Source organism: Pezoporus flaviventris, unplaced genomic scaffold, assembly GCF_033815535.1.
Source record: "Pezoporus flaviventris isolate CSIRO_AGI_PZ_B2104156 unplaced genomic scaffold, CSIRO_AGI_Pfla_v1 ptg000132l, whole genome shotgun sequence".
NCBI lineage: Eukaryota > Metazoa > Chordata > Aves > Psittaciformes > Psittacidae > Pezoporus > Pezoporus flaviventris.
This window is the reverse complement of record NW_026892680.1, coordinates 1,363,822-1,427,361: the sequence shown is the minus strand read 5'-3', so window position 1 is coordinate 1,427,361 and position 63,540 is coordinate 1,363,822. Positions and strand designations below refer to the sequence as shown.

The 63,540-nt window shown below is 42.0% G+C and overlaps 1 protein-coding gene across 9 annotated transcripts; it reads left to right on the top strand.

Annotated features, from left to right (window-relative positions):
- Positions 1–3,269: 3,269 nt before the first annotated feature.
- Positions 3,270–59,181, top strand: UBR2 (ubiquitin protein ligase E3 component n-recognin 2). Of its 9 annotated transcripts, XM_061478844.1 has the most exons (48): positions 3,271–3,426; positions 8,356–8,615; positions 11,673–11,751; positions 13,285–13,398; positions 15,234–15,361; positions 16,326–16,464; positions 17,972–18,034; positions 19,147–19,267; positions 22,080–22,187; positions 24,124–24,212; positions 25,053–25,151; positions 27,789–27,952; positions 28,050–28,149; positions 29,216–29,344; positions 30,112–30,295; positions 30,826–30,887; positions 31,676–31,786; positions 33,604–33,669; positions 34,167–34,289; positions 34,629–34,692; positions 34,948–35,072; positions 36,138–36,190; positions 36,452–36,554; positions 37,103–37,151; positions 37,718–37,872; positions 39,694–39,796; positions 40,545–40,654; positions 40,880–40,960; positions 41,857–42,038; positions 42,716–42,915; positions 44,053–44,146; positions 45,613–45,774; positions 46,121–46,218; positions 46,442–46,514; positions 47,235–47,383; positions 47,479–47,534; positions 47,956–48,052; positions 49,241–49,308; positions 49,801–49,936; positions 50,511–50,601; positions 51,127–51,257; positions 52,801–52,909; positions 53,162–53,218; positions 54,776–54,853; positions 55,163–55,333; positions 55,994–56,095; positions 56,838–56,981; positions 58,440–59,181. In XM_061478844.1, exons 1-47 carry the CDS (start codon positions 3,349–3,351, stop codon positions 56,977–56,979), a joined length of 5,256 nt encoding a protein of 1,751 aa, XP_061334828.1. In that variant the 5' UTR covers positions 3,271–3,348; the 3' UTR covers positions 56,980–56,981; positions 58,440–59,181. The 9 variants fall into 9 exon arrangements, 8 of the variants coding, with proteins under 8 accessions (XP_061334831.1, XP_061334828.1, XP_061334823.1 ...); XM_061478839.1 differs by having other exon boundaries at positions 56,838–59,181; XM_061478840.1 differs by having other exon boundaries at positions 46,121–46,222; positions 46,446–46,514; positions 56,838–59,181.
- Positions 59,182–63,540: the final 4,359 nt, after the last annotated feature.

Sequence of the window (63,540 nt, the reverse complement as noted above, 5' to 3'; positions counted from 1 at the left end):
AACCATCAGTCCCCACTGTCATAATTAGTATTTGTTCGGATACGCCTGTGTACATTGTGCTTTCAATGGATGCAGCATTTATTAAAACTACAGGAACCTAAGTGAGTTAATTGACCCCCAGTCAAAGTGCCACTTAGTTTTGATTTGAAAGAGACACAGATGGTATCTGCATCTTTCATGTGTGCGTTGAAAGCAAGGCGATGCCCAGAAACGCATCAGCTACAGGAGGGAAACGCTATGAAGGTTTACTATTAACCCTGTTGAAATGTTAAATTCTCTAGATTTCTTCCATTTCTAGCTGATAATAGACCTGCGAAGAGTTAGTCTCTTTGGCAGAAGACAAAGGCAGCCTCCACAACCTCAATTATTGTCCCTGAATTTGAATAGTATCTTTGCTTATGAAGTTAATGGCACAGGCTAAAAGTTATGGACCATTCTACCCAAAGTTATAAACAACGATAGCCAGGATGTTGTTATGCTTATATTGAAATAATGGCTTTGTAGTCTGATTTCTCTTTGGGTCACCCACCTTTCTAGGTAAAATAAGATGCCTTTCACACTACTAAACCCCAGGATTTATTTATCCCCAGGATAGCTTGTGCCCTCCCTGGAGACATTCCAGGCCAGGCTGGATGTGGTTCTGAACAACCTGATGTAGTCGAAGATGTCCCTGCTCATTGTAGGGGGTTGGACAAGATGAACTTTGAAGGTCCTTTCCAACCCAAACTATTCTATGATTTTTCTATCATCATTTTCTTCATGCAGCCCAGAAGGAGAGACAATTAAATCCTACAGCTTTCTTTTACCCTCTGCCTTGCTCCAAAGAAGCGTCATGTGCTGTGTTCCTTAAGCATCGACAGCACATGAATGAGAAACAGCGTGGGCTCTGATTTTCGGAAGAATATAGAATTATTTGCTGTGTTCTAAGAAGGATTGCTCAAGAAGTGGAAAATTAGATAAAAATAAAGACAGTAAAAAGATGGACGCTGCATATAGTACGGGACGAAAGGAAATTACTCTTATTCTTAGACTATTTATTAGGTGATAAAATTAATATCCTAAAGGCCATCCTTTTACCATTCTATGATTCCCTCCTAGCAGTGGTTAAACCCATCTTTTCCAGTTGTTGCCATCAGTCTTTCCCGACATGCCCATTCCCTTCATCTCAAAATTCCCCAGAACTCCCAAACGCAGTATGTAAGTGAATGTGATGATTTATAAACCCTTGAGGTTTCAGAAACAAGCACTTATATAGTATGACTAATATGCGAGTGTGCTGCTGCCCCCTGATGCAGGGAACGTTAAATCTTTTCAAGAGTAGCCAGGCAATGGCACGCAGCCCACCTTCTCTCTTATATTAATATATATGGCCATAGATGTAATTGTTAACTGCTTGGACAGGCATAAGATAATGTTATCTCCCCTGGGTAACTCAATATTTAAATTATTAGTTGAGAGGAGAAAGAGGAAAAGGGAGAGGAACGAGATGAAAAAGGAAAAGGCAACTCTGCAGGTGCACTATGAGAACGTTTGAACACGATATAGAATATAAGCTGTGAACTGGGAATCACTTTAAATGCAGAGTTTTCTTGTAAGTTAGTGCTGTTTGGCAAAAGGGAACATTTACGGCCATTTCCGGCTAGCCCTGCAGGCAATTACAACTCGGTTTGTCTTTCCTGCCTGTTTATTTCCCTCCCCTGCACGGTCTAGATTTGGGAGTGTAAACTGGCCTGAGCAGAGACTTCCTCATAGGATCTGCTGGGACAGGCTCCTGCAGGGTAGGTCCTCATCTCTGTGAAGGCTGAGGGCAGGTGCAAGGTGGAAACAGCATTTAGTTTGTGCGCGACGCTCCGGTCCACACAGCAATTCCCCGAGGACGGTGTGGTGTTAAGCCCTTGGCACGGCTCAAGCATCCGCTCGGGTGCCGTGTGGTTTCGGGCCCGGCTGTAATTGCCGTGGTGCGGCGCCGGCACGCAGACAAGCCCATGGCTACAACAGTGGTACAACAGGTTTTCGTCGAGACCTCGTCAGAAGCAGAGCCGGCATTAGGCATAATGAAACAAATTACGGAGGGCGGTTGTTTGCCTTGTTAGGGGTGACTGTTTTTCCAGCTCACAGACCTGAAGCTCGACCGCAGTGAGCAAGGCTGGGCTGCAGGGCTCAGCTGGGGTGGAGCGGGGCCCTGCGGGAGCCAGGCAGGGGACGGCTGGGTGACAGTGTTTACAGCTCCTCCAGTATAGTAACATTTGTCTCAAAGCTGTAGTTGCCAATTTGAAGTCGAACACGCAGGTCGAGAGAGGTGATGCTGCCCCTCTGCTCTGCTCTGGTGAGGCCCTGCTTGCAGCACTGTGTGCAGTGCTGGTGCCCTCGGCGTAAGAAGGACGTGGAGCTGTTGGAGCAAGTCCAGAGGAGGCCACCAGAACGATCAGGGGCTGGAGCACCTCCCATATGGAACATTGGGGCTGTCCAGCCTGGAGAAGAGAAGCTGCGTGGAGACCTCACAGCAGCTTCCAGTGTCTGAAGGGGGCTACAAGGATGCTGGAGAGGGACTCTTCATCAGGGACTGCAGCCATAGGACAGGGGGTAACAGGTTCAGACTGAAAGAGGGCAAGTTCAGGTGAGATCTAAGGCAGAAGCTCTTCCCTGTGAGGGTGCTGAGGCGCTGGCACAGGGTGCCCAGAGAAGCTGTGGCTGCCCCATCCCTGGCAATGCTCGAGGCCAGGTTGGCCACAGGGGCTTGGAGCAAGCTGCTCCAGTGGAAGGTGTCCCTGCCCGTGTTTGGGGGTTGGAACTGGGTGATCTTAAGCTTTCTTCCAACCCAGACCAGCCTGGGATCCTATGATTCACCTAATTCAGCGGGTTTCATGTTTCCTTTTCACTCAGGCAGGGTGTGGTGGGGCGGGGGGGGGGGGGGCCTCCTCGAAGCCCTTGCTGGCCCCTCTCTCACAGGCAGCACTGACAGGGCGAGCGGGCCTCAGCCTCGGGAGGGGGCAACGAAGCCCTTGCTGGCCCCTCTCTCACAGGCAGCACTGACAGGGCGAGCGGGCCTCAGCCTCGGGAGGGGACACCCGGCGTTGCCCCCTCAACGTTGGAGGAAACGAGCGGGACCAAGGACCGCGCCCGCCCGCCCTCCCCCCAAAGCGCCTCAGGGCACCGCCTCCTCTTTGACCGCTGAGGGTGAACGCGGCGGCGCCAGACTACAGCTCCCAGCGCGCCCCGCGGGCCGTGACGCCAGGCCGAGGCGGGGCGGAAGCGGAAGCGGGTTTCCCTGGCTGCGCGGCCCGGCCCGGCCCGGTTCCGGGTGTCCCTGCCGCGGCGGCGGCGGCGGCGCGGGGGGGGGGGGTTAAGATGGCGGCGGACTTGGAAGCGGAGGTGCAGGCCATTGACAGGAGCCTGCTGGAGTGCTCCGCCGAGGAGATCGCCGTGGTAAGCCGCGGGCCAGCCCGGCGGGGCGAGAAGCGCTTGGGGCGGAGAGAGAAAGGAGCGGGGGCCCGCGGGGCCGGCACCGTCCTGCCGGGCCGGCGGTGGGGCCCTGAGGGCCGGGGTCTGTTTGTGGGGCCGAGCGGGGGTCGGGGGTGCCGCTGGCCCGGCAGGATGCGAGCGCGGCGCTGGCGCCTCTCGCTGCCCTCGGCCCGCTCTTGTCGCCGGCGTCGCTGTTGCAGCGGCGGGGTCCCTCGGAGCGCACAGCCGGCTTTTCCGGTGGTTGTGGCAGCTCCCAGCCAGCCGCCCAGCGCGGCTGGCTCCGCCGAGGCTTGGCGGGTGAGGACGGCAGCGGGGCCGCCGCTCTGGACCTCTCTCCTTCGCTTGCTGCTTCTTCCCTTCTCCAGGCAGCCGAGAAGTTCACTCCTCCTGCCTCCTGTGCTGCCTTTCCGCTTGCAGTCGTATCTCGACGTGAGAAGGTTCCTTCTCCCCGGTTTATTTAGGTCGATGTCTGCCCGCAAATAAGGTTTTGTAGCGCGGAGTTTACGGGGTTCTGCGTTCTTCTTGGGTATTCAAGATACGCTTCTAACAAAGGCTTGCACTGGTTAAGCTTAGGGCTGTTGGAATGGGGCGTTTGTAGAGGAAATAGTAGTGAAATCGATGTAATAGTTCAAGTAATCTATTCGTGTTGATATACTTCTCTCTCTCTCCTATAAAGAGGAGTTGAAAGTGAAGCAAGGGTGAAGTTTTCAGAGAAACTTTTGTTTCTGGCACAGATGCCAGACGCTTGCGCGTTTGAGGAACTGGGTTGATGTGTTAAAACACTGGGACTGCTCATGTTCATATCTGTAGGTTGAGAACACAAAGAACTGCCTCTGAGTATTTAACAGTGAGAATTACATTGGTTGCTTTCCAGGAGAAAACGTGAGATAGGGGTAGACTGGATGACCTCCAGTGGTCTCTTCCAACCTTAGCCATGCTATGATTCTGTGCTGTGTTAGAATTCAGATTACGCTTGTTATCTTTACAGCGCAGACAGAGGTGTGATCAGATGGCCAAATGTGCATCCTTAGCTATATCCTAGCTAGTTTAGCTCCAGGATTAGGCTTCCTTCTGCTCAACAGCAAGCCAAATAGTTCATGAAGCACTTCATAAAGTAGCCCAAACTAAGCTCAGACTGTCTTGTCTTTGTGCGTAGCAGATTATTTTTGGGTCATGCTATAGATAAGCCCAAGGCAAACGTGCAAAAGTGGAGCATATTAGGAATTCGCTACAGGTACAAGCACCAGCTTAAATTTGGTCACTTCTCTCTCATTTTTATCCTCTGTCATCACTAGCATGAGCTATAATTGGCTTATTACATGTCTTGTTTTCCTAGTATCTCCTTATTTTAGATGTGGATTTAATAGAAGCCCTGATGGACCGTTTGGTCAGTGCTTTTCCAGGGCAGTCAAAAATTGCTGCGGGAGAATGAGGGGGAGGAAGTGACAGGGGATACACTTCCCTCTTTGGGGAGAGTGGAACATTAGTTTTTCTTCCATGTGACTTCAGGTTGGAAGAGAAGACAAACACCATTTGAAAACTTGCCTGAATACAAAATGCTTTTGTTGAAGAAGAGATTGCCACATTTTTGAGTAGTTTCGCTGGAGTCCATTGCCTCCTAGGCAGCACAACACACATACACAATTCTACGTGCACCACAATACTTTGTCTTACCTTCCTGTTTCCTTGCCCTGGTAGCCTGTACTCCTTTCCGATATTCCTTGAGCCAGGAGCTGATTTTCAAAGCCTTATGCACAGTTATGTGTGTAGAACTGGCTCCAAAAGAGGTTTAGGTGTGATGACGTTCAGTGTTGCCACACCTAACTTTCAGGCAACTACTGCCAGAGTTTTTGGGGATGGGAAAGCTGTTTACCCGAGGAACAAGAATTTTCTCTGGCTAGGTATTTGTCTGAGCTTGTAGGGTAGCTAATGTGCGTGGTGTATGTTCTAGGTAGAACTCAGTAGTGTATTGCTGCATTAAAAAGCTGAAATTAAAAGTACTTCTTTTTTTCCTGAGAAAAATGCAGGTGTAATAACACGTGCCCTAGAAAGAAATCTAAAAATGATCTTATTAAATGGAAAACATAGAAGAGACAAACTCAGTTCCACTGTGATTAGGTCAGTTCCTGGTGGTAGGAGATACTTGGCACAAATGGTGAAAGGAGAGGAAAAGATTAATGAGCTGGGGGAAATAAGCAGACATGAAAACCTTACCCATTTGTGTGGTATTCTCTGGATCCTGGTGAGGTTATCTGTAAACTTCTGGATTGTTGGATGTGGCTTTTCGGCAACCTTTTCCCATGGACTTCCTCGGAAAAAGGCTGCCTGAATAAAAATAATTGATCAATACAGAAAGCCCTAGTAGATTGTTTGTGATTTTTAATGATTCCAACTTAAGGAAAGAGAACTGAGGAGAAAGCATCTTGGTCTACTAAGGGCTGTGCTTAACAAGTAAGTTGTTTGGTTTTTTTAGTATCAATTTCTGCTTTAGAAAATGTAGTCCAGTAAATTAATATTAATGATCAGTAATGAAATTAATATTAGTAAGTGAACAGTATGTTAAAAAAACCCAAGGGCTAAGTGCTGCGCTGCCTCTGGCTGTATCCTAAGGAACTTAGTACAACCATTGTCTCAATCATAACTTCTTTAGAGTAAGCCATAAATAATTCAGAGTAAATCAAGCTGTAACATTTGATTACCAAACCCACTTGTTTTGGTATAATTAATTCTTGGTTTCCATGTACAGTTTTAGGTTGATTCCAAATTCTTGTTCCGAAGTTGCCAGGGGGTATCTGGTTGTCATATTTACAATGAGAAATGGCAGACTAAGGCTGTTTATGTAACACAGGATTTAATCAGTGCACGCTTGCATTATGGGCTTGCTCCCAGTTGTTTATTTTAAAAGCCTTGCAACCTTAATTTACAGTTTGAACTTTTATAAAGTTGTAATCCATAAGGCAGACATAAAACAAATGTTGTCCTAGAGGGTTGTTTTACTCCGTGTGCATTCAAGGGAAAAAAATCCCAAACAACTCAGCAACTGGCAGGAGCAGTGAGTTTTTCCGTGGCTTATGGCAGCTGCAAATCTTTGTCTGTTGGCTTTTAAAAACCTTTGTCAACATTGTTTTTTACAATTCATTGATTAAGAGAATTGTGGTGGGTTGGCCCTGGCTCGACGCCAGGTGCCCACCAAAGCCGCTCTGTCACTGCCCTCCTCAGCCACACAGGGGAGAGTAAAGACACCAAAAGGCTCGTGGGTCGAGACAAGGACAGGGAGAGACACTCACCAGTTACCAGCACAGGCAGAACAGACCCCACTGGGGGACATTGAGTTGTTACCAATCAAACCACAGCAGGATGATGAGAAATGAATCAAATCTTACAACACCTTCTCCCCACCCCTCCCTTCTTCCCAGGCTCAACTTCGCTCCCAAATCCTCCACTTCCTCCCCCCCCCCCCCCCCCCCCCCCCCCCCGAGTGCCACAGGGGATGGGAATGGGGGTTGTGGTCAGTTCATCACACGTTGTCTCTGCTGCTCCTTCCTCCCCAGGGGAGAGGACTCCTCACACTCCTCCCCTGCTCCAGAGTGGGGTCCCTTCACAGGAGCCAATTCCTGCATGAACTTCAGCACGAGTCCTTCCCATGGGCTGCAGTTCTCAAACTGCCCCAGCTTGGGTCCCTTCCATGGGGTGCATCCTTCAGGAAGAGGCTGCTCCAGCCTGGGTCCCTTCTCCAGGTGCATCCTTCAGGAACAGGCTGCTTCAATGTGGGTCCTCTTTGGGGTCACAGCTTCTGCAGCAAACCTGCTCCACTGTGGGCTCCTCTGTCCACAGGCCACAGGTCTTGCCAGGAGCCTGCTTCAGTGTGGGCTTCCCATGGGATTACAGCTTTCTTTGGACATCCCCCTGCTCTGGCGTAGGGTCCCCTATGGGCTGCAGGTGGAAATCTGCTCCCCCATTAACCTCCATGGGCTGTGGGGCACAGCTGCCTCCCCATAGGCTGCACCACAGGCTGCAGGGGAATCTCTGCTCTGGAGCACCTCTTCCCCTCCTTCACGAACCCTGGTGTCTGCAGAGCTGTTTCACAATTGTTCAGGTGTTTTTTTCTTACTCTCCCTTCTTTAATCTGTTATCCCAGAGGCACTACCACCATCACTGATGGGCTCAGCCTTGGCCTGTGGTAGGTCTGTCTTGGAGCCGGCTGCACTGGCTCTGTTGGACATAGAGGAAGCCACCTCTGCAGTCCCCGTCGTCCCCCCGCTACCAAAACTTGAGGCCACACAAACCCAGTCCAGGAATTCATGGGTCTAACATCACACTTGAAATAGTAATCCAGTTAAGTTATTTTGGTGGTAGGAGAAACCAAGTCCCTTTAATTTTCATAGGTGATGTGTTGAAATTCAATGAGAGGGACCATTACCTAATGCTGTGTTTGCCATTCTCCTTGTACTTGCTGTCTTTGCCTGTTCCTTGCCAATTCCAGGCTTCTGTTCCTCCTGTGTCCCCAGCTGGCAGCATCAGCCTGCACTCAGAGAAATGCAACCAGCATAGTCTGGGCCTTATCCTAACAGTCACTGCTAATCTTGGACATTTTCCTGGTCATGCATCCCAGAGGAAAATTTGTAACATTTTGGTCTCTTAAATCTTGTGGTTTTGCAGAGAATTTTGTGTGCCAAAAGGATAAAATGTGCAAGCAGGGAAGCTAATGATTCCTTCCTTAATGTCTTTCTGATCATCTAGATTTCACACTTAGAAGGAAGCGTGGCTTTCTAGCTTTGCATTGCCGGTTTAGATCGTTTGATTTAGAAATTAAAAAGTTATCTTGATGCTAGAACTGTGATTGGTGTTTTTATTAATGAGCAATCTGTGTTCTTATTCCTTTTCATTTGAAAGAAATGGCTACAAGCAAATGACCTTCAGAAAGAAGTATACCAGCATCTGGCCTACTATGTACCAAAAATTTACTGCAGGGGGCCTAACCCTGCCCCACAAAAGGAAGACATGCTGGCACAACACGTTCTGCTGGGACCAATGGAATGGTACCTCTGTGGGGAAGATCCTGCATTTGGTTTTCCAAAGCTTGAGCAAGCAAACAAACCTTCCCATCTCTGTGGCCGTGTTTTTAAAGTGGGAGAGCCTACGTATTCTTGCAGGTAGTTCAGTTGAGCATTGTGAAGCGTTTAGAATTTGGAGTATTTATAATTTTGGGGAATGTTTTTCAGTAAGAATACACTGTCCTCGTGAAAAGTTCATATCCCAAATGTAGTTCAAAGTAACCTTGCAGTGTTTCATGACAGCTGGAACCAGGGGAAAACGAACGCACTACGGATCTGTAAATGGGAAAATACGAGTTAGCAAAATGTTGAGTGTTTTCTGTACAAAAGAAATGTAAGACTCTTCATCAGGGACTGCAGCGATAGGACAAGGGGTGATGGGTTCAAACTGAAAGAGGGCAGGTTCAGGTTAGATCTAAGGCAGAAGCTCTTCCCTGTGAGGGTGCTGAGGCGCTGGCACAGGGTGCCCAGAGAAGCTGTGGCTGCCCCATCCCTGGCAGTGTTCAAGGCCAGGCTTGGAGCAAGCTGCTCTAGTGGAAGGTGGGGTTGGAACTGGGTGATCTTAAGGTCCCTTCCAACACAAACCAGTCTGGGGTTCTGTGACAAGATTAAGAAAGTGGTTGGGGTAAACTAACTGTCAGTGTTATTTAAGCTCATTAATCGGAAGTAAGTGGGCAGGTTTGTGTGCATGTTATTGAGGTGTTTAAGAACAACTGTCAGAGTTGATCCTGTATTTTTGACCATTTTCCGTGACCTGTTCAACCAATCTATTGGATGCTAAAATGGGAGTACCAGCTTCTTGTTCCATCCCTACCTCTATCTTTAGGTCTCTCTAAAAAATACCATTTTACTTGAAAGAAGACAGGAAACCACTAACCAATTCCAAATAGCTAAAATAGCTTCAGTTTTAAGCCAGTGTATTCCTAGCTGTGTATTCATTACCTTATCTTCTCTTTCCTGAAATGTCTGTAGTTTAAGTTTAGTTTGTACCCTCTCTGCCACATATTCTTCTTGGTTTGTGTGTTTTTTCTACCATTCTCTCAGACACTTGAACACTTAGTGGGTTGGCAGAGGGAGGGTTATGTCTCTTTCATTGCAAGGTTTTGTTTTTCTGGGTTTTCATCCCCTTCATTTAGGGGATGGAAATGATCTTAGACAAATGTTACCCTCTAGTAGCCTCCTCTTCTAGAAACATGATACCTTATTGGCCTTACTCTCTGAAGTTCTCTTTCAGGGTGGACTTGAGATAGTTTACTTGGTAAGGTGCCTCTTCAAGTAGAATAGGGTAGGGAGGATGAAGACTTTCAAGAGGCTATAAAAAGAATTTCCAGAGCTTCTTTAGTACCTTTGTATGAAATCTGGTCCCAAAGAACTGAAAAAACAGAAGTAATTTGAAGTCAAATTGCAGCCTAGAAGTAATATGTTAGTGAATGAATTCTCTTCATACGTACTAATGAAAACTGGGGGAGTTCTGTTAATTTCTTTTAAACACCTGCTTTTTCAAGACAAACAACATATAAATGATATCCTTGGGAATACTGTCAGGTATGTTGAAAACAGAATAGCGCAAGCCATTGGTGTAGAATTTAGAGAATGAGTGAATGTACTATTCGTACTCAGGGTCTTCAAACAGAAAAAAGATTTAAATACAGCAGTATAATCATAATGTCGTTCAGGTCAGAAAGGATGTCTTTGTAGGCCATCTTATCCAATATTCCGCTCGAGTCAGGGTCAAAAGTCATTACAAAATATTTTTGCTGTTGCTCTTATCAAGGTAGAGTTTCATCTTCTTTGGATTAAGTCGAGAACATAGATGTAAGACTGTTCATGTTTCCTGTTGTGCATCAACAGTTTTCTTCGATTTGTAGCTGGTAATGAAGAAGAGTGAGAGCTTAAACTTTTGTGGGATACAGAAAAAAGATGGTCTTCTGAGTCCATGAGATCCAGTAATAGCAGTGGCTTTTCTGTCCAGTTGGGAAGCTTACAGGTCTGCTTTTAAGTGTAGGCATCCTTGGCAGGTGGTACTGAATTTGTAAGTATACTGCCACAGGTTTAGAGCTCTGAAGAATCAGTACCCACTATTGTAGAACTGATCTGCACAGTCTTACAGGTATATTGTTGCAATAAGTTTATTTTTTTTAATTTAAGGAGAATTACTATGAAACACAAATTAATCTAAGTCAGAAGAGCTTCATATCATTGTACTTTGACATTTTCACCTTCTGTGGCTCCTCTAAAGAAAACAAATGTGAAAATGGTACTTCATGCAGAGTAAGTCCTGGTTGCCTGGTTATCTTTCAGTGATTAACCTGGTTGAATTTATTTGGTGAAATGAAATGAAGAGAACTCTTGATAGTAACATTTCATAGGAGCTCTGGTGTTTTCTTTTAAACAAAATAAATTGCTTCTCTGGATTCTTGTTCTAAGAATAACCATCGTAAGACATTCATTCTTTTGGTAGTTATTTCTACATTGCAAAACCTGACTCCCTTAATCTTGAGGTGCTTTAAGTCAGTTGTGTTACACGCGTTCACCTATTTTCAGTGCTCCTCAGGGAGACTAAATATAATGCATAATTCTCTCATTCATACGTTTACCCCCTTTTGCTCAAAATATTTCTTCTATCTGCTATAGCAGTGCTTGTAGACAGGACCTTACGGTCTGTGATCTCCTGGTTCAGGAAACTGCATTCTTGGACCTCTTCAGTGAGCTCGTAGGGCTAATCTTAGAAGCAGAGTATTGATGTAATCTCTTGTGTGCTATCTTTCTTTGAGTGTTCAGTGCAAAAAGTGTTTTCTCCAGTTGCTGGAGGTTGATAGTGCTTGTACTCTACTTGAGAGAGCTTGCTTGGGTTTATACCATGTTCTGGAATTCATCTGTTTACTTGCTTGTATACTGGTCTCATCCGTTGAAGTCAACGGCTATATTGCCCAAGCATGCATGCTGCTCAAGCAATGTTGTAAAACCTCTTCTTTTATGAGAACAGATGATTTTATTCTTCACTTGTTTCCCTCCCTCTTTCAGGATAATCTGTGCTTTAGTCGGGGGGTTCATTGGTGATATTTGAAAGTTACCTGCTGTAAAAAGTGTGCTTAAAGGCAAGCCCATTTGTTTAACACTGCTTTTTTGTTGTTGTTCATTTCTCGGTGTTTTCAGGGACTGTGCAGTTGACCCAACTTGTGTGCTATGCATGGAGTGCTTTCTTGGAAGTATTCACAGAGAGCACCGATACAGGGTTAGTAATACTGCTGGAATATGTGTTGTAGTCATCAATTTTGCATGTGTATGAAACTCCTTGGTTAATAATGTAGAATTCCAAAATGTTGGATGGACACAAAGTTTGGAATTCTGTCTGCAATAATCTTCCAAGAACTTGAGTGTTTTGATGCAAGTGTAAATTCTGAAAGTTAACACTTGAAAGTATCGAGCAATTACGTTTTATGCGCACCAGTTAAGCTTACAAATGTGTGTTATCTTTAAGATGTGAATTGGATACAGGATTAGAGTTGGTTTTTGACTTTATTTCGCCGTGATGTTTGACTATCTTTAAAGGAATTGAAAAACTTTGAATAAGAAACCTCTTTTACCAAAACCTAGTTTTTTTTAAACTTCTGAACTATTATCAAAATCTGTACGATAGCAGCATTTTTGTTTGCTTTTGAACATAAAATAGAAAACTAAAACTGTAGATGCTGTTTATTTTAGTAATATACTGCTATTAGTAGTAGAGGTGAGTTAAAAATAACCCTGCAAAGAATACCCAAGAAGGCCTTGGTGTGGTTTTAAACTATGAAGCTGAGTGAAAACTCTCAGTGCAGCCTTTCTGTAGATCAGTTTCTGACAGGACTGCCCTGCTGTTAATGTCAGTCTGATCACACTGCATGCTTACACTGAGCTTTAGGATTTAGGAAAAAACAACACCCCAAACACCAAGCAAAACCCCAAAACAAAACCCAAAACCCCAAACTAGAAACCCAGCCCAATTTGCTAATACCAGCATGCTTCTTGGATGCAGGTTTTCAGTTTGCAGGCATAGTGAATTAGCAAGTCTAGGTGACATCCAAAAGTGCAAGCAAATGTCCTTTCCAGTGTCCATCTGTAGGGTGCACCTGTATATACAAAAGGTACCTGTATGCCAAAAACAGGCACAAGCGGAATTCTTCTATAAATCAGTTAATAGTTGTGGTTCAAAAAAAGTATTATTACACCTCTTAATTTGAGGTGGTCTTAGCCTTAAAATAAATGGTACTAAACCAGTGTCAATATATCATTAGTTTTCAGCTACTTTTTTTCTGTGCTTGCTGAGACTTACGTGAACAGTGTAAGTTTTGTCTGTGAACTCCTTTCACTAAAAGCAGCACATCTTTTGCTTGCTGTGTAATAGTGCTATGTGAAACAATTCAGCTTTGTTCAGATTAAACCTGAGAATCTGGAATAGTGCAGATGGCATTGCAAGTCGTAGAATTAAAACCCCTGGCATCCAGGAGAACCCCGCAGCCCTGAGGTGGGGCAGGGGGTTGGAAGTTTGGGTGATTTTGTTTGATTTTTGTGGGGTGTTCTTTACTTTTCTTTTGGCATAAGCAAACTGATGAAGGAGAAGAGCTTTCAGCCACCATAGAAGCAGACACATTTTCACTGTGCTACTTCAGTAGGGTACTGGCTAAAGCTTCGTCATGCTTTTGTAGTTTAGCTGTGACTACTCATGTCTTAATGTGCGTGTATGTGTATGCATATTCACCTGAACTGCTTTGTTTTAAAATATTTGTAGATGACAACATCAGGTGGAGGAGGTTTCTGTGACTGTGGTGATACAGAAGCTTGGAAAGAAGGTCCTTACTGTCAAAAGCATGAAATTAACACTTCAGAGACTGCAGAAGAAGAGGTAATAACAGTTGAGGCATTGTGTTTCAAAACATCAGCCGTGTATGTATGTGTGTATATATAAATTATTCATATGAAGTTATTTTCAGTCTTGTATACCATGCATGAGAGGTGGGAGGAACTTCAGTAGTAGTATTTGAACCTCACTGTGTTAGACAAAATTAGTGTCCAACTTAAAGAGCTATTTAGAATTACATTTTCTACTTAAAGGCTTCATTTTATATGTTCTTGGTTGCCTCTGTAGCTTTAGTTCTGTTTCTTTGTTCTTCTGTCCTATTCTGAAAGGTGAAGGGAGTCTGCCTTGTGATCATGTGCATGAAGAAGCCAAGTTAAGCTGTCTGTGCTATATGCGTTCTGATTCTTACCAAAGCAAAGTGCACAGGTTTTTTAAATCAAAGCAACTTGCTGTTAAAGGAAAGCCATAATGGTGATATGAGTAGAGGTCTATAAAAGCTTGTTTGGTGGTGGAGAAGGTAAATAGACAGCAGTACTAGTGCAGGTGAACTGCTGACTGTCAAGGGGCTCCTGGAGGTAATGCAGACTTAAGTTCTGGAAAGATTGTTGTGACAATTTTTATACAACAGAAGCTGTGGTGAAACACAAAATTAGGTGCTAGGTAATCATAAACCAGGGACTGGGCTACTGTGAAACATTTTAATTGGCTAGCAGTTACACATACCTCAAAATATCAAATGAGGAATTGAGTCAGTGACCCAGTATATGCCAGGTGACCTGCAGGGCGTGCAGTGTTCCCTTTCTAGCTTTGTAGAACAGGGACTCATTGCTCTGAACATCAAACATTTGAACTAGTAGAAGAATAATCCTTTCAGAGGAGACTTAAATGTTTTCTGTTCACACACAAATCCCTTGAAATGGATTGGAAGGAAATGGCAGCGGTGCCTGTACTCTACCTGATTCAGAGTTAGCAGTGGTTCTCATTTGCTGCTCCAAAAAAGTAGGCTTTGCAGACTGAGGCAGCACTCTTCTCCCTTTCCCTCCTCACGTCAGTTCCCCCTCCTGCAGCAGCAGCAATTCTGCTCTGGCAGAGAGAGGAGGATGAGTTTGTAGCGGCTGCTGCTGATGTCGAATGGAGAGCACGCTGAAGAGCGCATAACAAAGACAAGTGGGTGCATAGACCGCGTACAAAAGGGGAATAGCCCATTGTAAACAAGACTGGGACATGGGGAGCTCATTATCCCAACCCAAACCATTCTATGATTATGAAATGCATAGATATATATAGGTATTCTGTTATTCATATACCACAGCCTGTTAGAGATGTGGAGCATCTGTCATGGTCCCAGTGTGCTGGATGTTGTAGAAACTTGGATAGGTAAGACTTCTTGCCTCTCGATGCATGTACATAAAACAAGGCGATATATCCATATATAATGTACATATATAATATGTATGGCTATATCCAGCAGTTTACTAATATTGGTAAGTGGGACAAAATATGGAGTGATTTCCAATTCTGTTTTGAAGACGTTGTGGTAAAAGCAGATTTTCTTACAGCTGAAGTTAGAAGATCTTCAGAACTATCTTAGAAGGTGGGAACAATGACAGTGAAAATGGAGAAGTGAGTGGAAATTTGAGTGATTAGAGACCAGTTAACATTTAGGTATTGAATGCTGGGTTACTGCTTTGGCGGTTGTCACTGAAGAACTGGAAGAAGGAAACTGGATGATTCGTGACTCTATTCCTTTCAAATGTGAGGTCATTTAGAGCAAGTGGTTAAAGACGCTTGCATCATCTTTGACAGAGAGGTGCAAATGTGACAATTTCTGTTCTGAATTTCATTTAAGTTCCCAATTGCTCTTTTTATTTATTTTCCAGGACCCTCTTGTGCACTTACCAGAAGATATGGTAGCAAGAGCTTATAATATTTTTGCCATCACATTTAAATATGCAGTAGATATATTAACATGGGAAAAGGAAAATGAATTGCCTGGCCTAGAAATGATGTAAGTATAGTCCTTGTCTTCTGCCTCTTAAAGGTTTGCAGATATTAACAATAGCAGATGCAGATTTTGATTTTTAGGTACTTTTTCTGCCTTTCCTAAATTGGCAGGAATATTTTGCAAATAATTATAATAGATTTGTTTTCTCATATTTTTTTATTTGTGTGATTATAAAGCCCCTTTCTCTCCATACTGATGATGAAACAATATCTTTGTGATACCTTTGTTTTCTTAACATTGAAAAGGAAGTACTAGCAAAATTCAACACTGTAAAAGAAGTTGCAGGTTAATTTTTAATGATCCAAGTTACTGAAATTCTGATGGAAAAAGCATTTTGTGCTTTTGGTGATCCACTAACGAATTTTGCAGCATTCAGACTGTTTAAGTGGATTGTAGCATCACAGTTATCATGGATTCATTTGTTAGTATCTTTGTGTTGTGTGAGTAAGAATGCTGTGTAACTAAGGGATGGGAATCAAAAGATTGCACTGAATCTGTGTAAGCTTCCTAAGTTGTGGCTTTGAGGATCGTGGAGTTTGGGCTTTTTAAGAGCCTGCCAAGGTCTTGTTGTCTAATAGTACTTTTATGCCATATCAGGGAACCAGGTGTGGTAAAATAACGCCACTACGGGTGACGTCTCTCAGAAGCTATGGGGAATGCATTGAGCACAGCTGCACTGGAAGGCAAAGCGTTCTTAGTAGGAAACTGTCAAGTCATAATCAACAAATGTTGACAAATAATACTCAGACTAAAGTGTTGTCTTGAGATTTCACTCGTTTGGGACTTAATTCTGCAGGAAAGGTGCACGTTCCTGTAGAAGTTAGGGGTGGTCAGATTGAGATGTTCCAGTATAGCAAAGGAAGCTCAGGCTTGGGTTGTCTGCATGTTAGAAAACTTGGTTAACCTAGAAGTTTGTATTTAAAATTGCATTACTTTGAATTATATAAATTCAATCCTTGCTTTGAAGCGAGAAGAGTGACACTTACTACTGCATGCTGTTTAATGATGAAGTCCATACCTATGAACAAGTTATTTATACTCTTCAGAAGGCTGTCAACTGCACACAGAAGGAAGCTATTGGTTTTGCAACAACAGTAGATAGAGATGTAAGTAAATGTATTGCTAGAACCTGTGCTTACACTTACCCTAATGTTGACTTGATATGACTACATTTACTTTAGTTTCTTTTCCCAAAATGTGGTTAATGTATTTGAGCCCTGTGTGTCAGGTCACCCTGAAATACGTTAGTAACTCGTTGGCTAATCCAAACCAGACCTAATACTGAGTATATCTCAGTGTTAATGAGTGTAACTGTACCCCAGTAAGCATTGGGAGGGTAGATAGCAGGCTGTATCTTGCTGCCGTGTGAAGGACAGGTAGCAGATTTAGCTCATCCCTTACTGTACACCAGGGAGCTGACATTGAAAGAGCCCCTGTATGTGCTCCTGAGCGTTGGAAATGTTTCTCAGAGAAACACCAGTCAACTGTGGGGGATAAAATCCTTAATTGACTGCTTTTGCTCCCGGGCTCATGGAAATATTTGTGTTTGTTTTGGTTTTAATTTCATTTTCTTTTTCATCATTGTCAGATGAGAATGGCAGGAAGAGATAATACATTTCATGCAGTGGTTAGAAAGAACAATGAGCTCATGCTGAATATAATTTTAACTACTATGTTGGTGTCAGCTGTGTTTGCATTGTGGCTTGTGTGCCTTTTTTCCAAGAAAGGGACAATTTCTGGGGACAACTGCATCTTGCTATTTGTGCCATAGGCCTCTAAGCAGCTGCTGTGAAAATGAGTGGCCTTTTTATATTGGTTTTTATATTGTTTTGTTTGCTTGTGCCTTTTGGGGGGGCTGCTGTGGGGAGGAGGGCTCTTCCAAAACGGCAAGGAGAATTGTCGTTTTGGGTTGTTAAAGTACCTCAAGGATGGCGGTGGGAAAGGAAATACAACTACTTTATATTACTTAACACTGAACTAGACTTCGGTTTTATATTACCACTACTCTGTGCTATCGGTAACCAAAAGATTTGCTATTGATCTCTGAGGATGTGCTGACTTGAGCACATGCTGTGGATTTATAGGATGCACTTTGGTGTTTTTTCCCTTCTGGTGTTCTCTGCCCTCATCCTAAATATGAATCCTTATATACTTGTGCATGTGTGTACGTATCTAAAAGAAATGAGGAGGTTATGCCTGAAACAGTGATTTGGCATCAGACCAGATCTGAAATCTCAGTAAGCTATTCTGTCTGTAAGACATTATAAATCCAGTCAGCTATTTCAATGGATGTGTTTACAGTATAGAAAGATGGAAAGCCTTCCAATTTGGAAATAAATCAGGGGCTTTATTTGTATGTTTAGAAGACCAGTTAGCTTTAGTATCTGCTTTTTAAAGGCTTTGAAATGCCTGAAGTATCTTTAAATGCATTAGTACTAAGGATAAGTTTTCAGTATTTGAAATGTGTGATGGTTACATCTTGGTACACACAGAAAGTGAGAGTGGTTAACGTGTGTCTGAAACTGTTACTGTATCTTTTATACTCATGTAAAACAGCATTTGAACTTCTTGTTCAGAACCTGGTGGTAATGTTACTCCTTTACCCATTTCAAGGGACGTAGGTCTGTTCGGTACGGAGACTTCCAGTACTGCGATCAAGCAAAATCGGTCATTGTGGTAAGTAAAATTGTTTGCTTGTTTGCCTCATCTTTGCCTCAGTGTGCCTAGTAGAGGTATCAAAATACAGGTTGAGGCTCTGGTTTTATTTATTTGTCTACTCTGGTCTACCTTACGACCAAAATCATTTCCTAAAAAGAAGCTCCTAGACAGCTTTTCCCATCAGTAAACAGAGTGTGATCAGGAACTTCCAATGTCATCTTTCAGAACTGCATGTCAGTTCAGGTCAGTGAAGTTAAACTCTTCTAGTTTTACTCCTATAGCATGAAGTTATTTGTGTCTTTCACAGTTAGTGGAAATTGCTACTGGTTGAATCTAAGTGTGAAACTACAAATACCCTTTCATTTTGTGTGTGTGTATTTATGCGTGTGTGTATGTATGCCTAATATCTGTCTGATACAAAGCTCTTCTATGTAAGAACATGGGAAGAATATTTTTCACTTAATTTTTCTTGGACTGCTGCAGTGCAGTACTTAATCATACGAAATAGGAATGCTTTATGTATACTACTACTGCTGAAAAACAAGTACTGCAACTAGTTACTGGCCTTAAACTTATTTTGACAACATTAACTTATCTATAAAGTTGTGTAATGTTTTTAACTTGCCACCTTTGCAAAGAGCAAAGGGCTGTTATGTGTAATGTCTAAGTATTAAGGTTTCTAACAAGGGGAAATGCTTTTTCTTGCTTTAACTCAGTGTGTTTCATTTGTATTTTTGAAAATAGCACGTGGGCCATCAGTTTCTTGCCTTGGTGTGTGACTTGCATATCATAGGAGGAACAAATATGCATGGCTATGTTAGGTTGTGTGGGCCTGCTTATCAGTAAAACGCAGCAGAGCAGTGTGTACGTTGATAAGAGGCCAAGAGTGGAAAATGGATTGGCCTAAATATGTTGATACTGCATAAAATAAGGTCTTTGAAATATTAGTAGGTTAAACGAAGTTTGAACTTTCTTGGTTTTGTTGCTTCCCTGTGTAGGTGTTAGTAATTAGAATATGTATTGATATTAAAATATCGAAATTAATCATAGGAGTGCTGTGTTTCTGTGCAGAAATGTATGCTAGTCCTCGCTTAAATATGCATTACATCCTTTTTCCTTTTCTTTTTAAGAGAAATACCAGTCGTCAGACAAAGCCATTGAAAGTACAAGTTATGCATTCATCTATTGTTGCCCATCAGAGCTTTGGTCTGAAGCTCCTGACGTGGCTTGGCAGTGTTATTGGATATTCAGGTGGGCAAACTTGAACTTGCTTGAGATAAGTTAGAGAATATTTGTGAGGCAAGCTGAATTCCTAAAGCGGTTTTATCCACTTCTTTCAGATGTGTAATGTATAAGGCAAAGCTATTAATAACTTGTCAGACTTCATTCTGTTTTCTCTTACTGGAGTGCTGGTCTGAGTTCTAACTTCCACATGAAAGGGCTACCAGTCTTTGTCTCCTTGGGTGCTGTTTTATGTTTGGCTGCTGTTGAGCAGGAACTGAGAATCACTGCCAAATGCTGCATGCCAACGAGCTATTTTTTTCAGTCCCTAGTTCTTTTGAAATGGATGCAGTAAGCTGAAAAGAACCTGATTAGATAAACCAGAGCTATTCAGAAGTAATACACCTGTAAATGTTATCAAGAACTATCAGGAAAGTGTGCTCAGCTGTAAGATTGCATATATGCTCTACGTAGGTTTCTTCAGAGATTATATGTTTTATTAGACTGATAATTGAAAAACTAGCTAGGATTCCAGGCATAGGATCTCTGTATAATGTCATCTTTTTGAAAGATAAGTGCTTTATGTTGGTATAAGTTTATTTTTAAGGATACATAAATCAAGCTTCTGAAGAGTTCTGGTTGCAGCTTGTTCAACTATTTGCCAGCGTTGCTGGCGCAGATAATAGGTATTCATAGAAAGGGGTGACATAAAGATATTTAATTTCTAAGGTAATTTTTCCTTTCAGTGTAATGTGTAGGCAGGCACTCTTTCTCATACTCCTTAAGCCTCAATTTGTGCCATGTCATCTGTGCCACATGTCAAAGTCACTAATTTTCAGCACTAAATTACAGCTGTAAAAAAGTAAGTTGAATATGTTAATGGAGTATCAAAGTACACACGAAAGCATTGAATATATGCTTTGATTTGTGTGTGTGGTGTTTCTGAAATTCTGCAGAGTTCAGTTCATTAAATATAGTGTCCTTTATGATTCAGAAGGGCAAAACTAAGGTTTGATGGTAAGCGGTATGCATACGTTTTGTCTGACCTATGTGCTCAGCTACTTGAACTGCCTCACACCTTGTGATGCAGATTTGCAGCGTGCTCTGGAGCCTGGTTTTGTGAAATGCACTCTTACAAAAGCTGGTTTCCCTTAGCTTTTTAACAAACATCTAGATTCGGTTACTGTTTGGTGTGCACTTGTAGCCAGGGTGGCCAGTAGTATCCTAGGGTGTATCAGGAGGAGGCCACTGGTTTAGGGAGGTGATTCTCCCACTCTACTGACGCTGGTGAGGCCACATCTGTGTCCAGTTCTGGGCTCCTAAGTACAAGACAGACAAGGAGCTACTGGAGAGGGTCCAGAGGAAGCCACAAGGATGCTCAGGGATCTGGACCATCTCTCTTAGGAGCAGAGATTACAGGAGCTGGGCCTGGTTAGTGCAGAGAACAGCAGCCCGAGAGGGGATCTCATCCATGCAGATAAGTATCTCAAAGGAGGTGCCAGGAGGATGGTGCCAGACTCTTTCCGGTGGTGTCCATCGACAGGATGAGAAGCAATGGCCATAAAGTGAACCACAACAAGAGTCAGCTCAACACAAGGAAGAACTTCTTTATGTGAGGGTGGCAGAGCCCTGGCACCGGCTGCCCAGGGGGGTTGTGGAGTCTCCCTCTCTGGAGCCATCCCAAACCTGCCTGGACACGTTCCTGTGTGCCCTGCTCTGGGTGGCCCTGCCTTGGCAGGGGTTGAGCTGTTTTTGCTCCAGAGGGCCCTTCCAGCGCTGATGGTTCTGGGATTCGGTGATCTGCAAGATAGGGTGACAGAATTACACTGCTTGACCAAATGGCATTGGCAGGTGGACGGGTCTTCTGCTGTGCCACAAGCTTAGGTTGAATGATTGTTGTGAAATGAGCATCAGACTCTGTCTGAATAAAGTGAGAAACCTTACTATGGACCTGTGTCACAAGCTTGAATACCACATTCTTTCTAGCAAGTGTCAGTTCTTCAGCAATAAGTATCTGTTGAACAATAAAGTAGTTTACATTGATTTGTTACGCTTCGTAACAGTAGTTGGAATTGAACTCTGCAAGGCAGAAATAGCCCCCAAACTGCTGTAGGGGTTTACAGACTGTCTAGAAGTGCACGTTGTATGGTACACATGGCACTAGGCCACTGTCAGCCTGAGAGAAGCTGAGGTGGCTCAACAGAGAGCAGAAATAAGGGCTAATGCATGTGAGTCCTGGAGCGGCATCAGTGAATACGTATCACTTGCAGCACAAAGTGAGGTTGGACACTGCTCTGAACACGTCTGTGTTGAGTTCTGTTGCAGAGGCAGGCTTCCTTGCAAGCATATAGTTAGTTACATGGTCATATAATAACAATTATTACTGCTTTCCACTAGAAGAAAAGAGCTTTAAAATAATAGCAGCTAGTAAGTGTAAACTAAAAACCTCTCGAGTGTACGAGTCATTTCATGTATGAATTCTATTTTCCTTTTGGTAGGATTCTCAACAGGAAACGTATCTTAGAAAATTAACCTGTTGTATAATTATTCTATCAGTAAGCAAGCAGCACTTTGAAGAAAGCACTATTTTATTTGCTAACTTTGAAACAAATGGTTGGTTGGCAATTTTCACAAGGTTCCAAATGTTCCGTGAGCTTAGCGTGAAACTTGCAAGGTATAAAATATGTGCGTTTCTCCTGGCAAAATCGGAGCAGTGCTACTGAGTTGGCAAGGAAAAGAGGGTTCTGTGGCGTCTACCGCGTCTTATGAAGGTTGCGGTATGTCGAAAGGCACAAGTTTGCGTGTAACTATAAGTGACTTTTATCATTTCTCTTCGTTAAAGATGGCCTTCGTCGAATACTTTGTCAGGTTGGTTTACAGGAGGGGCCAGATGGTGAAAATTCTTCTCTTGTGGATAAGCTGATGCTGTATGATTCTAAACTGTGGAAAGGTGAGTTTTTGCAAGCCTCTGGAAAATACTAAAGAATGCTATGCATAAAAGTTTTCTCTTTACTGTAGCTGCTAATACTGGATCATTTTTACTGTGGTGTATTATAGACGGAATTGCCTGACTTGTTATAATCTGTCCCTTCGTGATGCACTACAAATATATCAAAGACGAGAAGATGGGGAGCCCATTTGTAGCTGTGGTTGGTGTTAAATCTGATTGTTCAAAGGAGTCTGAAATTAAGGCTAACTTAGAACCGTGGAATCAACCAGCTTGGAAAAGCCCTTTAAGCTCATCCAGTCCAACCATTCCCCAGTGCTTCCAAGGCCACCACTGACCCCTGGCACTGAGGCCTCATCTCTATGGTGTGTGAACACTTGGAGGGATGGTGACTGCAGCCCTGCCCTGGGCAGCCTGTTCCAGTGCCTGAGCACCCTCTGGGGAAGAAATACACAGATGACAGTGATCATTAAAGGAAAATGAGTAAACGGTAGAGTGGTGTCCCTGCCTGAGGCAGGGGGTTAGAACTGGGTGATCTTAAGGTCCTTTCCAACCCAAGCCATTCTATGATTCCATGATCTGGGTTTCCCTGCTTTATAGGAACTCAGCATCTCTCTCTCATATTAAGCAAAATGCCTCTCTTTAAGGCGTAGGGCCGAAGTTTTCTGCTTTGACTTGGGTTTGTGTTCATGAGGGATTCTTAAGTGTTCTGAGAACATTCCCTGCAAATTATTTCTGTTCTCTTATTTTAGAGCCCTTAAAAATTTGGAAGTCTGGTGATCCAAAGGTATTGGGTAGAAAGTTGTAACGTAGAGGAAGTGGAGGAGGTAGTTGATTTCATTTCCCTGATGGATTCTGGGTCTGCATTGATATCCTGAAAGGGCATGTAAGGCTAGGTGTAAGAAAGAGAAGCACAAAGAGAAGGCAAAGGATGGTGCAATGCACAAGTCTTTTCCTAATTTAAACATGAATGCAGTAGTTTGAAGATTAGTACCCTCCCCATAGTATCTTTTGTTGTTCTTCAGTTCTGAGGTACGGATACCCTCCTACACAGTAGTAACAGCTCTCTGTGGTCTGTCTTGGAAACTTCTTGGAGCAGCAGGAAAAGAAGTCAAGTGGAAAGGGGATTTCTGTCTTGGGTGAATGAATTTCTGGCGCTCAAGTTTTTTGGGGTTTAATTGGGGTGTTTTGACCACAAATTTGGCGATATGAGAGGTACTGCTTCTGTGAGCTTTTACGTTACAGTGGATTTAATAAAGGTTTTGTTAGGATCATGTCTTTTTACATATGCAAGGAGTCATTTGCATTTCTATTTCAAAATCAGTATTTCTCTACTTTTTCATGTTATTTCTAGATACTCTGCATTAGGGAAATAGTGTAATGGCTTTTGACTTGAAAGTGACCTACAGAAAGAAATGGTACCTGTGTGCACGTGTTTCCAAACTACATAAGGCAGTTCCCATTTGTGTTGATGCTGCTGAGACAGACTAGAAATTCAGAGCTAGCTAAGCTGCTTCTTTTGCAGGTTGTTCACAGCTAGCAAAAGTTATTGCAGTTCCCAGGACATCTTACAATAGTGTGCTCCTTTCTTACCTCGGGCCATCCAAATCCTATGTTTATCCTTAGGAACAGAGTTCTGTTCTAGTTTGCTGGACTTCCCTTCTATTTGAAGGTTTATGTTCCCATTCAACAGCTCAGTGTTCTCTTATGCCGGTGTAATAAAGAACGTTGCTTGATGAATTTTGTTACGTGTATTCTTCTTCATCCTTTGCTACCACCTGACTTACTTAATCAAAGCAGTTTGTGCTCTAAAAAGCACACTTTCACCTCCTCCTGTAAGATTTTCCTTACCTCATGCTGAAAAATCTTTGCTTTTCTGAATGTTTCCATGTTGACAGAAAACAGTGACGTGCAATATTTCATTCCTTTTTCTTGACAGGAGCAAGAAATGTGTATCACCAGTTGTTCATGAGCAGCCTGCTTATGGATTTGAAATACAAGAAACTTTTTGCTATCCGCTTTGCAAGAGTAAGTATCTTTCTCAAAAAGAGCCAATAAAATGCTTAAGCTGTGTAGTGAAGAGAGTTTAGTTAGTGTCCAGTGCCTCAAATGAATTGTCATCCAAACTTTTTCCCTTTATATTGAAACGAAAAGTTGAAATTAATGCTGACTACCTATTTCTGTCTTCAAAACATTAGTTATAATGGCATCTCATCTCCTGGGAAGAAAATGGCCTTTCCAGGCTCTCCAGAACTAAAGCAGTTCAGATGTTTTTGTCTTCACCATCAACTATGCAGGCCATTGCTTCTTAAGAGCTAATCGCTTCTCATTGTGTAAGCTGTTAGAGCACTACTCAGAAATAGTGCTGAAACTCGGTTATGCTGATCAGTGTTTTTTGCAGCAACGAGTATTTGAAATGCTTTAAATGAGCACTGCGGATTTCTGCTCACTCTGCTGAAGACGAGTCCCTTTTTGAGCAGAAAATAAAGCATTAGCGTTTATTGTGAAAATGAGAGTGAGCAGGTCTCACATGTGAGCAGATTAAGTTGTCACGTTCTTTGTACAAAGTACATATATAATAATCCCCAAGAGCTTCTCTTCCCTTTATCGTGGCATTAAAGTTTCCCAGAGCAGACATTTAAATTCAAAACTCAGGTCAGTGTGGATTAGAGGTGAATTTCCCCTTGTTGTTTAGAATTACCGGCAGTTGCAGAGAGATTATATGGAGGATGATCACGAACGGGCAGTATCGGTGGCTGCTCTGTCTGTCCAACTCTTCACTGTACCTACTCTGGTGAGTAGTGCCTGTCTTTCTTTTAAAAACTGATAGTTGGCACTCCTTGCCTTTTTTTGCCTCCTTCTTAATAGAACTATGAGCGATTGCAGAGTGATTTTATGAAAGATGACCACGACAGAGAGTTCTCAATTGCTGACCTCTCGATACAGATATTCACAGTGCCTTCTCTTGTAAGTACTAAAAGACCAAAAAAGGAAATCTTTCTTTGTTGAAAGCCACTCGAGGTTCTTGAATCAAGAGTGCAGGTTTCTGTAACGTTACTTTGGAAGTAATAATATGTGGAATAATTGGATAATGATAATTGAATGCCGTAGAGAGACTCTTCGACAGGGACTGTAACAATAGGAGAAGGGGTGATGGGTTCACACTGAAAGAGGGCAAGTTCAGGTTAGATCTAAGGCAGAAGCTCTTCCCTGTGAGGGTGCTGAGGCGCTGGCACAGGGTGCCCAGAGAAGCTGTGGCTGCCCATCCCTGGCAGTGTTCAAGGCCAGGCTGGACACAGGGGCTTGGAGCAAGCTGCTCTAGTGGAAGGTGTCCCTGCCCATGACAGGGGGTTGGAACTGGGTGAGCTTAAGGTCCTTTCCAGCCCAAACCTCTATGAGATGCAAGGCACTACTGCTGCCCAGCACTCAAACTGTTTGCATACGTTACTATGGTTTAGAAGTTAGTGCTCAACATGGTAAAGTCTGACTCTGAGTTCCCAGAGCGGGCTGGGTAGTTTGGGGTTTTATGTGCTTCTTTTATCTTTTTCTAGGAAGGTACTTAAATGCTTATTTAGATACACTCAAACATGTCAATTCCTCATCATACTAAGCCACGGTTACTGCTTCTAGAAGTCTACATTATGGTTTGCATATCGTGGTTTCAGAGCATACCATTCTGGGGCAGCTTTATACATGATCTACTTTACATTAACTTACCAATCAACAAAAGTGCAAGTAGCAGTTGTCTCGTGGTATTTCCTACTTCCTGTGGCACTTCTAGACTTGGATGATGCCTTCTTTCAGGTTTCTAGTTAATTTGTCTTACAGTGCTTCAGGCACTGTTACTTCTCGCAGCTCACTAACTCTGCTGGTCTTTCACCAGCTTCTCCTTGATTTGGGAAATGTCTTTATTTGCTCCAGTCTCCAATATGTTTGTCTTTGCTTGTATTACAAATGAAACTTTGGAGCTAGACTAAAAAGAAGTGTCTGATTTCATAGCCAGAATTGTTTAAAAAATGAATGCTTCTGAATCCTTCCAAATTGACTCGGCTTAATTGGGCTCTCCAGTTCAATAGTAGCATGGCAGTTATGATCCCATGGCAGTTATGATCCCAAGCAAAGCCAATTTCAGGTTTCCTGCTGGTGGATGTTGTTAATCCATTCAACAGGGCGTCAAGGTTTTGTTTCCATGGGTCAGGGCAATATTGTATTAGCTCTTCTAATCTTCATGCTGCCAGTAGAATGTTGCCCATATTCAGACTTCCAGTTAGACTTAACAAACTGTTACTCAAATAGTTATGGCATTATTTTTTCCTTTGGCAGATGGGTGGTGAAATATGTGCATTGATACATTGCTTTTTTAAAAGGAGTTTCCTTACAGGAGAATAATTGCAATGTCCCTTTACATGTTTTCTCTTTCAAAAACATGCAAAAAAAGGAAAGCCAGCTTGGTTTTGACTGTTTTGTTGGGTAGAATAGACTCATGACATTAAAATAATGATAAGCTCCTGCCACATTATTTTTATCTATTTATACATATTTTAGATATTTAAGTATATTCATTCTTAATGAATAAGTTGAAGAATGTAAAACCACCCCTTTGCCCCCAGGAGCATTTTCAATGTGATCTCAGTAATTTAAGTGTTTGAGCTCTCAAGTAACAGGTCTTTTGGCTTGAGAGAGGATGGGTGGTTGTATTGGTAGTGATTTTGTGTGGGGAAACGTTAGCCATTAGATTTTACCCCGCCCACCCCCACAGTAGCATTTTAGAAACTGTATTTTGGAGTATCATTGCCAACTGTCGAACCCAGAAGCTCTGATCTATAACCACAGTGTCATTGAGGTCGATCAGAGTGGCCAGTCTTGAATCTGCCAGCCACAAAGTAAAATCCTCCCGAGATCCAAGAACTGCAAGGCTCATCCCACTTACGTTGGTGAACCAACAGTACGGGGGAGTTCTGGAAGAGCTCACAAGTAGGAAGGAGGTGGCAGTAACTTCTTAGTGCCCCCTACTCTGTTGTCAGGTTGTGTTGGATTAGATTGCATGTGGAAGATGATTGTCAGGCTTTGTGATGCCTGTTTCCTGCAGCATGGATGTATGCAGTAGCTTCTGGGGGGAATTCTAAGTAGTTTGGTGTAATTTCCATGTGGAAATTGCACTATAAAGTTCCTTAGTACTTTGGAAGATGCTCCGTGGGGCTTGATGGTTTCTGAATAGAGCTGCCACTCCCCTAAAGGGGTCATGCTTCAACTATAAGAGAGGAGACAGCACATACTTAAAGGGAGGTACAAGATAATTGCAAGGCACATAATAACATATGCCTTGTGTCATAATTATATAGGTTTGCAGGAGCCTAACCATAGTCAGACTTCTGTACAGAAGGGATCTGAAGAAAGAGATCTGGATTATGATTATTTCTGGCTAGATGACATTTTTCTTCTGTGAATGTTTGGAAGATTGGCTTTCAGTATGTTCTGGTTTAATTATTGATGTAACTCTTTTGGGTGAAAATTCCTGTATTCGATAAGCTTCATGGTGCATTGTGACACTCTTTGTTAGCTGTGTCTGTTAATTACAGCGAATTTCAATGTACTTTGGCATAGGCTCGAATGTTAATAACAGAAGAAAATCTCATGACCACTATCATCAAAACCTTTATGGACCACTTAAGGCACCGTGACATCCAAGGCAGGTTTCAGTTTGAACGTTACACTGCTCTGCAGGCTTTCAAATTCAGGCGTGTTCAGAGCCTTATTTTGGATCTCAAGTAAGTATCTTGCATATTAACTATGTGCTGGTTTGATCAATTGAGGACATAAGAAGAAAACCAAACTTAACACTTGCATCTTTTCTGATGTACCCAGGTATGTGTTGATAAGTAAGCCAACCGAGTGGTCAGATGACTTGAGGCAAAAGTTCCTGGAGGGTTTTGATGCCTTCTTAGAATTACTCAAGTGTATGCAGGTATGTAAATCTGTGAATTCCAGAATCTTGCAAAACTAAAGCAGGAAGATGGCTATCATGAGAGAAAAGTGGAAGAAACTTAATATCCTCTCACTTTTATAACCAGTGCAGTGTAAGTTTTGGAGCCATCGTGTTTTCCTGAAACGTAACATCTCACCTAACTCTTTCCAATGTAGTTTGTTGCAGAGGGCAATAAAAAGGAAGAGCAGTTCAAAAAGAAAAATGGCATTTAGGGCTTATTGTGCAGTTTTAGAGGCAGGCTAGGACATAATTAATCGTGTGAGTGAAATCTGGTCCGTCTTAACCAACTGTTCTCACTCACAGTCTCCAGTTACTCCAGTGTCAGCAAGAGTTGCTCTGTGTATTGAAGAATATTAATTCCTGACATACAAAGAGATCTTTTCACTGTGTTTTATTCCCCCCCCCCCCCCCCCCCCCGCCTTTTCACATGCTATGTTACCTTAAGAGGAATATTTTAAAAGCGATGCATCTTTTATGAGGGCAAGTTGGCCTTATGATCAGTAAGGTATAAGTCAGAATCACTCCCATTTTTCAGTACTTCAGTAGTATGCTTTCCTCAATGCTTGGCTTAGTGTGTTTATGGTAGTCTCTTGAATATGTTGTATTCCTCAGATAGTGCTGGTTTTATTTCTTCTTATGCCAAGAACTGATTAGGTACCACAGCACTAGTCTTTATTCAGTACTTCACTGTGTTTAATAGTGCATCCCTAGAAAATATATTCAAAAAACCCCACCTTTAAGGTAATATATTTATGCAATCACTGTTGTACTGCTCATAATACTAAAAGCTCTTCAGTGTTAATAAGAGAGTTGAAATCTGAAATCTTTCTTGTCCCAGTATTCTTCTCTTCCAATTCCTGATTCATTTTCATGTTATTCTTTCAATGTGTATAATTCCTTTTCCAGATGGTCCCAAGCTTCTTTTTTCTGGTTGTAGCAACAATATGTTTGTAAGGACGAGTAACGACTGTCTCCCGCTTGGGTGAATGTTGTTAGCATATTTCAGTGATACATTGTTGAAATGGGTAATTCCTTTTGTTCTTAGGGTATGGATCCCATAACTCGTCAAGTAGGACAGCACATAGAAATGGAACCAGAGTGGGAAGCGGCGTTTACGTTGCAGATGAAATTAACACTTGTTATTTCAATGATGCAGGACTGGTGTGCATTAGATGTAAGTTCCTTGTGAATTCTTTTTGCATGTGGGTATGTGAAGGGGGCAAAAAACCCCGAACGTTAATATGTGTAACACTTGAGCTAAGCGCATAGCTACGCCATAAGCCAAAATCAGCTTCTCTGAGCAAGTGCAAATCTTTTCTGTATTTAAGCACATCCTTTATGGCTTGAACTGACCAATTCGTAAGGAGGTGGCTAAGCTCTTTCTCAAACATTAGAGAGAGAGGTCTGTCACACATCTGAAAGTCGTGATCATCACGACACTATCAGGTTGTAATTTTCAGAGAAGGGGGAATAGAGGTGTAGGCCCTTGATACATGAAACACTGCCTGATTGTAAATCATGGGTTTACTCCATAAATGTTTCAAGTTTTAGGAGTACAGAACTTCAGCAAGGTAAAGTATGGCAAGTGATCCTGGAATAGTTGAACATTCAAGTTGGCTTTAATCCGTCACTGTTAGTTAATGTGCAGCTTTTACTAGCCTGGCATGATTATTGCTCAGAAAGTTCCCATAATATCAGTTACAAAAAGAACCTCCAAAACCAGTGGGTGTTTTTCTAGTCAGACATACTGGTATGAGTTTTGCAATCTGTTCCCCCTTAATTCAGCTCTATTTGTTAGATTCCTTATCTTAATTTTGCAGGGCTGTTAATAAAGGTAAAACCCCCAAACCCATCAGACGTTTTCACATTGGCTGTATTGTTTTGCAGAGCTCTGGTTGTTTTTTTCCTTAATCTCTATAAACTGCAATCTTTTTCTTTTAGGAAAAAGTGTTAATTGAAGCCTACAAGAAATGCCTGAATGTGTTGATGCAGTGTCATAGTGGTTTTACTGATGGAGAACAGCCTATTGTTCTCAGTATGTGTGGACATTCAGTGGAGACCATCAGATACTGTGTTTCTCAGGAAAAAGTTAGCATTCATCTCCCAGTTTCTCGTTTACTTGCAGGTATGAACTAGTTCAAAATGTTTTGGGAAATGTTGTATGTATGCGATTTGGTTTTTGTGTGGCCATCAGGAACCACACAGCAGCTGGTTAAAGACTGAACAGGATGAGGTTTGGCCTTTTTCTAGCTGTTTGACAGCCTCTCCTCTGTCAAACGGGGAGAGTCCTCTACCATAAGGACTGATGGAAAGGATGAGGTATCGGTTATGATAATTTGTCCTAATAGACCAAGGGCTCTTGGCTGTCTCTGAAGGGAAATGACAGAGTCAGGAGACAGGCAAAAATCTCACTTGTACTGCAGGTCCTACACAGATACAATGGGGGAAGTGAAATTCTCCTCAAATGCATGCTTTGTAATATGTCTCTTCAGGAAATAGCTGCGTAGCTGCAGGGTGATCAGTCTGCAGCCTTACTTGTAGCTGTGTGCAGAAAGTGGCTCACTAGTAAATGAGATGACCTTTGTTGCCCTATTCAAATGATATAAAATACTGTGTGTAATATTATGTATGGTTTTGTTTCATGTATTTATGTAGGCTTGCATGTTTTGCTGAGTAAAACTGAAGTGGCATATAAGTTTCCAGAGCTGCTACCCCTGGTATGTAATTAAATGTAGCATGTTCATTAAATATAATTAATGCTGAATGTGGAATTGGTCATGTAAGTGTAGGATGTTAAAACAAAGGACCCTTTTGCTATGACTTCTATTCAGAGAGACTCTGTTTAATAGTTAAAATTACCTCTTAAAAAACGAATACATAGGTATTAATGACTTGAGCATAAGCAATTGGTATTGCTTCCCTAAATAACTGAAGACTTACACTTAAGGTTTATATTTTGTTCTTCATGCATTACCTTCTCTTGGTAGTAGAAACTCTTGGCAGGATCTGATTCCTTCTCCTTGGCCTAGGTTCTCATCCTCTTCCCCAGCTGTACCTTGCTTCCTGCATGTTCTTATTGATACAGTGTTTCTTTAAGGGAAGTTAAAAAGAATAAGATGAATTAAAAGAGAAAACATAACTGGGAGGAGAAATCTCAGTGTCTTCTGAAAGAAGAAGTACTTAACCTTCGAATGAGAAAAAGCAAATGACAGTGTTATTAAATTGATAATGTTCGTGGCTTAAAATATGAAACCTGTCTTTAAGAATGAACCAAAGCCCTCATGGAGTACTTCTGTGGAGCAAAGACAGAATATAAGGTTGATTAACATGCATAGATTCTGAGTAGGATCATCAAACACACATTTTGTAAGGGGGGGGGGGGGGGGGGGTGATTTGCTTCTCTTTTGTATTGCCCAACTATTTTAATGTTCACAAATATTCTCCTCTTTCCCATTTTCTTTTATTTTCTCTGTGTATATCAAAATACTGTGTTTTCTTGATGCAGAGTGAACTTAGCCCGCCCATGCTAATAGAACATCCTCTACGATGCCTAGTCCTTTGTGCTCAAGTGCATGCAGGGATGTGGAGGAGAAATGGGTTCTCTCTTGTTAATCAGGTAAGTACACAGTAGCTGTACGATCAGCGTTTGCTGTTAACTCCCCCAAGATAATTTCGGACCCAAACTTCACCCATGTAAGTTGTGTGGAAGACAATGCAAGGGAGGCATTTCTGCCTGCATTCACATCGTTTGAATATTGGTGCTTTCAAACTGGCCTTCGATTTCTTAGGAGTTACTTTTTGTTCAGGGCTGCAACAGTGCTCGGTGAACTTAGTGCTCTGTGCATAAAGAAGTTTTAGTATAAGGCAGTTAACTGCCTTTTTACTGTGTACTGTCAAACAGCAGCGTGAAGTGCAGACTTAATCTGTGCATCCTCAGTAATGCATTCACCACCGTCACATCAAAGTGTGTCAAATATGAAAATATACACCATTAAGATTATTACTGTCTATGTTTAGAAAGTAATTGGAATCCAAAGACCACACAGAAGTATTGGAACCAGCGCAGAACTGAGTGTTTCTTGGCTTTTACCTCTCATACTTCTTTTGTACTGCTGGAGACTTGCTCCATCCGTCGCTAAACTTACATTCTCTGTGTTTGTACAAATTAAGTCTTAGGTGTTTCAAGCATAAGAGCTATAAAATGGGTGCTGTAGTGTCAGTGCCACCCACCAGGGTGATCGTCTGAAGTGATTTTCTTAGCGAGGCACAGATTAGAACAGAAATAGCATTTGGTTCTGAGAGGTGTTAACTTGGTTTATTTGCAAGAAACTTCTTTTCCTCCCACAAGCCCTTGTCTTTACTAGATAATTTCATTGCCTGTGTACTAGGAGACTGAGTTAAGCTTCTCAAATACATTCTGCCACTTTTGCCTCTTAACCTAAGTGGTATCTAATAAGGTGATGTCCTTTATTGTTATTGAAGCAAAAGGAGGTCTCGTTATGTACAGTTACAGCACTGCCCATATTACTATAGGCATACATCAAATCTGAAATTTCAGCATAGCTTTTGATGGAGAAATAAGTTTCTGTGTTCATTTCTCCTACTCGTCAGCATCTTGAAGTCTAGAGCATTGTTTAGTTTAGGTAATGCAGCTCCCAGAGTCTGGAAGTCCCTTCTTTTTCCTTTACCTATGGAGAGCTCAAGTTCAGCCAGTTTCTTTTGGGTGTTTTCCCAGAAGATGGGAATAGGCATCTGTATGTGTGGATTATTAGTGTGGGGGAGACATGCTTAGCTCTCTTCCATGTAATTCTGGTAAGAAATAACGTGTCTCTAGAAGAAGGTTCAGCGTGCTGAAGATTGTTCCCAGTTCCAGGTGGAAACCTCTTTATTTTTCCTTAATTGTGGTAGACTCAACCTTTCCCACATTTTAGTGCCATGACTGTGGTGTTGCCACTGCTTGGTGTTGTCCGTGTGGAGTTCAGTCGCCGGACGCTTTGGCTTAAGAATGGTTCAGTCACAGTATGAACACTTCGTGAATCTGGCAATTCGTGAAAGCTTATATCTCAAAGAGTTAAAGAGCGATTCTTGGAGCAAAGAGAGAAAATTTCTCCAACTGCAAGGGCTTTCACTCCTGTGAAGTTCAAACAGTTCATTGCTAAACAAATAGATGGGTTAAAATGAAGCCCAAAGAATTCCACAAGATTCTTCTTCTAAGTATATGCAATCCAGACATTGTATCAGCACAACCCAGCCAGCAACTGTGCTTGGTTTGTGCTATATGAAAGTACTTTTTGCATACATTATATCTCAAGCCACGGATTCATATTTTGTTTGCTAATACTGTAGAACAAAGTCGATTTTTCCAGACTGAAAATAAGTTTTGATTAAATCGGTTTGTTAATGATTGTGGGTTTGTTTTTTTTTTTGTTTCAGATTTATTACTATCATAATGTGAAGTGCAGGAGGGAGATGTTTGACAAGGACATAGTAATGCTTCAGGTAACCACATGTACCAGTTTGCACTTCGATCAAATGTTCGCATTTGGTTTAGGTCCATCAGAACCTTTTAATGACAAGGAAAAAAAAAATCATTGTTTGTGGGATTTGTTTTTAAACTGTTTATGTACTGTGTACTAAATGATGTTATGTTGACCCAGCAGGAACAGGATTGTAGAGACAAACCCAACCAACCAAGTGTCTTTCATCAAATTTTATTTGGAGTATTTAAGATGGAAGGTATAACCCTGAGTATTTTACACTTAAAAGGGCATCAGAAACTATTGATAGAGCATAGGATCCTGTTTGTCAAACATGCTGTTGCTTGTAGTATTAGCGTCCAAAGAGAGTAAACTTAAGTAACTAAATCTTCACGCCCAGGATAGAGGAGTGAACGTCATAAAGAATATACTGTGAACATGGTATACCAATATACAAACAGGCTATAACAGCACCCTGTTGTTGTATCTTCTGTTTCTAATCATTTTTTTCTTTAATAGACAGGTGTGTCTATGATGGATCCAAATCACTTCTTGATGATCATGCTGAGCCGCTTTGAGCTGTATCAGATATTTAGTACTCCAGACTACGGCAAAAGATTTAGCACAGAAAATACTAACAAGGTACCTGAATTTCTACTGCAAGAGAAAATGTTCAGCTGTGTGCTGTTGTGCCAAGACTGTGCAGAACCTGTCCTATTCCAGTTTTGTTTGACCAGTTTGAAATATGCATAAATCCTTTCACCCACTGAACTGGTAAATGTCAGAAGCTCTTCTGCATTGTTGAAGAAGTTTAAGTTGGTTGTGGCTGCATTTCAGCATAGCTTGATTTGGGAGTGCTAAGGGTGAAACCAGGCAATGTTTTAAAGCACTGAAAAAATATTTTCAGCATATGGAATAATTCTTTTACCCTTGCTTGAAAAATGTAAATTCTTTTGGTTTGTTCCTTTTCTTTTAATGCAGGATGTTGTTCAACAGAATAACACTCTTATAGAAGAGATGCTGTACCTCATTATAATGATTGTTGGTAAGCTCAGAATGCCTTTCATTATTTGTTTTTAGTTTGGTTTCTTTAATGGATTGGAATGAGCATTCTTCATTGGCATCTCAAGTTCAGTTCTGTTTTGAACTTCCCGGAGTTCTGATTTTTTGCTTAGGCGAAAAGCCTTGAAACCTCCTTAGATTAACATAATGAATTTTTGAACACTGGGGGTGAACACAAGTTTTCACAGAAGAGACGTATTTTCCAGTCTTTTTATATATATATGTATTACGTTTACAGGTGAAAGATTCAGTCCTGGAATAGGACAGGTAAATGCAACAGATGAAATCAAACGAGAGATTATCCATCAACTGAGCATTAGGCCAATGGCTCACAGTGAATTGGTGAAGGCATTACCTGAAGATGTAAGTAACTTCACCCATATAAGACTGATTGCTGGAAATTTTTCTTACACAATCTTATGTCATTGGAATGGGAGCAGCATGATTATGCTAAGAGCAAAGTTAACGTGAGCACAGATTAACAGTTGTCATGGAGAAGGTAGGAAGCAGCTATAGAAGAAGAAACAGCATACGAAATGGGCAGGAACCTGAGAGCTTCTTCAGCTCTTTTCTCTTTTTAATACTGTCTCTTATCAGGCCATCTGGCTGGCAGTGTCTGCAGTCTAGTTATAAGCCATGAATAGATGTATGGAAGTGGGTTGTTGGAGCTACACAAAAATATATGTTATATTTTAAAGTTTAACAATAATTGAAAAGCCATGAATTCAGACAGAGTAGAATGAACTCGTGGAACAAAAATGCTTAATTTCACGGACAGAAGCATTTATCTGAATTCTGATACGAGGGCTTTTGTGGGAGAGCATTATGTTTTCTTTAAAAACACTTTAAGCTTGAATGGAAGAGCAAACTGAGATTTAAGCTGGAGTTCTAAATTGCATTGTCAGTCTTAAATACTCTTTCCCTGGCCTGTTAGTTGCTGTGAATATGTATTGCAGGAAGGGGATGGGAATATTAACAGTTAATTTGTGTGAAGTAGCATTGTACATGTTTGAGCTGATTTCTCCTGCTGCCTTTTGCGGTTGTTTTAACATTTTACATTATTGGGTCTTTTTAGCTTTCCTGGATTGGTTTCATTTTAAAGGGGTAGAAACCAGAAATACTGGCTGCATGTTCCTACGTAAACTAACTAAAAAGGTTTTTCTTCTGTTCCTGTGACATCCAGGTTTGTTGTGACAGGAATAAAACAGAAGAAATAAACATTTAATACATAATATTCTAACAATACTTTTGCAGAGCTGGTATTCCTGAATGTATTTTCACCTTACGTGCTTTTGTGTCCTCTTCAGTGCCTGTAAAATGTCTTCCTACTGCATTCCATTTGCGTACTTATCTAGTGTTGTATGGTTTTGAATGTGTTTAATCCAAGCGCTACAGTAACACACTGTCTTGTCTTTTCACTCACTGTAGGAGAACAGAGAGACGGGAATGGAAAATGTGATTGAAGAAGTGGCATGTTTCAAGTATGTTTCCCTTAATTCTACTATTTCGGCTTTAAAAGTGGAATATCTAAATCAGTGAAAATGAGAGAATAGAAGAAAGGAGGCTGTGTCATGGTGTTTTCCCATGGCTTTCCTCGTGTGCATCATGCTTAATACTGTTGTTTATTTGGTTTCTAGAATGCCTGTTGAGCAGTGGGGGTTTTTAGCTGTTTTGCTTAACTGTTTATGCTCCGATGTTAACAATCAATGAACATATTGTTTGGGTTGTTCTGGTTTTTGTAGGAAGCCTGGGTTAACAGGCAGAGGGCTGTATGAATTAAAACCGGAATGTGCCAGGAGCTTCAATCTATATTTCTATCACTTCTCAAGGGCAGAGCAATCAAAGGTATCTAATAATTTGACTGTCTGGGGTTCGGTTTGTCTTCTTGTGGTTTGCTTTTTTCCAAAGCTTGAAGAAGTTTGAGGTGAAGAAGCATTACCAGCTGCTTAAAAGTTAGCTTTGAAAAGTGAACTTATTTGAGAATGTTAACAAAATTTGCCCAAGATTTTGCAGTGGTTTCTGTGCCACCGGATTCTGTGCCCTATACAGAGCTCCTGCGAGCAGTGGGCCTTTAAAAGGGTTCTTTTAAGTCCTATTTTACTGCAAGTATTTAAACAAGTCTCTTTTTTTTCCACTTACCTTGATGGCAAATGCCATTTTAGCTCAGATTTGCCTTGCAATTTTAAGCTGGAAAAAGAAACCAGACTGGCTCAACATGAAAGGTTGATTTTGAAGTTGCATGCCCTATTTTACGAGTAGATCTGAAGAAATATTTTATTAAGGCTAGGAAAAAGGGGAAAAACCAGTAACAATGTAACAGAGCATGAATGTCTTTTGGTTAGTTTTAGATTTGTGTAGGTTTTTGGGATAATATTGACATCATTCTATTTCAGGCTGAGGAAGCACAACGGAAGTTAAGAAGACAGAACAGAGAAGATACAGGTATTTAATTCTCTTTGAGAGAAGATGGAAGCATCTATCAAAGTGTGTATTGCCCCAGTACTTAGACTAGCATCCTGTTCTTGGGCTAGCCAGAAATTGGTTGAAAATGTAGCAATTTCTGTTATGTCTCCCTGGTTATAGACATAAATCCGATCCATCATGAAACCAGCCTTATGAAGGGCTTATTCCTTTGGCTTTCCTGTTTCCTGTGAAAGCCATGTTGAATGCTGCAGCCTGTTATCTATAATACTGCTTAGCAGCACTGTGAGGGTGCTGAGGCGCTGGCACAGGGTGCCCAGAGAAGCTGTGGCTGCCCCATCCCTGGCAGCGCTCAAGGCCAGGTTGGACACAGGGCCTTGGAGCTCTAGTGGAAGGTGTCCCTGCACATGGCAAGGGGGTTGGAACGGGATAATCTTAAGTCCCTTTCCAACCCAAACCATTCTGTGATTCTATAAGCAGCTGTATACTGTCTTGGCTTAAGTTCTTAAGCGCTCTAAAGTCATCCAAGTTATATGTGCGTTGTAAACTTGAGAGGTGCTGAAATGTCGCACACATTTCCCTTTCAGCACTTCCACCACCAGCTCTTCCTCCTTTCTGCCCACTTTTTGCAAGTCTGGTGAATATTCTGCAATCTGATGTCATGCTGTGCATTATGGGAACTATATTGCAGTGGGCAGTAGAACACAATGGCTATGCCTGGTCAGAGTCCATGCTGCAAAGGGTATGTTTCCTTACTTAAAATCATGCTATGCTAAAGGATGGAATGTGTGCATTAGCTTTTAACATGGGTTTATAGATTTGGGTTGTTTACAAGGTATCTAACATGCCCAGAGTGCTCTGAATGAGAAGAAAGTTGTGTTTTCTGATATGCAAGCATAGGGAAGCCCCTTTGCATGTGATGCAGTCTAGTTTTTGGAAGACAGAGGTAAATTTCCAATGGGATGCACGGGAGAGGGGAGAATTCTGCTTGAATCAGTTAATCTTGTTTGTTGTGGTGGAGAACCAGTTTATCTGAGGTTATGTGTATTGAGTAAAGCAGAGTGACTTTTATTCTTGGTGTTCCTTGGCTTATTTTCAGTGTAAGTTAAATCGCTTTGGGGGGGGGGGTGGGGGATCGGAGAAGTACAGGAAAGAGTTTCCTAAGTTGAAAATGTATCAGCTCTGGGAAACTTAACAGAGCTCTTTGTTTGTCCTTACTTGTCTGGAGAAGCCTGGAGGGTTACTGCAGGTTTTGTTGTCCGTGATGGTCATTTTCTGTGTGTGTAGAGATAAGCGATAAGCTGCCATCAGAGGGCTGTTCGTATTGGTGGGGTTGTTGGTTTAGCGTCCAAACCCAAACTTGTAAAGAAGGTTGGTGGAATTTATCAGTGACTTCTTGCAGTGAACCCCCAGCTTTGAAACAGAATATTGATTTCTTTGACAGTCTCATTGACCCTATATTCCCTTTTTAGAGCTAAGCTGAAATTTCCATCAGGATTCTGTATTACACAAAAGTTGAAAATGAAGAAATACATCAGTATTCTAAACAAAGATTGAAGACTGTAGTTACGTTTGGGTGATGTGAGAATGCCAGGCTTTGGAATAACTCCTTGGGTAGATTAACGTTTCATTTTCATACTTGGAAACTGAGCTAAAATGCGCTCAGCCATTTGAGTACTTTTGTGGTGTTCTCCAAATCGTGCCGTTCATTAGGGACCTTGCTCAGAAACTCATGGTGCTTTGTACTCACTGGTGCTGTGCATTTGGACTGCGTCTTTCCCAAGTCAACCGCTCTTGTCTTGGAAAGCATCATGCAAAGGTTAACATGAGACATGTGAAAGAGGTGACCCGTATCTGATGAGACCTTGTTAGACAGATGTGATAAACTGAGGCAAAATTGACCGTTCCTTCTTAAAAGAAATGGTGAGAGTTTCCAGACTCTGCTCAGGTTTTACCACCTTTTCAAGACTGCTTCATTCCAGGTTTCAGTGTTGATTCCAGACATTCGGTAATGCCTTTTGTCTAGAATTTCCTGCCAATCTGTATGGGGTCGCATGATGGAGTTCCCCACCAGGGTTTAGGTGTTTCAGCTTTAAAATGGCATTCAGACTATTTTAGCACCAGAGGGTAATTTCCATCTTGAAGTTCAAGGAGATTACAGACCTAAAAGGGAGCATTATTTTAAAATGTGTTTCTAGAGTGTTAGAGTAAGTTTAGTTTAAGCATTTTTAACTTGCCAGCTGAGTTTTGTATGTGAAAAGGATTTAAAGTGCATCATGCTACTGTCCAGAGGCTTGTGCTTGTAACATGCAATTGCTAGGGAGAAAGCTAAGAAGCATTGACTTCTAACTCACTCGACAGGACAGCAGACAGAAGGATGCAAGTAGTGTAATGTGGACGGGCTTTATGTGACAAAGTGTCAAGACTTTGTAAGCAAACACTGTTATAATCTTGCTATGTAATTTTGTGTATGGCTTCCTTGTCTCTTCATGAATTACACAAAGCATATGAAGAGATTCTGGATTCTTTAAGAAAAGAACTAAAACTTGTCATTTTTACCTAGGTTTTGCATTTGATTGGAATGGCACTACAAGAAGAAAAACAACATCTAGAGAATGTCAGTGAGGAGAATGTTGTAACATTTACCTTCACTCAGAAAATATCAAGTATGCCTTTCTTTTCAGATGTATAGCAAATTTTAAATCCCCAAAAATACAATTATCTGTGGTTTCTTCTTCTGAAACTGTGTTTACCACAAGTGTTACTTGTTTATCCATCAAAATTTTACCAAGTCAACTATAGATGGGTTTTACCTATATGTAGATCCTATGACAGTAACAATAATAAGGTTTTCCTAGAGGAGAAATCCAAATGTTGAATAATTCCTGGTAAATCTGATTCTTAATATCTGTAAGTAGCCTCTCAAGGCGTATTGCTGTACAGGATCACATGCTCAAATTGCAACAACTGTGGTTGTGTTCTTCATCAGTCTTTCCATGTTGACTCTCCTTTGTTTCTTTTGGCTAGTGCCTCTAGTTTTGCTAAGACATAAAAGCTGCTAAGACTCTTCCCTTTAAAATAGATGGCAAATAAAATATTGGAAGTTGTACATGGCAGCTCCCAAGATGAAAACAGCCAGGCAGTGCACAGAGTGCATGTCTTGTAAGAAAATACAGTCAGTGAGCAAGGCTTTTAAGACTTATTTCCTCTGACGTTTCAGGATTTAGAGGGTATTAATGAAAGTGCTTGCAAAGGGGGGAATGGAAGTTGCACATTGTGCCTATTTGTTGAAGGAAATCTTCAGCTGCTGAGCATACCCAAGGGTCAGGGTTTGGGTTTTGTTGTTTTTAATGTTAGTGAATGATTAGTTTGTCAGGTAACAGTATAATTAATTGTGATTGTAATTTTTCTCAGGACCAGGAGAGGCACCAAATAATTCCCCTAGTATACTTGCTATGCTAGAAACACTGCAAAATGCACCTCATCTGGAAGTGCATAAGGACATGATCAGATGGATATTGAAGGTAAATATTGTTCTAGTTGTATTTTATGCAACTGGTGAAAATCGTGGAAAGAAGAGTTTTGAAACTTTCCTGATCACGTTGTGAAGGTTTCCTTATTTCATGTATTGGTTTGTGGTGTACCTACTTTCTTCCCCTTCTGGAATCCCAAGACTGCACGTTACCTGGCAGCATTAGACAGCTATAGTCACAAGTCACGAACAAATACATGTCGTTTTTTTCTTACAGACTTTTAATACTATCAAGAAACTAAGAGAAAGCTCTTCTACAAGTCCTGTGGCTGAGACAGAAGGAAACATAATGGAGGAGGTAAAAGCAAGCTGTAACAGTTAGCTGATCCAGGACAGGTCTGGGTTGTGACTAGTGAAGGATTGTGTTTCTAATTGCAGCTTTAATTCAGAGATGGGAAATATCAGTGATTCCTGTCTTGTGGCTTTATAGATCAAACACATTTGTTTGAAAGACCTATTGGGAGAGTCCCTGGACTGTTTCCTTCGTTTTGTAGATTGTAGTCTTCAAAGTTTTTGCAAGTGCACTCCCTGGGGCTGTTTGTAGTGCTGTTCACAGCATTTAATGAATCTGCTCTTCCTGTAATTTCAGCCTCCTTGGAAAGTTAAAAGAAATGGTATCTGTGTATTTTTGCCATGCTTATTCTAGATAAGGTCTGCCAATTCGTTTAGCTTGACATGACCTTCTAGATGCTATGCAAAGACCTGGGAGCACTGTGGTGGAATTAGGAATACAGCTAGTACAGATGGAGAGCAGTACTAGAGACAAGATGTGTCACTTGCTTACCTTTTTATCTATCACAGAATCCCAGAACTATCAGTGCTGGAAGGGCCCTCTGGAGCTCAAACAGCTCAACCCCTGCCAAGGCAGGGCCACGCAGAGCAGGGCACACGGGAACGTGTCCAGGCAGGTTTGGGATGGCTCCAGAGAGGGAGACTCCACAACCCCCCTGGGCAGCCTGTTACAAATGCTTGAAAAGGGAAAAGAAACAAAAAAAAAACACGTAAAGGTTGAGGGAGAGAGGTACCCTTCTGGATCTGCACAAAAGGGGGCACAAAATGGCTTTTTGGTAGACTTCTGTCTTTGTTTATGAGATTTTCGTTGTTTGGAGGTTGGTACAAGTTACGCATAGCAGTAGCTAGAATTGTCTGTTGCAACGGGTTTATAAAGTAACTGAGTGAACAATACGATTTCAGAGCTCACGCGATAAAGACAAAGCTGAAAGGAAGAGGAAAGCTGAGATTGCCCGATTGCGCAGGGAGAAGATCATGGCCCAGATGTCTGAGATGCAGAGGCACTTCATTAATGAAAACAAGGAACTCTTTCAGCAGACTTTGGAGGAGCTCGATACCTCAACCTCTGGGGTCCATGAAAATAGGTAAAGGAGTCTCGTTTAAATTGTTTTTGCCTTTAACTTTGATAATCAGATTGTACTGTTGTGGCTGCTTTAAAAAGTGCTTTTATTAGTCTTGATGGAAAACCATTCGTAAGTTTCTGAGACCCAAAAAGCAGCAGTAAATGGAATGATTTCCTCCCACTTTTCTGTCAAGACGGTGGGATAGATACCGATTCCTCCCTCATCCCATCCTCATAGTGCTCAACATAGGCAAATAATTTTTTCTATCAAGCCGTTGAGTACATTGTTAATAACACTTGAAAGACTGTGTGATAAAAACATAGTAAACAGAAAATAGCTGATTATGTGTTTGTTGAGGGTCTGGAAGACATTCTGCTCCTAGCTGAAAATACAAACGGAAGCATGCTGATGGTTTTGTGGTGAAGTGGAGAGTGTTTTCAGAATCTGGGTCAGGCACTCACAGGGTGGTGATGATGGAGGGCTGCAGACACAGCTTCTGTGTTAAATACTATTAGGAGGGTATGAATTTTTTTCTGGAAAATATGTTCTATTTCTGGGGACACAGGAATTGTATAAACACCAGAAGTCTTTTTTGTCAGAGAGCATTTATCATGAAGCTCATTAATCACATTTAAATCGTGCTGTGATTTGCAGTGTTTTCAAATCATTTGCTCACTGATATCCTTTTAATATTCCAGCCCTGTAATTTCGGATGCAAAGCTCACAGCCTTGGGACCAGAGCAAACTAGAGTAGCTGAACACAGACAGGTTGTTATGTGTATATTGTGTCAGGAGGAACAAGAAGTTAAAGTGGACAGCAGGGCTATGGTCTTGGCAGCATTTATTCAGCGATCAACTGTGCTGTCTAAAAACAGAAGCAAAATTACTCCAGACCCTGGTAAGTAGTATTTAGAGTTGTCTTTAATATTAAGGAATGTCAAGTCACTGTAACAACCACCTGCTCTCTTTTTAGACAGTGGCCTCACCTTCTTGTGTTAACTGTGTAATTGTGAGTGACTTCATTATGATCAGTGGTAAAGCTCCTATATTTTTAGTGAGGTAGAAATGTGTGTTCTAAATCACTTCAAGACATTATCTAAATGCTCTGCCACAAATAATTGGAAATAAGTGGTCTACTGTTAAAAACCCCTTTAGAAGCAGAAGTGTTTGTTCTTGAACACCAGCCTTAAAGTTATAGAGAGAGGAGGTCTTGATATAGTGCTGCAAAAGCACGAGATAGACGTTTCCTTCCTCTCAGTTACATGATCTGAAATGCCTCTTAGTGATAATAAAAAATGCTTGGATTTAGTTAACTTGGTGAAACAGATCACAATGATCAGTGAACACTTACAAAGGTTCCTCTATGGTCTCAGTGCAGAATCAGAATCGGTTAGGCTGGAAAAGACCTTTAAGATCAGGTCTAACCGTTCCCCAGCACTGCCAAGGCCACCACTTGACCCGTGGCACTGAGGCCTTGTCTCCAGGGGGTGTGAACACTTGCAGGGACGGTGACTGCAGCCCTGCCCTGGGCAGCCTGTTCCAATGCCTGAGCACCCTCTGGGACATGAATTGTTCCTCAGCTCCATCTAAACCTACCCCGGGGCAGCTGGAGGCTGTTTCCTCTTGTCCCATCCCTTGTTCCTTGGGAGCAGAGCCCAGCCCCTCCTGGCTCCATCCTCCTCTCAGGCACTTGTAGGGAGCCATCAGTCATTTTGCACTCTCACTCTGAAGATCAGTGTTCTTGGACTCATTGTTTAATGGTACTGAACCACCAAAACTGCAGGTAGATCTTGGGGACTTTTACCACAGCCAGTACCTCCGAAAGCTTGAGCACAGTACATGCACTCAAACAAAATGATGTGATGCTTGTAAATGATCTAAATGTTGTGGATTAGTGATAGGTTTTATGCCTCATCAAATGAATTACACTTTCGTCATGAAGTTTAATAATAACGAAAATGTGTAACGTCTATCTGTCGTTAAATCTTTCGATAACTCTTTATTTCAAAGTTGTTTTGTTTTATTTCAAATGCAGAAAGGTATGACCCATTATTCATGCATCCAGATCTGTCATGTGGAACCCACACGGGTAGCTGTGGACATATTATGCATGCTCATTGTTGGCAAAGGTAAAAAGCTTTATATAAGATTTTAGTCTAAATAGCATGTCAAGCCATCGCTTTGCCTAATGGCAGTAATTTTAATGGCAAAATGACTGGCATGTAGTAAACTTAAAAGAAGTTCAAATAGCAATGAAACCAGGTTTCCCGTGGGGAAAAACAAGTACTAATCATTACAATAGAATCATTGTAATAATATTGTAATACATACTGTAAACTTGGTCCAAAATTTTTCATTTACTATCCGTCATCTTGGTAAAGAGGAATCCAAATCACAGAATGGTTTGGATTCGAAAGGACCTTAAGATCATCTAGTTCCAACCCCACACATGGCAGCTTTCATTCTCTTTGATTGTTTATCCGTTATCCCTATGCATAATTCCCTGTGGTGCACATAGAACACTGAAGCTCAGATTTGTGGAGGTTTTGTGCAGTTCAGTAATACACGTGTTCCTGCTGCTTCCTGTGCTCTCTACCGGAGTTTTAAATGAATGCATTCCTTGCATTCTTAATTCCTTCTTCATGTTGAATTTGAAATAGAGACATCTGCCACCTAGTTCAAGTTCATCTTCAACATAAACCCAATTTTATCTTTTCTTCTTAGTCTTTTTCTTATAAGCCTTTTTTAGTTATTTTTATTCTTTGATTTTTGGAGGGGGATAAACGTGGTTAGTGCTACATGATGCCAATACCATGTGAAAAATACAAACCACTCAAGCCTCTCGACTTTGATTAGGCCTTTGCTTTGGTCCTTGGCATGGCTCTTCAGTGCCTGGTTTCAGATTCTGCCATGGGTGTGAAGGTTGTTAGGAGCTCCCAGAGGTTCTGTGGCCATAACCATGCACAGGTTCGTGGTCTTTGGTAGCACTCCTCGCTGAAGGTGTGTTTTGCATCTTCTTGTGTAGCCCACGTACAGTCCTGTGTGGTTGCCGTGAACTCCTGAAAATGTCCTTAGGTGCCTGTATTCAGTCCAGTTTTGGGTCATTGTCAGGCGTGCTCTAAACCATCTTGGAGGAATAGCAGTTAGGTTTAACAAAGCAGTGAATCCAGTTCCTTTTCGTATAGATTTGGAGATCAGCCACCATTTCTTCCAGTTAGTGCTCTCTTGTGGCATGTAATGGAATAAGCACAGTGATAATGCTCCTGGCATCTCCCTTAAACCTTTATGTGAAACTGAGAACTTTCAACTTTCTTTTCACCTCTTCCCCTTACCCTTATTATCGTAAATGGAAATTGCTGTAGCTGAGACCTAACAGCTCAGTGACCTTCAGCGCTTTGGGAGATTTTGGCTGCCAAAACCTGAGGATACTCTGCAGTTAGCAATACTTTTATCAGACACAGGGTAGAACTTTCTCCTTCCAATAATTCCTTCATGTATATCTGGGAAAGGCAAAAGAGGGCCTTCATGGGAATTTATTCATCTGTGTGTTAACGCTTTTATAATTTGCCACTAATATCTTGCTCTTTTCTAAAAGGTATTTCGATGCTGTCCAAGCAAAAGAGCAACGAAGGCAACAAAGATTACGAGTACACACAAGTTACGATGTAGAAAACGGTGAATTCCTTTGCCCGCTTTGTGAATGCTTAAGCAACACCGTTATTCCTCTGCTTCCTCCACCGAGGGTTTTGTTTAACAGGTCTGTTGGCTTTAGAGATGTCCTCAAAAAATGTGAAAACCAAAATCCCACACCCCAAAACACCCTTTCGAGGTGTTTATTATCTTCTGTTTTGATAATCTCGAATGGATTGCCTGCTTCCTTATTTTGGCTTATGGACTTGACTTGGTTGTTCAATAGTATGGAATTTAGAGCATGAAGGGAGAGTAAAGCATAAGACCTGCAGGAGAAGAGCTGAACATAGAGAAGCAGCGCAGCAGAGATGGTTGAGAAACCCAAGAGCATGGGATGCCTGTGAAATACTCATTCAGCTTATAGTTTGTTTTTAACTCATGTATGTGTTCTGTTTTTGTATATTCTTGGACAGGTTAAACTTTTCAAGCCAACCAAACCTAACTCAGTGGATCAAAACAATATCCCAGCAAATAAAAGCGCTGCATTTACTTCGAGATGAAGGCGGTGCAAGTAAGTCTGAAGAAATGTGTATCTCTGTATGTGAGACAGTTACAATATTCATGGAAAAGACCAAGTATTGTGATTCTACCACAGTGGAGTTGTGAGATGGTTGTGAAAGTGGTCAGAGCAGCTTGGCATTTCAGTTCATGCCTATATCCTCCTGCACCTTTTTATACTGCAGTGAGTACATATAGCCGAATAATCTGTGGTTTATTACTTCTTGTTTGCACAGGCAGTTCTGGTCATTCAGAAAAAATGGATCAGCTGCAATTACCTGAAGGATTTAGACCAGATTTCAAACCCAAGTATGTATTTCCATCTTAATAAATAATAAGAAATGAATCATGAAATGGTAACATGAAAACAGAGTGTGACTCCTCTGCTATAAGGTCTCAATAATTAAGGAAAATATATGGCTTTTGCTTTAATTAGAAAAGTTGATCCCATTATTATGATAATATTGAAGTCCAACCCACAAGCAGTAAATAATGCAGTAGAATTTCAGAGGTTAATGTGGTAAGTGGATATACAAAGATGCTGCAGTTGTATAGACATCAGGATCAAGCTTTGTTTCCGTGTTACTTGTAACCGGATGAAAGAGCCCTTTTAGAGCTCAGCGCCACAAGTAAAACCTGAAGACTATGAGATGGAGAGTATGTTAATATGTAATTTCAGCTGTTGTGGGGTGTTCGTGCTTGAGCCTACCCTTCCTCAGGTAGGGGATGTGACTGAGGACCAGTCACACCCCATGCTTTTACTTTAGCCTTAACTATATTATCTTTGAAGACTGGATCTTTTTAATACTAAAAAATGAGATCCATTCCAATCAAATAATCAAACAGTAGTTGGGGAGTGTATCTGTCACAGGAAAGAGGTTACAGAATCCCAGATCCAAGCAAAGGTACTGGAGTTCTCAAACTTGAAAAATCCAGGTGTTCAGCTCTGGGGTAAATGCTCATTATTAAAAGTTCTGTGCTGCCAATGGAGAAAACAATGGATTAGTAATACTGTCTTCTTCATTCCAGGAATCCTTATTCTGAGAGCATAAAAGAGATGTTGACAACTTTTGGTACAGCAACATACAAAGTAGGCTTGAAGGTTCATCCAAATGAAGAAGATCCACGTGTACCTATAATGTGTTGGGGAAGCTGTGCTTACACGATACAGGCTATCGGTATTAATGTGTTCATTTTGCTCCTTTCTATCTGAACTTTGGCATTTGGTGAAGTTCACACTGCTGAAATATATTGTGGGTTTGGTTTTTTCCAGAGCGGATTTTAGCTGATGAAGATAAACCACTGTTTGGTCACTTACCTTGTCGACAGGTGAGGATCAAGCAGCAATTCCTCTCTGAATCAGTGGAAAAAAAAAAAGAGGGAATTATGCCGCTTTAATGCGGAATATCTAAATTTTATGTTCCTGTTATGTGATAATTTTATTTGTTGGATACCAGTGTTTAATCAATCAGTATCTGATTATTTATCAACTTAACAATCAAATCTAGCAAAGCCATTATATTTTGAGTTATTTTGCTGGAAATTCATAGTTTCTCATGGTAACAGTCAAGATAAGAATACTGAAGGGAACTTGTGTATTTGCATAAACATAAATGTCTGTCATGTACTTAGACACTCAACTGTAGCTGATGGGAGTGGTTTGAGGGGTCTGCTCAAATGCTGTAAGTCAGACAACCTTTTCATATTGAGGAACTTCATTAACTGTGGCCGTGTCTCTTTGTTTTTAAAGGATGACTGCCTTAAGTCATTAACAAGATTTGCAGCAGCTCACTGGACAGTTTCATCTCTTTCAGCAGTACAGGGTCACTTTTGTACTCTCTTAGCATGTAAGTTCACCACCTTATGCTGTTTTCTACAAGGAGATACAGAAGAATGCTTATGGAATGTCGTTAGTCATGATTACAAGAAGGTTGTTTTATGCACTGGTTTTAAGTAATAAACCAAGAGCTGGTATTTTCACTAGTGTTTGCTAGTGTATTTTTCAAGCCTAGGAGCAAGGAAAAATATTAGCCTTCAATCAGCCACTATTCTATGAAGGATACATAAAGATAACTTAGGGAAGAAAAGTTGAGTTTTGGAAGTCCATTGCTCTGGTCACTTTTTTGATAGAAGCTTTTTTCACACCTCTGGTTTGAGTTCTGTGGCTCCCTGCTTACAGAAGTGAAAGCATTTGAAATCAGAGTGGTGGCGGTATGTCTGCTGATAGAAGCAGCTTCAAGATATCACAGCTTAAGTTTTTGGCCAGCAAGGCAGCAGTCTGCAACTGAAGCATTTTGAAGTCCTTGTGATGGGACCGTTGTTTACTGTGGTAGTGTTTTTAAACTTGGCAGCTTGATGTTTGCATTCTGTATTGTAAAGCTATTCTCGTAACTGCACTTTTGCTCGTGTGTTGTAAATCAGATTGTACTTGCAGCCGTTCCTTGATTGTTACCTTAAATACGTTGTAATGTTTGCAAGGCAGTTCAGGTTTGCTTTTAGATGGCCTTGGGATTTATGAATTTCTGTTTTGTGCTTTGGTTAATACTTTGTGGCTACTGCGAATGTGAATGCGAGAGAGATGGAGAGACTGATACCTAGCTCTTAATTAGGGATAAAATAATGAATTTAAGAGACTGTCACACAGATGAGTTACACGAGGCATGAACCTTGTTTAGTCACAAGCTCTCTGGGTCCGAGCTTGAGATACTATCTCATTTTATCTCCCACTAGAAGCCAAAGCGATGAAAGAGAAGTCACTATGGGAGCAGTGACTGGCAGCATTTGTTTTGTGATAGTTACTTTGGGTTTGTTTCATTTCAATACGTTATAGTTAAGTAGGCAAAAGTCTTTTCCAGTAATATTGAAAACCTCTTGAATTCATGACTTTCTGGCCCAAAGGGGCACATTTGTATTTCAAGTACTTTAAAGCATATAAACCAAGGAGATCGCTCTTGTTTTATAACTGAAGTGCCCTAAAACCTTTTAATATCTAAATGTTCAATTAATAAGTTTATTTTTCTCTCTCCAATACTCAGCACTGGTGCCTAATGAAAAAAATGGAAGTCTTCCTTGCATACTTGATATCGACATGTTTCACTTATTGGTAAGTATTCCATCAGGTACAGTAAGAATGCTTTGATCCAGTAGGCACTATGTAAGAATTTAATTGGAAACTTCCTCTTTACTCTGGGTTAGGAACCTTTCAAACTGTTCAGGGGTTTGGTGTTTTTTCACTACTTCATAGAATTCAAAGACTCTTTTTCATTTCAAGTACTCTTACCTATAAATATAAAGGGGGATAATGAGGAAGAATGTGTACTCTCTGATTGTCAAAGCAAAAGAAAAACCCAAACCCAGCCCTCCCACCAAACCACTGAACCCGAACAAAACAGCAGCAACAACAAAAGCAAACCAAAACCAACCAAAACTCAATGCCACCCCCAGAGCCCCCTGATATAGTTACTCGTTGTTCCCTTAAATTGTGGCTGGTTATTTAACTTCAGAAGTAGCCTTAGGGGTACTGCAGCACGAGCAGAGGAAATAGGTAGATTCAACAAGAAAAGGCATATTCCAGCTTGCTTGTTTTCTTTTGCAGGTAAGCTTGGTGCTCTCTTTCCCTGCCATACACTGTCAGGAATTTTCAGGGGTTAGTCTTGGCACTGGAGATCTTCACCTGTTTCATCTTGTCACGATGGCACACATAATACAAATTTTACTTACCTCATCAACAGGTAATGCCACTTTCTTTCAACTTTCAGGGAAATGATTCCTCAGTTCTGACTTGGGAAACGCGAGGGTGCTATTGGCAAATCTGTGCAGTTTATAGTCACAAAATACTGATTGTGAAAGTTCAGTCTTCTGTCTTTATTGCTTACCACTGCAGGTATTTTGGAGCATAGCTAATCGTGAATCCTAGCTTTCCAAGTCATGTAGCAATGTAGTATTGCAAAGAGTTGGCTTAGGCATTGTGTGATGCATAAATTGCACTCAGCAAAGTAATCCATGTATCTCCTGGTAGGAGGAACTGGATAAGGTATGGTGTGCCAAAAGCAAAGAACTCCAAGCCAGGTGTATTAAGAATCCCAGTTGATTCAAAATGTAAACCAGGACCAGTGTGATGTTGACAGTTGCATAAACTTACCACGTAAGATGTGAGCTGAAAACCTCTTTCCAATACATCGTATTGTAGCCCACTGGAACGATTCACTTTGTTTTGGCCTTTTTCTCAAAACTTGAGGAAATACATTCTTGGTGTAGAAACACTTCTATATGAAGTAACTTGCTTATTACTGCTTTCTCCTTCAGAAGAGAATGGCATGGATCAAGAAAACACTAACAGTGAAGAGGAAGTAGCTGTGCTTACACTGTATAAGTTTCTTTGCCAGTGTACAGGAAGGTAAAAGTGCAATGTTAACATTTCATAATGCTCTCTCTCTCTCCTGAACTCAACAGTAACTACTGACCGAATTCCATACACTAATGCTGTCAAAAATGAGAAGTTTAACTTGGGAATTCATGCACCTGGTTCCTTATCCCCTACTTCTAGAAGTAACTTCTTTTGAAGTAACTATTTCTATCAGTTCCTGTGTTCATGAAGAAACCTGCTCGTGAGCATTATGCTCTGGAACAGTTTTTCTGGTCAGCTTGCAGATGTGTAGTGTCTGGAATTGACAGTGTCCGTGTACAGAAAACTTGGTGGGATCTGAAATGTCTGTGCACGATTTCCCTTCGTTTACTGACCCAGTTGGTTTTGGGTTTAGGGATCTCTATTTTGTTCTTTGTCTCGGAGTCAGCTGTGAAATAAACACTTGGTATAATGCTTACGTCAGTTGAAAATCAGTAATTCAATATGAAATATGACTGAAGACTTACTAAATACAGCTCTCAAAGTGACATGGTTTTTTTATTGTGTTCTCTTAAGTGCCTTGAAAGAAATTTCCTCAGGCTGGCACCTGTGGAGGAATCTAAAAGCTGGAATCATGCCTTTCCTGAGATGTTCTGCTTTGTTTTTCCATTACTTAAATGGAGTCCCAGCACCCTCAGAAATTCAAGGTAGTATCTGTTTTGTGTTAAATCAGCTTTTCAATACAAATAAATTACATTTATACTCTCTTTTCTGAGATGTTGAGTGAATGAGTGTGAGCTTGTGACCAGTGCAGAGTCATGTCTGCATAATGAAAAAGTGAAGAAAATATTGCTTCCATTTAAAAATGTCTTTTTAATATAGAGGCAAACGCCATTCTAGATTATTTAAAACAGAAAGTGGTGCTTTTCTCTTAAGAAGTGGCATTTCATTTATTTCAAATCTGTTGATCACTGTTTTGAAATGAGATATGTTTCTGCTTGCATTGGTTTCGTTTGAATCAGCATCCACCAACAACCTAAGTCTCTCTATAAAAATACTATGTTACATTACACCCCAAATAACATTACACCCCAAATAATTGATGTTAGTAACATACACGTATGGTGTATGTAGGGATAGAGTATAAACCTGAAGATGCTAATAATAAGTGGGTTCACGCTGCTTCAGGACTCCCATGCTGAAAACAGTGTGGTTGGTGCTGAGCTAACATGAGACAGCTCTTGTCAGGAGTGTCTTTTTGACTTGGATCTTCTTGTAGGATGTTTCCTTGACATTTTCCTTGAAACAAGGTTTCTCAAGTTCATTGTCTGGACCAGTAGTGACCACCTGAGTTCTTTATGTTATGGGTACTCTAAAGATGAGGGCCAAAGTGCATAGGTACTTCCAGACAGCAGGTCGAAAGGCCTGTAGAGAGTTGGCTATAGGAAAGGGGAAGAGGAAGGCTTTGCTTCACGTCTACAGTCCTCAGGTCCCAGGGGTTTGGATGGCCCTGCCGATCCCCACCACTGAGGGACATCCTGACGGTGGCCATGGCAGTGGGTGTTTAGCTTTTCCTTCCCATTTCCCGCCCCAGGACCCACTGATCCCACAACTGGCCTGTGTTGCTCTTCTCTGATGTTTTACTGGGGGTTGCAAAATGGCAATTCACACGGGCATGAGAGGGAAGCAGGCACAGCTTGTATTGTAATTCACTTGGTTATTCAGGAGCAAAAATGGCTGTGCCATGGAAGGAGGTACTGGTAGTCTTTGTCCTGAAAGCTGGGAGAGCAGAGGCCCGGGGAGTCAAACCAACAGACTGCTATGAATTATGGCAATCTGGTGGTTGTGTCCTACATATTTTAGTAGAGTTTGGCATTGCAGGCATTGGCAATGTCACAGGCTGCCTGTCTCTGTGTTACAGTCTCCAAGGAGCGCAAAGCACTTGACATTAGAACAAGAGGCATACAAATAAGTAGTAAAGGCCATTGAAACCTCTGTTGTGATTTGTCTATGACATGAAGAACAGGCTTAGGGGGAAAAGTTTGAGGAAAGTTGCCTTTTGTTACAAGCAGCTGGCTGTCTGGTGCCTTTACTACCACTTTTATACTTTATTCCACTTTTTGGGGGAAGGAATACAGTCAATTAAAAACCAAGAAAAGGATAGGTGTCCCATTACTTAGAGCTATATTTCATTCATTGTAGATAATACCATTTAAGAAGATGTAATGATAAGTATGCTTTTTCTTGCAGTCAATGGAACAAACCAGTTTGAACACTTATGTAGCTATCTTTCCTTGCCAAACAACCTCACCTGCCTTTTTCAAGAAAACAGTGAGATTCTGAACACATTAATAGAAAGGTAAGTCTTGTTTAGATACTTAGCTTTAATGATACAAGGAATCCTGCACAAGAGTCATGGAAGTATTCTCCCGGGAGTTCATATCTAGATGTGAATTGTGGAATTTGAAAAGCAATTGTGAAAGAAGTGTTTTGAAAGCAATCCTTCTGGTTGTAGAGATTATGGAGTAGATGTACCGTGGATTTGTGGCTTCTTTGGCTTTGGAAAGTAGCATCTATTGAAGTTAAAAGCTAATTTTTGTCTTTCTTGTAGTTGGTGCAGTAACAATGAAGTAAAAAGGTATCTGGAAGGCGAGAGACATGCTATCAGGTAAACATGGACACATTTTAAGCAGAGACAAGGAGGAAACTTCAATGCTGCAGTTTTCTCCAAATGGTTCTTTTAAAGGTTTCTTATAATAGCACAGTATCACTTCTGGTTTATTGAATGACAAAGATGCTAGGGGATAAGCAAAGAGATTTGAGGAATCCTGTAAGAAAAGTGAAATATTTAAAAGGCAAAGTTAAATATTACAGTTTTATCTAGACCAATCTGCAGTCATCAGAGGCTATGACATTTCTTTTCATGCTTCCTATATTAGGTTTGTACCTTCTAATTCAAAAGAGATGCTGTTGCTAAAAGACATCTACATACCAGGCATTGAAGAGCTTTTTAAACTCTCTTATAAAAGAGTCCAGATTGTTCAGTGAAAACACTGCATCAGTTGCTAAAAGGAAGATTTGCTTTTCCTGCATTTCTATGTGCTAAGCGATTCTTTTGGATTCAGAAAGCATTTAATGCTTAGTGGGTGTAGAAGAGCGTCTGAGGTGTTTTTCTTTGTGAAGGTTGAGTAAAAACAGTGGTTATCAATTATCCAAATAATTGTAAATGGAGGTTGACAGTGCTGTCATCAGAAAACATATCCCTGTATTTTAATGTCCTCTGCCGAATACACAAAGTCAGTCTTTGTGTTGTAAATACAGTAAGGCAAAGTGACACAAATAAGGATTAATCACTTCATCTGTTAAATACCAGGCTGTTAACAGACGTTCCTATACAGTAAGAAGAGCAGAACTGATTTCCTGTTGTGTGATTGTTGCCATTTCTTGCCATGTGCTCCTTTTCTTAACTACTCTTCCCAGGATGGTTTAACTTGACAGTGATTTTGTTTTCCTCTCAGTCTGTTGTTGAGCATTGTTACAAACCTCTATTTACAGGTCACAGTCAAATTTGTGTTATTCCTAGAATTGAAGATTATTAAAATTTAGCGTATGGCATCTGCCAAAAAGTTAACTTTTAACTGTTATTTCTACAGATATAAATATTTGGCATTAAATAGATCCGTTTCAGTACATGAATATTTTATGCTCTTCAGGACACAAGTTCTCTGAACTTGACAGTCAAGCTATTTTCCATTCGATATTAGTGGCAAAAGGAAAACAGAATCCTAGAATGGTTTGGGTTGGAAAGGACCTGAAGATCGTCCAGTTCCAAACCCCTGCCAGGGGCAGGGACAGCTAACGCTAGGCCATGTCACCCAAGGAAATAAAAAGCAGGCTGATAAGGGAGCAGAACAAATACTCAGTGGTTTAACTGATCTAATGACCTCCTCGTGGGCTCTGCTAAAAGCATACATCCGACGCAGGTATTTTTCTGACTTTCTGCCTGTCATATAAACCCATGAAAACTGTGACTAAGAAACAGGAGTGGCGTTCCTTCTTCACGTGCTGCCCTTTTACTCTGTGAATGGCAGAGAAGAGGAAAACTTTAAAGATGTAATTGTTCCCAGATGCTGTTTAGATGAGTCAGGAAAACATTGAATGAGTTTGATAGCGCTGTGTATTATTCACTGACGTGTGAGTAGTTAATTTGCTTGCTTTATTCTAGCTATGCAAGAGAATCCAACAAATTAATAGACCTTCCGGATGACTACAGCTGCCTCATTAACCAAGCGTCCAATTTCTCGTAAGTTGTATGCAATTCTAGTGAGGAGCCCTAAAGTCTTCTGCTCCTTTGGGCGAGCTGGGAACCCTCTAACCTGAAAGCCTTCAAAGCTGTTTAGAGGCTCAGAAAGTCAATGGCACATACCGGTTGTCGTGGCTTCCAGCAGAACTGCTGTGTTATGTGTTAGTTCAGTGCAGCAGAAACTGCAAGGACTTGCTTAAAAGTTAACAGCATAAGTGTTCAAAAGTAGATTTAAATCTTTTTACCATCCAGAACTTAATACTTACAAAGTATTTGTGTTCTTTTCTTTTATTTTTCACTTAACAAAAGATGTCCGAAATCAGGTGGTGATAAAAGCAGAGCCCCAACATTGTGCCTTGTGTGTGGGACCATGCTATGTTCTCAGAGTTACTGCTGTCAAACTGAACTAGAAGGAGAAGATGTTGGAGCCTGTACTGCACACACGTACGCTTGTGGGTCTGGAGTGGGCATATTCCTTAGGTAAGGAAGTGAGCACCTCTACTTACATTGCTGGGTTAGGTGGGGTGTGTGTAGGAATGAAATCAGTAGTTCTATGGATGTGATAGCAGGAGTGGTTTGTAAAGGTGGTGGTTTGCTAACAGCAGGGTTGCCTAAAAGCTAGGGTGTTTATCTTCCTTGTGCTGTGATACAAGGTTGTTTCTTTGAAATTCAGATTTTCTCTGATACTTTATTTTAAAGTGGATTGGTTTTCTCTGTGCATTTATTTGCACTCAAGTATTACAAAATGCTGAAGGCAAACACCTGAATTTTCTTGTTGGTGCTGCTGTTGAAAACGTGAGCATTCATTTTGGTTGTCTTCCGCAGAAAGCGAAAGGTTAGAAAATGTCTGGGTTTCCTTTGGCAAAGATTTAGTGAGGAGTGAAATTATTCTGTTCTCTTGTGTTGAGTACTTTACGTAGAGTGCGGATAATATGGCGTGAACCTACCTTGTCTGTAACTGCTACTTGAGGAGTGACAATAGGAAGAGAATAACATCTTTAGTTTAAAAGAAGTGCCCTTAAAAACGTGTACCTGCGGATTGTACAGAATGAAAGTAGAGCTGGAAAAGGAGTATCTGCAAACTGCGGGAAACTGTTCACCTAAAAGTCAATACCCCAAATCTCCTCTGTGTTTCTCTAGAGTACGAGAATGTCAGGTGCTATTTTTAGCTGGAAAAACAAAGGGCTGCTTTTATCCTCCTCCTTATCTTGATGATTATGGAGAGACAGACCAGGGACTCAGGTAAGTGTTCTAACAAATACATCTTTTAAAGACAGGAGTTCTGAAACCCTCTGGTTTGTAACATACACTTTCTATGCTACCTTTTGATTTTAATTACATGGGTAATGTTATGTTTTGAGGTGGCTGCTGCATCCAGCATCTTCAAACATTTTAGTGCTAATGTGTGCTTCGAAGTTAAAACTATGGAAGATCATTCCCACGTTATAAGCAGTTGTCCTGAGGTTGCCTAGAAATCAAGGCTGAAAATCTTACTTGTATATAGTGCATTTATTTGCATCACCTGCGTTAACTTAATACCAAGTGAAAATACTATAAGATTAGTTTATTTAATGTGGGAGTCCTTTGTCTTGACTGCTGTCGCTGCTTCCTCTGGGAGTAGTTGGGGGTTTGATGCTATTAATGCTACTCCTGAAACTGGTGTGAAAATCATGGAATCTGAACTGGTTCAGCATGGAGAGATAGCTGAAAACCTCTGGACAAGGCTCGTGTGGGCTGGATGTGAGATCCCCAGAGGCTGGAGGGGACTGTTGAGCACTTGAGGGTGGGGACCAGACACAGTAGCACTCCAGTTTCCTGATCCAAGTATCTGCTGATTTCCTCTGACAAGAGAATACTGTTAAAGGGGTATCTAAATACTTGTGACGTTCGAAAGGGTTATCTAATATTTAACATGTCGCACGTGAGGGTTTGCGCTTGGCTGCCGTGTTTTCTCGTTCCTCGTAACTTACCCTCTCCTTTTCAGACGTGGGAATCCCTTACATCTGTGCAAAGAACGATTTAAAAAGATTCAAAAACTGTGGCAGCAGCACAGTATCACAGAGGAGATTGGACATGCACAGGAAGCAAACCAGACGCTCGTCGGCATCGACTGGCAGCATTTATAATGGTTACCTGCTGAAGACTGGAACTTTATTAAGCTTTTTGTAGCTCAGTAAGCTTTTCAGAAGAGGGATTAGGAAAAAAAATGTCTGAGGAGGGACAAAAACCACCCGCGAGCCCAGTCCTGTTATTTAATCTTTGTTTTACAATGTATTTCATAAAGATACCAGTTAACGTTCATCAAGTAAACTTTCTATGTAAGCAAATTTTATTAGTCGTATAATTTGCACTGTGCTTCCTTCACAGAAATGCCGTGGGTTATAAACCCGGGCAACCAAACTTGAGTTTCTGATACACACAAAAGAAAAGAATGACTCTTTTTGGAAGTCTGACAATGATTTTTCTTATAAACTGCAAGAGAAAAAGACTGCTGAAGCAGAAACCAGATAGAGCACAACTCTGGATTGTGTTTTGCCCCTTGCTAGTAATCTGAGCCGTTTTATTTATTACTCTGCATTTTAATACTTAAGCTGTGTGTACATGCAATGGAATGAAGTAAGGAAGCAAATAATGTAGCAAATGGATGTTTCTGTCTGCATCAGTGGATAATTCACTCTTTCACTCGGTGTACCTAAAATGATTTTGCCATTTGGACTCTTGAGGCTTTTTTTGCTTCAAGGTTGGTTTTAAACTAAAAAAAACAAACCCCTAACACTAGCTTTTACAAGTAAAATAATTTAACTTAAAGCTGTTTCCAGAGCATTGCACTCCTTAGACTGATGTGGTTTGTCATACGAATGTAGCCGGGAAACCCCTTCACCTTCAATTCCGCGATTGGTTATTGGTATTCAAGGGTTGACATTGTGTTTTAGAGGGTATTTTCAGATAATGACGATACGTGAAATGTCACGTAGTTTATGTGAATCTGCTCATTTCATGTTAACTTGCAGGAGCACAGAGGCTGTTTTCATCATTTTTGGCGACAGTCAACTTTTAAGGTGCAAATCCCATCTCCTTTTTGTTGCAGACAAACGGAATGGTTTCCTCTGGCTTTGGAAGGGCCACAGTCACACTGCCCCCATTTTTGCGTAGACTCATGGGTTTTTTTTTCTGTTGTCCCATCAAGTATATTTACTTTCTGGCTTGATTTAAAGCTCTGTAAAGATGTTTGCATATAGTATATTTTATAAATATATTCTATAACTGCGCAGATTTGCACTTGATCTGAGGGTGCCTGAAGGCAGTGAGGTTTTCTAGCTGTATGTAATCAGACCGCCGAGGTGTCTCTAAAAAGCGACATTCTGCTTACGGATTGAAAATGAAGCCCATTACCTTCCTCTCTCCTATCTTCTGACGAATGAGTGAAACCTGAACTTCCATAGTTCTGTTTCCTTGATAACCTGTGGTTCTTTTTAGTCGAGTCTTACTTTCTGACTCCCGTCTCCAGCCCAGCTAAGCAACCCCTGACCTGTCCGCCACGTCTTCGGATCCTCTTGGTCCGACTGAATTGTTTCTATTTTTACAGACTTAATGCTTCCGATCAATTTTGTATCTCCATGGTGTACAGGACACTTTTTCAAACGTTCAGTACCAGTATTGAGTGAAGATGTGAAGTATGAAATAAAGAAACTTGGCCAACGTTGATTTCCTTTTCTTAAAACCGGTACAGGCTCCTCTACCTGTTGTAGATCGAATCATGTATGTGTTGCTGTCTCTTTCCATAAAGAGACGTGCGGAAGTTGCAGGAAAAAAATGACATTAATGCTTCATCTCTGCCTTCCCCTACTGAAGCTGGTTGGTGTATCAACAGTTTTCTGTGCATGGTACTTAGAAATCCCACTTCTTTGGTGATGTTACTATTCCTTTGCAGAGAGTCTCGCTTCCTAAGCTGTGTGCCACAGTTTCAAGTAATGTGTAACTGCATTGAAGAACTCTTTTCCTGTAAGCATAGTATTAAAAAGGTAACTGGTGAGACTGACAGATTCCTCTGTGCAAAGCAAAACGCTGACAGCAAGAAGGACTGTTTCTTGTCTTCCTCTGGGATCAGAGTCAGAGACTGCAAGGTTGAGTAGGTTGGTAAAAGGATGACCATAAGTAACTGCGAAGTACACAAGTTAATCATTTTTTTGCAATTTAGTCATTCTTTACTCAAGACTTCTATTTTCTGATTTGTTTTGCATGTATTTATATTAATGTAGAAATATTTATATATAACACTGTTTCAGTATCAGGGAAATAATATCTGTAATAAATTGGCTATAACTTTACTATGTATGGATTGTGTGTACGATCTAGAATGTGTTACATGTTTGGGGGGAGGAAAAAACCCAACCCCAAACCCCCACAACGTTCCCATCATAACAGAACACAAAACAAAGCCGAAAGCGTCAAGGGGGAATGCTTTTGGTGTTGACATTCAATAGGCATTTGTTAAATGTTGCTTTTCGGGTTTTGCTGAGCTCGGTCCTTCGTGTGTGTCACCTTGTTAATCACAAGCTCACAGCAATACCTGGATGTGCAACATCTGCAGTTCCCTGGCTAGAAATATAAGGTGATTATATTATTAGTGTCATTTGCTTCAGTCAGCTAAACCTTTCTTGACCTCTACCAGAGAGTTCCAGTCGTGGTCTTAAAGGATTGTAAATTGCACTTTTTAAAGGGATGAGGGGTGAGGTTCACATCACTGATGTCTCTGCTGTGTTTGGACTTTGTGGTTCCCCCCCCCAAGCTGCCATAGGAAGCTCACTTTTACTGTGGTGGAAATACCTAACCAAGGCAACACCTCCTGCCTTCTGACCTGTGCTCCCACAGCTCTTTTACCTACTTCGTCTGTAATGCTGAGGGGGGTTTGTTGGCTGAGGTGAAGTGCTCATGGATTCTCAGCTCTCCCCCAGTTCCCTACAGCTTCTTCCTATCTCCTCACAGCAGTCTTCATGCTGGTGATTAAGCAAGTAAAATTCCTGCCTCGTTTCCCACTCTGCCACTGGGAACAGCCTGGACCGAAGGGCTCAGTGTGCTGCTGCGTGATACGGTTAACAACTTCTACTGGGACAGGGACAGTGCACATGCAGCTGCACAGACCCTTTTCTGCCCTTTGGCGTTTGACGTGAAGCCCCAGCAGCTCCCGTGGTCCAGCCCTGGCATCTTCCTTTAAGTGCATCTTACTTTATGCTACATGACTTGGTGTTCTGGTTAGAAGCAGCATCACTGTGATAATTTCCTTCATGACCTGGATGCGTAGAGGAGAAGCCAGATGCTCATCCTGCTGTGCAAGTACCTTCAGCACAAAATCCCAGCCATTTCCCTTTCTGGAAGATGAAATTGCCCCAGGGGAGCTTATCTCTTATCTCCTCCCAGTATAGAGTCCTGTTCCCATCAGCTCAGTATGCAGTCTGCCTCGCTTCTGCCCTGGACTCTCCTTTTATGTTCCTTGCTAGTAATTGCCTGTGGCAGCAGCAGTGGCTCTGTGTTTCCATTCCACTGTTGAGATTATTGAGTATATATCCAGTGCAGCAGTATTAAACAGTTTTGGCTTGAATATAAGCCCCTGGGAAATGCCACTTGTAACTGTTGGGGTTCCAACTGTTCATTGCTACCCTCTGAGCCTGAAAACCCAGCCAGGTTTCTGTCCACCTTGCATTCTGTCCAGTCTCCCATCTCCCCACATCGGTTACAAGGATCTGGTCTGGAATCTGCTTGAAAGCTTGGCATCTGCTGTACAGAGAAAGTGGGTTTACGGTAACTTCCATTTACTGCGAAGCAAAAGGGGAAGGGGCCTTTAAACTGATCCAGCAGCTGCATGATTTTTGTCCATGAGCAGGATAAGGGAGGCATTCTCTGATAAGAGATAATGGGGGGCTTCATCTTTGTGGGGCTGCTGGTGTGATCTTCCATGGCAGGGGGTTGGAACTGGATGATCTTAAGGTCCTTTCCAACCCACACCAGTCTGGGATTCTGTGGTTCATGTTTTCACACTGAAATCTGCTCTGCTTCTGGTGAGGCAGGGCTGTTACCTGGCCAGTCCTGCCTGCCAGCGGGAGCAGAATGGTGCTCTGCGTATCTCCGCTGGCATTAAAGGAGAGCTTTCTTAAGGAGGCATCCACTGAGCTGTTCAGTTCCTCAGTCCCTTATGGTGAGCGTGCCGCAGTCCTGTACGGCCCTGCGTAGAGGACATGGTTTAGTGGTGGCCCTGGCAGTCCTGGGGTAAAGGTTGGACTCGATGATCTCAAAGGTCTTTTCCAACCCAGCTGATCCTATCACTCCGTGATTCATGGGAGCAGCACTGGATTCAGGTGTTCCCAAGGCCTGCCTGCTGAGGGAATGCTTCCAGGTGCTCATGCCAACCCCACCTCTGCCTGCACAGCCAGCACGTCTCCGTGTGCCTGTCCACCTCCTCAGGTAGCTGCTTCAGGTTGAATGGGACTGCTTCAACGCAACCCGAGGGACAGGCACACAGGAAGGGTGCTTGCCGGTCATGGGAAGCCTTGGAGCCACGTTGGCTTTGGGAAAGCATCTCTCCTTGCCATGAATCCGTGTCATTTTGTTCTTTCTGGGTGTTCAGAAGGATGGGAAGGAGTGGAGGTGGTTTCCCTTCTGGGCTACGTTCAAACAAAGGTGGGAAGAGTCCCACGGTAAGAACGCTGCAAACAGGTATTGCCGAGGCAAAAGTCTCCATCATGTAGTGCCTGATGCAAGTCTGTGTGTGAGTAACGCATCTTCATCTCCGGCTGCTCGTGACTTGTGGCTCCTAGGAAGTGTTGCAGTGTCAGTTGTTGGTTTGGGCAGCCAACATTGCTGCCACTGGGAGCTCTTCCATTGGAAAGCCCTCCGAAGCCCCACGGAGCTGTGTCCTTCAGACTCGGGGCAGTTATTTCCAATAGGAGGGAGAAGGGGTTTGTTGTTACTGATTTTACCCCGAGGCCAGCAATGGGCAGGAGAAACAGCGCTGCCTGGTTCTGTTCTGGGAGAGTCAGCTCAGCTCCTGATGCCCGAGTCAGGTGTAGCTTTCATTTAGCTGTATTGGGCTAGTTCCCATAGAACAGTTTGGGTTGGAAAGGACCATAAGGTCACCCAGTTCCAACCCGCTGCCATGGGCAGGGACACCCCACGCTAGACCATATCTCCCACGGCTCTGCCCCACCTGGCCTTGAACCCCACCAGGGATGGAGCCTGTACCATTCGTTTGCCCATAATGTGACTTTGATCTGAAATGGATCAATACCTATGTTATTAATCATGCTGCAGGCTGCTACAGGAACAGGAGGCTTACGTTAAGGCTCACATTATTTCTTCCTGTTTCACGCATGGATGTTTCTTTCCGTAGTTTACTCATAGCAGCTTCAACGTTTCTCCTACAGATCTTTGCACCAAGTGTAAGAGCTGCTTTGCATATTCTTATCTTGGGTGGGCCCAGCTTGTCTTTAGCACGGGATCCTGGAAGGAAAGAGCCCCAGTCAAGGACCGCCGAGCTCAGGTCAGTGCCGGCATCTGGGCACACCACTGCGGGGTGCTTTAGGGACTCGCAAGCCCAAGGGGTGGTGTGAGGAATCCCGTGTGGGGTGTGTGTGAGTCACGCGGAGGATGCTGAAGTGTGCTAGCACACCGGAGAGGAGGTGATGTAAAAACAACGGAGGCAAGGAGGTCAGCAGTGTGTGCTGCAGGGTGTCAGCTTTGGCACTGGAGGCTGCCCAAAGCTCACTGCTTTGATGCTGTGTAGCAGAACTAAACCTCTGCTTCAGCTGCTGCCGCCGGGCGAAACTCCCAGCTTTCAACCTGCTCCAGTGGGAAATGTCCCTGCCCGTGGCAGGGGTCGGAGCCGGGTGAGCATGAAGGTCCCTTCCAACCCACAGCAGTCTGGCTGTGGAAGCGTTTGCGTTCCGGACGGGTGGGCAGATGTGGGATACAAGCTATGCCGGAGCTGAGCGGTGTCACATCACCCGGGACACCAAAGCCGAGAGCCAGCACGGCTGCTTCACTGCCCTGGAGCATCAGTGGTGCTCCGGATGGAAGCCCTGCTCCAGGCACGGCTACTGAGCTTGGTTTCCCAGGGCTGGGGTTGTAGGGAGAGGAGGATGAGGCCGTTCCCTGCCCTCAGAGCCTCAGGATCCACTTGAAGTCTTCACCGGTGGCCGAGACCTGGTTGTGAAACGCCTGAGGAGGGTCTGTGGCCCCGGGATCGTGGGGCCTGCATGAGCTGCACCCCTGGTTGAGCACCAGCTTGCGATGAGGCGAGGGACGAAGCCTTTTTGCCCCACTGCAGCTGGGGCCATGCTATGGTAGCGATGCTCTGGGCTCTGGGCACGCTGCTGTGAGTCTCTTCCTGAACAGAATGCTTCCTGAAATAAACCGAACGCATTGGTAGCATGCATAGCCCGTGGCAGGGGGCTGGAACTGGCTGCTCCGAAGTGATGTGGACGACCCAAACCCGCCTGTGATGCTGAGAATAACCTGAAGGGATCTCAAATCGGCAGAAAGAGATAAGAAGAGAATAAATTGACATCTGAGGTCCTGAGTGAGAGGTTCCCCCCTCTCAACAGGTGACTGGGGCCGCTGGGAAGGCAAGAAGCAGCTCCTAAAGGCAAGCTCTGCCTGCGGGAGCTGCCCTGGAGCAGGGGAACGCGGCTGCT

Coding starts and splice junctions, on each gene's coding strand:
- UBR2 (XM_061478844.1), top strand. CDS start 3,349: ATGGCGGCGGACTTGGAAGCGGAGGTGCAGGCCATTGACAGGAGCCTG. Junction 30,296..30,825: donor AGTTTCTCGTTTACTTGCAG/GTATGAACTAGT, acceptor GTATTTATGTAG/GCTTGCATGTTTTGCTGAGT. Junction 47,535..47,955: donor GTCACTTACCTTGTCGACAG/GTGAGGATCAAG, acceptor TTGTTTTTAAAG/GATGACTGCCTTAAGTCATT.